Here is a 65,257-nt window from a genome sequence, read left to right on the forward strand (position 1 = left end):
AAGTAACAGAACCACCCAAAACAATTATATAGACATGTTTAGTAACCAGGGTGTAGTATTTACTGAAAAGGCAAGAATCTTCTTCATAAAAATCTTCACATGCTGTTGAGACTGGAAGTGGCTGGTTAAATTATGCCTGCAGAAAAGTTTAACTCTCCCAAAGCAGCACAAACATTACAGAGGGGAGCAATATGATGCAATCTTTCACTGCCTGTCAGAGCAAGTTGCTCAGACCTTTGCAAGTAGTCAGCATTGGCTTCCTTTTCTCCAGAGAGGGGCAGAGCTGGCAGGTGAATCCCCGAGGCCAAGGGAGGTGCACATCGTTGTACCCCCTGTCTTGGCAGGGAAGCAAGTGTCCAGCTGGTTTCTCCTGGGCTCTGCCAAAGACATAAAGAGCAATGGTGCCATGTTGTTATTCTTGTCCTCTAGAATAAAAGGATGAGTAAGTGTTTTTAAAGGGCTCTCATGGTTATTATGAAGTAATCCATGGTAATGTCTAATACCTTGGTTTTGTGACCTTATTCCAAGAGAAGGCTGGCTGAAATTTTCATGATCTTTGCATCTATGAGGATGCTGAGGTTGCATGGTAATCTTGGGTTTAGAAAACAAGTTACAAAATGCTTATCCTTGCTATTAGTGATATCATGCAGTTCATTCATCTATCCCACATTTGTCACCACAGTATCTGAATGTTTGTCAGGACAATTTAGAAAAAAATTGTTCTGAGTGCTCGTGGGAATAACAGAAGTGAGTATGAATCATGATCCAAAGGGATATTTTGCACTTTGTGCATCTACTTGCAGTCAAGCTACTTTAAATTCACGGAGGTCAGAGCTCATGTATGTCTGTAGCCTGATGTGAATTTTTAAACTTGTCCCAGAATGTAAAGTTCTGGTAGTGCTTACAGAATGTTCATCAGCAGGAACTCACAACTCTAGGAAAGGAGATGTCTGGGTGTGCAGAGGGTGACACCAGTGCCAGCTGTACTGCCTGCTCCTACCATGTCCTTACTAGGAATGTCACATAACATATTCTTATTGTATCCTTTTCTGTCAGAAAGGATCTATTTTAAGAATTTGGTTTTACATTCACAAGGGCCAATGGGAGGAAGGAAATGCAGTTCTCTTGCTTCTCTCCCCCTTTTTCTATGCCCTGTCTTAGAGTTACTGCTATCCTCTTCATAGTGGCTCCCATACTAAACAGCACAGTTGTACAGGGAGGAGGAAAAAGTGGAAACCTGATGCTGTAAATCAGTCTTGGATCAGGGGAAGGATGTTAGCTGCACAATACCTCTTTTAAAGTCTGGCATTATCAGAGGGCTGTTGCTTACCAGGGGATTAGGACCACTGTAGATGTCCTGCCAGCCAGCCTTGAGGAGACATGCTCCACGAGAGGCAGAAGGCCTGTGCAGGGGTAAGGAAGAGCAGCACAGGCAGGCACCCCTCTCCACCTGTCTCCCTGGGCTGCTTCTGCTGGCATGAAACTTCTCTGTAAGGTATAGCCTGGGAAATAGAGTAGGAAAAATCTGAAAGCATTTTCCCCCTCCTTTATTATTTCTTCTGCTCTTTCTTTCCTTTTCTCTCATTTTCTTCTCTTTCCTCTTTAACTCCTCAAAGCATTTTACAAAGGAGGGATAATACTGCCAACCCCTGTTCATGTTAAAGAGAGGAAAAACTGAAGTGCAGTTTATGAAGGTTGCTCATGACACCACCTCATGATTCCTCACCTTGTCTCAGTTCCACATCAGCACCTACAGCCACAAGTGGCAGCTGCTACAGGACAGCAGCAGCTCCCAAACCAGGCAGGGGCACAGCTGAGAGCTGTCTGTGCACATAAATGGCACTGAGATGGCTTTTGTATCAGAAGAAGTGCAAGTGCGGCAATTTGACTTTAATTTTATTCTCGACAGTTTGAGATGTCATTGAGATGAAGATGCCCTGGTGATGGGAACTCCCTGCTCTCCAATGGGCCTCCAGTGAGAGTTTGAGCTGAACAAGGGGGTGTCCAAGCAAGCTCCCAGACTGCTAGCACAAGGTTCATCACAGCACCAGCCTATGGAACAAGACCCATAATAACTTGAGACATGAAGTGTTCAGCATGTGCACAGTGTTATGGTGTTCTTACATACTGTGCCTGAACAGCTCTTATCCTGGTCAGTCAAACTCACTCTGTGTGTGTTTCACCAACACTGACCCATTAAGCTCAGATATAGTGAGCCAATATCTGATCTCAAATCAAGAGGAATCTTTTTTTTCTTCTCTATAGTCATGGGAGAAGACTGATGAAAATTATGTTGATAAAGTATTCAGGATTATTCAATGGTTTCTTTTTTGAGATTGCAAACTCTGTTTTCACTTGTACAAACTGTGCCTGCATCAACTCGTTGTGCTGAAACAGGTAATTGTACCCTGAGATTTACTGAGACCATACCAAAGGCTCTCAGATTTTCACACTGAATCAGAAACCCTCTACACCACAAGAACTGTGCTCACATCTGGGACTCATACTGCTTTATATAGGTACATCTCAACACAGCACTCCAGTGAAATATTGCAAAAGCATTGTTCATTGCTGGTTTTCAAAGTAAAGCATTAAGTAACAAAATTCCCACACTGAAAGCCTAAATGGGCCCTCCTATTAAGAACGGTGGTCTATAAAGTTTTCTTTCGATTTCTTTCCTCTGTAGTTTGATGACTTTTGTTGATAGCTGGTTGATGAAAATACAGAACAGCTTGATTTCTTGTGCACAAAATTTTGAGCAAGTTGGTAACAGCTTGCGCGTAATTCTCAACATTTCGGTATACAATCCCTCAATGTGTAACTAGCAGTCCTCTTATGGCAGTTTTTGTTTTAAGAAAATCCAGTTCTAGTGAGTTTCAGACCTGCTTAGACTTGGGACATTTTTATGCTTAACCTTTGAAAATTAAGGAAGTGAAGAAACACACATCAAAGGAGATGTGACTCTGTTGTTAAGCACAAGAAGCAAGCATTTCAGGACATATACTTCAGCACAAAAAAAGTAAAGTGCTTACTGAAGCACTGGCTTTGATTTACAAAGCCAACAAGTCTGGTAATAAAGATACAGCAAAAGCTGTAAGAGTTTTGAATATGAAAAAAAGATCCCCTAAAATAACATTGTACATACTAAGCAGAGTTTGCAAACTCCTGGGGTTCCCGAGGTTCCCCAGAGAACAGGGTATGTTGCTGTGTATTTTGGTCTTCGTTCTTTGTTAGTCAGTCTCTCTTCTCAAAAGTCAAACACAGAAAGAGAGGATTGGAGTAAACACAAGGCCTCTTTATTTTGTTTCAACAGTACATGACTTCCTATTTAGCATGACCAAAACCAAGCAGAACAGTGGAAATCGCATATACCATTTCTCCTAATACATTGTTCTTTCTTGAAATGCACAAGTACAAAAGGAAGGATAAATTCAACAACATTAACTCCAGTTAGGCATTTTCACATGAACCAGAGCTTATGCACAACAGGTGACAAGCAGACAAATCAGCATCAGAAAAGCTTACTCCAGCAAGATGTGAACTCTCCTTTGGGGAAAGAAAATTTGTCTTCAAGCAAGACCAGACAGGATGCAATTTACAGTCTTCAGTGGTCACTAACACTGCCCCCTGCTCCTGCAGGCTTATCTCCAGGGCAGTTTTTGTATCTCTATGTGCCTAGGAGCCCTTGGCTAAGGAAAGCCTCTGGTGACTTAAGTGCAGATTACAGTAAAACATTTTTGTTTTTGTCAGCTGCTCAGAGTTTATGGCCTAGTCCTGACTGAGTTTAATTTTTACCAGTTGACTCAAGTCATTGAGCCAAATCATTGAGTCTAAGAGCTGTGGAAATATTATCACCTGGCAGGACAGATATTTTGAGTTGAGGCATTAGGCAGGCTGGTATAAGATTAGGCAGGCTGGTATAAGATTGCCCTTTATCCATATCCTTCTCCCAGCTCCATTCCTTTACCATAGTTATTTTCAAACTAAGACTAAGCCTATGAGAAACCATGAGCCAGTGCCAGAATTAAAGCTAATACATACTTCTGAGTCATGACAAGGTCTAGGGTCTGGCATGACTTATGCATTCACTTCTGCAGAAGTGACTGCCTCTGCAGAAGCCACAAGGGACCTTCTTGTTTGGAGCACACTGATTCTGGGCATTTCCTAAAAAAGAATTTCCGCTGAAGTTTCCAGGAAACTGCCTCCCAAAAACATTGCTCAGCCTTTCCACAAAAACTAACAGTTCTATTAACTTACAACAACAGGTTGTTGTAAATGTTGCTGATATCCTTTTGGCTTCCCAAGAATTATTTTTGTTGAGCTTGTTACATTTTTTCATACTTTTCAGATGTCATTTGCTGGTTTCTCTTTTGAGAGAAGCACAAGTTGCTGCACATATAGTGCAAGGGCTTAAAAACCCCACAGCTTTAAGCCAAATCCAAGTATCCAAAAGTTCAGTATTCAATATATGATTGTGTAATTTAAAATGTGCTGTGGTCTCAGCAATGAACCTAATTTCGAAACAATCTGATTTTTAAACCAGTTTGTATCCAGTCACTTCAGTCACACCAGACTCTTTGTCCTGTGCTGGACTCAGCGATCACTGCATCACCAGGCACATGACAGGAGATGATGTTTGGGACATGAAGAAACAGAAATTTTTCACTGGGACCAGATTAATTCAGCCCCTGTTCTGGCCAGAGATAGATGTTTCACAGGACAGGTGTAGATAAAACATGATGTATCCTTACATTGTTTCTTCTGGAGCTGTTACAGGTAATTTTGATTTAAAGTTTGAAGCAGAGGTCTAGAAATTGCAAAGAGTTAGATAACTATGCCATGAGCAGGTATTTGGGCTTGTATTATTAAGCATGTAAGCAATTGCTTTGGAAACCTGGTCAGGTTTTGGACCTCAATGACTTTTAGAAGGAATGACATCCATGATTAAACAGAACATTACCTGAGAATTTTCTGATCATTTCCCACCTGAAATTTCACTGACATGTCATCTTCTTTCTAGGAGTTCCTCTGATCTATCTCCTTTCTACTTAGCAGTATTTTGTATTCTGCTACCACTCTTTTCAAATGTCTCCTGAAATACATTTTTCCCCTGTCCTTGCAGATGGTGCTGTGCAGGACCAGGAGCTGGACACGATGACCCTTGAGGGTCCCTTCCAACTCAGCTAATCCTGTGATTCTACACCGTAATGTCACAGGTGAGTTGACTCCTACCACACACCAAGGTGCAAATAAAACAGCACCATTTATTCATGAAAATCCAGAACTTTAAACTCTGTCCACCTGTTATGGATATTTCCTGGAAATGCTTAAAATAATTTTTTTAAACAGCTTGTCTGAGTAATGACATTAATACCTTTTCCTTTTAAACATGGGAAATTCTTTGAAAGAACCTGGGCTTTTTGTTTTTATAGACTTATGTATTCTTTTTAAATGAATAATCAAGAATAGCTATGTTCTCTTTTGCTCAATAAATCTGTAGATATTTAACAAGAATACCTTTTTCTACCTTTATAATGCATTGCATTATCATAATTATATTCTAAAAATTTTATTTATCTGCACTTATTTTTAAATTAAAATGTTACTATTCAAGTACATAAAACCATTATAATTTTTCCATTCATGAGTGTATAATCAGGCACAGACTTTTAGACAGGGTCATTTTAAAGTTCCCTTTTCTAACAGAAAGTCCACTTACTGAAAATTTCAGTGCAATGAAAAAATACACATTTTTCCCCCCTACAAAACTTCAGGATTGCACAAAAAATACAGCATAAATATAAACATTAGGCCAAGGCAACATTTTAAAGTGCAGAACTCCACTTGCCACACATGAATAATTTAAATAATGCTGCATAATGCATAGGCAATTCTTACTCATATTTCAAAACCTAAAGTGACACAATGAGATCAACATATAACAGTAATTCAAATACATTCTATTTATAATAAATAAGTGCTCATCTGACCATAGCATACAGTAAGCATACTGTCCCAACAAGCGAGTTCTACACAAATACCCTTTTTTTCCTTTGTCTGAATGGTGTGCTACCATTGAACATAAAGACATATTAAGAAAGAAAGATCTCATCCGCCATCTGTAAGACAACTTGTGGGGAGAGACATCTGGAATCTGTTGCATGTACATTTTTCCAGAGGTTTTATCTTAAATCAGTCTATTTATACTGCCATATGTGTCAGTTTATACTGACTGAAAATTATCCCATTATTTTCTTCCACATACTCATATCCCCTTAGTGTTCAGTTGTTTAATTTTAATTTTTTTTGGGGGGGTGGGGTGGGGAAAAGGAAGGAAGGTGGAAGAAGGTTGCTTCAATTTGTATTCACCTACTAAGTTCTGTGACAGGATGAGGACAGAGGGGGAATAGTTCAAGTTCTAGCCTCCAAGCCTCCATTAGCATTTTGGTTTGAGACAATAGTGCTGTTCTGAATCCCCAGTCATTCTCCCTTTTTGAACCTTGGTTCAATTTGCAGGGTGGTTTTGGTATATAAGAATTATTTTGGAGGAAACTACACTGGAGGCTCAGCTGCCTTACAAATACACTCCAGTCTCTGAGACAGTAAGAACCTGAGCCCATGGCTCAGCCTGCTCCAAAGTGCACATGCAGTGGGAGCATCTGTCCAAGCACACTGAATGTGTGTAGATGTGTAAGGCTCAGCAGTAACTGCTTTTATCCACTAATCCTCCCCCACTGTAACAAATACCTTTCCAAAACTACACACAGGCAGGGTGTCCCAAGGACCAAAACTTCATAGTGGGATCCTTACTGACTTTCTCAAAGTTACTTCAGAGAAATCTGGCAACTACATCCTCTATATGACCTAAAATCTTAAAATTTCCGTGCATAAGCCATCTTCCACTGAACAAGCTTTTGGGACTGCCTCAGATGACCCCCTTAACTTTTCTGGTGGTACATTTTTTCTCCATTCAATTCTAATTAAGATGATGCTGTCAAAAGACCCTCACAGTTAATTTGTTCTATGAATTCCTCCACTGGCCTCCTCAAACATGAAATTCAGACTTTCCTTCACCCCTAAGCACCTCAGAATTTAATGTAATGCTATATATATTGGTCCTTGCTCCTCCTGGGCTTGGGCATTGCAGAGTGCTGCAGGCAGCCCATGGCACTACCTGCAGGAAGAATTCCTCCTCCAGCTGAGATTCTTAAGATGATTTTACATTTCTAAGTCCAGATAGTGTCTGGATACTAGACATCAATAATCTATAATCAAAAGGTGAGTACCTACCTTGTCCCTGAAATTAACAAAAGTCAAACTGCTCACAACACAGTGAATATTCAGATACAAAGCTCACTGGCAGCAGTTATCCTAGAGAGTCCCTTTGCAGCTGGGCCAGCAGTGTAGTCCTGAGCTTGTTAAAAGTTGTAGTGTGTTCCCAATTTGCAAATAAGCAACCTGTCCACCTCCAAAAGTATTTTAAGAAGAAATGCTGAATTCCTTTCTTAAAAACACCACAAAATAATGGGAAAACAATTAAGTCAGAGACAGTTAAGACTACCACTAAAATAAATGCATTGATTTAATTCATAGCTCTGGAGGCAAAGAAGTAGGGCACTAGCATACATTGTTATACAAGGCTGTGTGATCTTTCTCCACCACAGGAAAGCCAAAGCTGAAAACCATGTGATTCCCTAAAAGGAGTTTCAAACAGTAACTGGGAGGATTAGAACATGTGTCTCACAGATCTTTGGTTTTGAAATGCGAAAGTTTGGTCAATTAAATTCATGTCAAAATTCATGAGAAAAAATGCTCCCTGAATCAGGAAACCAAGTGAAAGAGCTGAAGATTGTTATTTGCTGAACAACTGTGCTACTGTGTATGTGATTGGGACACATGAAAAACATAACGGTTGAGAAAACATCCTGATGGAATGTGTAAATATTAATCCTTAGATCTGGACTCCTAAAGCCTTAGAAGTCACTGAACATCATGGGTAGGAAGGCTGTACCTCAGCAAGCAGTGGCACAGTGCAGCAACCTGGCAGATACCTGAGCGAGCTCTGGGTGAGCGACTGCATTCAGGTGATGTCTGCAGCACATCTGCTTGTCATTCCCTGCTGCTTGGGCTGGCCCTCAGCTTTGGCAAAAAAACCACACCAAACACACTGTACTGCTTCAAGTGCCCCAATGAGCTGTTACACTTCCCCTGGATGTTATGCTGTCTCATGTAGGCATAATCATAACAATACATGAGGTCTGAAAATGCTTTTAAAGTCAGAACATTATGAGTGACGTTGGGCCAAGCACTCTCTCTGAAGTAGACATGAAGTGAAACTTTGGTGCAGTGACCTCCCTTGTTTTGTGAACAGAGGTAAGTCCTATATCCCCAGGCAGTGAGATAAAAGTGCAAAACAAGGCTTAGTGAAATCAAAGAAGTTTGACGCAGGCTTTAAAACCATATTCAACACACATTTACAGTATCTAAATACACTATTGGTATCCAATGACCCTAAAATAAAAGCTTACATCCTTTCTATTGCAAAAAATAATAGAGAAGCAATCCCCTCAAACAAATCTTACCAAAAAAAAAAAAAAAAAAAGCTCTGATAAAAAGCAGGGAAATATGCCGTTTTAGGAAAGGAAGTCACACAGATTTCCAAAACAAAAAGGGCATATTTTTTACCTGGAACCCTAGAATTGTATAGGGCTGTAATTATGGCTGCCACATTGAAAGACACAAAGAGGACATTAAAGCTGAGCTGCTTTTTTCAGTGATGATTTGCACCTCAAGTTAAAGGTGGCAATGGCCAGAAAGAGACCACTTCTCTTGGAAATTTTTTAAATGCACTCACTTCCCTTGCAGAAAAGAGAAGGGACATGATATCATCCTGTCTGAACAGTCAGGAGCAAATGAGTTTGGGAAGATACTGCAGGATGCTGAACTAGATGAAGCTGAACTAGATGAACTCCCTCTTAGTCCAGAAAACCCTCTTAATTTGTTTGCCATTATGTGGCCTGCAGAGACATCTTAGTGCCTGCTTCTAATTTAACAGAAGTTTCATTCAGCTGTCACTCAGATGAAGGTAATTCAATGGAGTGTCTGACTACAAATGACAATTATAACCCCTTTGATAAGGACCCTTATTTATTTATAAACACACACTTCTTACTTAATTCCTTTTAAAAATAATGCTTTAAATTAAATAATAATTTTTTTTAATCTCCCAGAAAAAGCTGAAAACTATTCTACGTTCTCCAATATGACACTGATTTTTCCGTACTTGGTGACAATATTATGGAAATAGCATTCTTCCATTATATTGACTACCTGCAAAATCAATTTACTAGCACTGGGTTTTTTTAAAGTCCTATGCATTACAGACAATGAGCATCTCATTTTTTCCTCATAATGCTCCCCATATTATTATTAAACAGAACAGCAGGTGCTCTCTTTAAATAAGATATTTATCAAATCCCCTAACAATGCACAAATGCTATTTTTACAAAGAATTTTAAATAGCCATTTCCTCTAGAACTGTGAAAATTTTGGTAAAGTAATTCTTGAAAGGTCTAACAGATTTTTCAAGGTTTGCAAGTTTTATAACATTAACCAAAAGTGAGGTGTCATTCCTGATGATCAGGCACTGTGATTAATCAATCTTTTCCAAATCAGACGCCGAATGATCAGCAGAACATTTTGCAAAAGAGAAATAGATTTATACAGAGCTTGAAAAAGGAACCACTTGCTTTCCAGCCACATACACTTCAGAAATATTCCGATCATCACCTGAAATAACATGGTCAAAAGAGAGATTTGCACATAAATACATGCACTGATTTAATTAATGAAGATTATACAGTCCACAAAGTCAGTTTTGGAACACATAATCTGCAATGACCTTTTCCTAGGACTAAGGAAGTCCATTTGCAGAGAAATAGCCAGGACTACCACAAGGATCAATAAACATTTTAGCAACCCGTGCTTTTTTTAAAAAATAAACATAGCATTCAGCTGCTGCAATGGTGTCATGGATTTTCTGTATACTCAGAAGATCCAAACCCCAAAAATATTCTGTATCTGTACAGAAAATGATTTATTACACAGTAGCTGAACTGGCTCAGGAACCAGCCAACAAGAAAGCTGGTTTGACCCAGACAGCTCCTCAAAAAGGCAAAAGTTCAGTTAGAGCATGGCACAGCTGTGCCCAGAGCTGGCACCTGGCACCTCAACATCACGACTCAGTGACATATTTACAAATAAATATAAGTCAATTTTTAATTATTAATGTAAAATATTAATACTAATTATCAGGGACATGTTAGAGCTTATATAGCAGTTGAGTAAATATATTTAATCACTGCAAACAAATATATACTTATGTATATATAAATAAATTTATTACTAACCCCTACATTTATTTAGATGAAGTTTGATGTAGGAAACAACAATTCTACATGAGTTGAAAATCAAAACATACCTAGATACAGGAACTTCTGGAGAGTGTCCTATAAAAAATGAGAGAAAACAAATTCAGAAAGCAATATCTGCTGTGCCAGATGATAATTATTTGAAGTTTGAAAGAAATTATAAAAACAGTTCTCCTAAATATTCCTAGTGACAGTGAAATCAGAACTTAACAGACATAATCTATTTTTTGAAAAGAAAACAAAATTTAAACATTTGTGAAGTCTTAAGGACCAGCAGCTTAGCTAAAAAGGTTTAGATTTAAACTGAAAAATAATACTTTTTACAGAACTGGAATTGTTTTCAGGCAGTCTGACCACATCTATAAACTCAAGTAACTGCTCTTTATTATCTTTTTTAAGTCAGAGAAGGTTTTTGTATGAGAAGGTGTGTACATAGACAACACTGCTTTAATGTTAACAAAAAAAATGTGCTTTTAACTCAAATTAGCCATCTTGAGTGCTTCACTAGTTTTGGAGCAGCAGAGAAGTAAAGGCAACCTAACCTTTCTCTGGCAATAGGTTGTCATTTTTCAGTCTGAACTCCAAGAATTGACTAAAACGAAATTGATTTTTCTTGGCTGCCATTTGTTGCTGCAAATAGGTAACTCTAATTGTTGTCTTGGACTAATAAAACATGCATTAAAAATATTACATGCATTTTTGCTCATGGTGTTATGTGACTGTCACTGAGGACAGCAAGGTTTTGAAGGAAAACAAACATAGAACCTCTAAGCCGAACCTCAGACAGCATGGGTGGAGTACATCCAATTCCTGTCACCGGAATAACCCTCAAGAAACTTTTTCTGTCTGTATCATGGACCTTACCCACATCATTTCCATTAATTTTTTTGTTCATCAATCCTGTTCTGATTACCTCAAAATCATCAGCAGAGAACAAGTCGAAAGGGCTGTCTGAAGCCTTCGTGTTGATAAGCAGTGCATCAAATTCTTTGCCCACCTCAAAGTTTCCAATCACATCATCTAGTCCTAGAGCTGAGGAAGAAAATAAGCTCACAAACACATCTTCAGCACCAGCCTCTTTCCACCATGTAGAAATACCTGGAAACTTACTTGAAATATTCATAAGACAAACAAGAATTCAGCGGATTATAAGGAAAACGCAAAACCAAAATCAGTGGTGAGTATGTTAGTACCTGAGTTCTTAGGAAACTTAAGAAACAATTGGTTATATTGAAAAACATTAAAACTCCAAATGGAGCAATGACATTAAGTCAGAGAAACAGTAAAGTCTACATAATAACAGTCACCTTGCTAAGGCAGTATTAGATTGCATTTCTTAAACACTTTAAGCAACTTTGAAAGGTTGTATAGGTCTATTACAACAGTAATATATCATAGTAATATTATCATAGTAACATGATAATAAAAGAGGTGTCCAGTGAGGATAACTAATTGTAATTAGTAGGAACAAAGAATAATATGGTGTGGGAAAATAACCCTAGCCAAATCTGAAGGTCTCATACCTACCTGTAAGGCTTCTCTTGTGGTCTATTATTTAGCTTTATATTTTCAAAACTTTCCTAAAAACATTACAACCTCAGGTTCTCAGGTCCACATGTCCTGAAAACCTACATATTTATATTCAGAGAGTGGGGGCTTGTAAGTGCTTAGAATACCTAAAGAGGCCATCTTGTCTCCTTAGAAATAAAGTAGGATAGTTTTAAGTTGTAGAAAGTATCTATGAATTATATAAATTTTCCCAATACTCTGAAATTAAGTTATCAAAAAGCATAACATCTGCAAATAATTTGTTGATTTGTTTTCTGATTGCTCTGACAAAGAACTTCAATCTTCAGTGAAGTTTGTGAGTGGCAGGAATATCACAATATTTTAAAGCTGTTTAAATTCTGACAAATTATTAAATATTTTGATTACCTACTGCTCCAACTAAAATGATCTCATATTCCTTCATGTTTTTGAGCAGAATGCAATTTTTAGATTAAACACAAGAGGGTGACAAGTGTTTAGGAGTCTTAACAAAGCAAATTATTCTAACAAAGAATAACTCATTTGAATTTCCACTACTGAAATTTTAAGTTTCAGTATCCAGGCTACTGTAAGCTTGTACAAGCAATTTATATTCTCCCCTTAAAACTGATTCAGTAAGGACAAAACAGCTTAAAATCAATATAAAAAAATCATACTTTGCTAAGGAAACCAAATATAGAAAAAGCACAAGAGTAGCTCAGAAGGGAAACTTCATATGAGTTTGGGATTTTTATAAATTTTCCTTTCTGGGTCTCAGCTAGTTTATGGTTACACTTTATGGAACAGTATACATCATGGGGAAAAGAACCCTTTTTTGCTCCCTGCCCATCCTCTGTCTTCTCTTTTTCCCCCATTACACTCTCCAGGAATTCAAATGCAGGCCTGAGAAGACCAGTTTGATGACATTTTCACTACATCTTTCAAACTTCCATTTATAATTCCCAATGGAGGTTTTTGACAGCTACACAGATGTTACACTGAAAAGATTTGGGACCAGTGCTTTAGCAGGTAGTGAGCTCCTTTCTGCTAACTGAAATAATAACAGGTTTTCACTTATGTGTGTATTTCCTCTCTGCTAAATCATACTAGTTCCACTAAAATTTTTAATTTTATATATTGGTATGTGCACACTGATCATGACAAAACTGGTTACCCACCAGGACAACCCACATGCTATATGACTGCATTCTGCAGATGTCTTGAACAACCAGAGTGGATATCCAGTTTACATTTTCTGCTTTTCCCTGTGTGAGGAGTGATTTGCATGATGTTTTGATTTGCGACAAACTGCTTCACTGACAGCTCAGAAAGCATGAGCAAAATTAGAAACTGATGACAAATAGAATGCATGATTTTACAGTAATTGCAGCTTTTCTTCTGGGTGATGTTGCTGAGAAAACAAATTTCCAGCTGGTACAATAAATAGACAAGCACTTACGACCTTATGACTAAGAAGTCTGAGAATCTTTGCAGAGCAATTGTACAACCCTGAAAAGCCATTGAGGTTTTGTTATTAAACTCTCAACTTTAATAGAGTACTCTTCTCTAATAAGCCCAGTATGGGTATGAGAGACTGATGGATTATCTCTGCCCACCAGCTAGACTTCACTCTAACACCAAAAAATCCATGAATCTCCTGTGAAGGCAGGGAAACATATAATAGAAAAGAGTTGTGCCCTCTGTGTGCACACAAAATAATTGTCCTCTTACCTTGGCTTCCTCCCAGAGTGGCAAGCCGGAAAGCTTCTTCAAGAGTTAGTCCTGTCTCATTCACTTTATTGATCTGAAGGCTATTAGATGCCATCATTGTTTTCCTTATAGCATCAAGCATAGAAGCTGAATATCCACCAGCAACATCTGGAAGGGATCAGAGTCTTAGAAACAAGATTTGGACATAATTCTCTATGTCAGATTTCTAAAAGCTTTAATTAGAAGTTAAGAAGAGACATATGTGGTAAACCCAACAAGTTCTACTGCTAAGAACTGTCTCCAAGGCATAATTCACAACAAACATGCTCTCACACACAGTCAGGTGAATAGAACACAACACAAAAACAGAAACGTGAAAAGTCATGGTTCAAGCCCTGTTCAAGCTCACAACAGGAAAAAAACTCTTCACTAATTTTTTGTTTTCTTTTTAAACAATTTTGGACCAGCCCTAGATTTCAATACTCTAGACTACCTTACTCTAGTGAGGAAAACAAAGGACGACCAAAAGGTCGAGACATGCTGATTTTTAAATTTGAACAGGTGAATGTTTTTGTGTCTCCCAATAGTTTCCAGAAACCACTTTTACAGCAAACTACTAACCTGTGCCAAGACCAAGCTTCACATTGTGCTCGAGAACCTTTTGCACATTTAAGACACCACTGCGCAACCTGGATTGGAAGAATAAAAATGTGAGATACATGCAGAAAAAATTCAAGAAGAGCAGGGCTGCAGAGCCATTTTGTGACAAAGACTCTCCTTTAACACGTCCAAGATTTGGTTTATTATTCACTCTGGCTGGGTACCATGCAGTATCTCATGTCTGTTCAATAGAAAGAAGACTATATAGTCCACTCCCCCAAAACATGAGCACACTGTAGAGGGGAAGGGAGATGCCTTGAATCTACCATTGTGTGGTCAAACCCTGACAGATTTATACAGATACAATATAGATCTATTTGCAATAGCTAGACTGAAAGACCACAAGTCAGTCCAGAGCATGCTATGCAGAAATGGATGATGAATGGTCATGCTCAATGCAATATGTCATTCATGGTGTAATGAGATACCATACACACAGCTTTGCAGTGGTGGCATCAATTCAGGGTACTACACAAACAACAGCTTTATTTAATTATACACCATTCTTATTTTCTTTTTCTTTTTTTTTAAACTTACGAAAAGTTAGAATTGGGGCAATGTGAGATTGCAGCTCCACGAAGACTAAAAAGTTTCAGCTCCTCTTCAGAAAGATGACAGGCATGAGCCATCACTGTCTAAAGAAAAAGAGAATCACCAATTTAGTCAATATTGCATTTATTTCTGTGGCTGTGAGTTTTGCTGCACTGCTTTAAATAACCAAAAAGGAAACATTATCATCCAGTGAAATTAATGCACTTCTTGAACAAAGCTATTAAAACCCATGAGGGAAAAACTCTGATTAACTTCAGCATGCCCGACATATCATTCCTTCAGCTTTCTTTCAGTTTTTAATGTAAGAATACAGGGTGCTTGCTCTTTCAGTGACTGCTGTGACCTAAGAGCTTCAAGGAAAAAAAGCAAAAACTCCCTAGTTGTCCTAGCTCTGTAGCAACATATGTAATTTATATTTTGTAGCTAATACAGAGATTAAGTACTGGGGCTAGGAGTACATCAGCTGCAATGGAAGATGTGTGAACTCCTAGCATGTTTCCCATTGACTCCCTAAATGTTTGCATCATGGGAGGAGAGAGAGAGATTAAATATACTGAAAGTAAAATAATCTGATTTTTTACACAACTGATAAATTACTTTTATTTCTTAGCCTACACAGCTGACTTTAAAAATAAGTTCACAAGCAAAGCATAGAAGTATAGGATAGGATAATTTAATAGTACATAAACCAATTATTTCCACACAAATCTAACTGGCATTACCTCATATGCCAAATGCCCACTGAAAGATAAGAGCAAGAGCTCTGTTAGATCTTGCAATCTGCTCATAAAATTGAGAATGGCAGAGACTGTTTCCACTGAGCATCTCCTAATAGCACTGTATCCTTGCCATCTCTGCTCATCAAGCTCAATGTAGCTGAAAATGCAAGGACAATAGCCACGTCTTCAGTTCAGAACCTACATGTGGTAGCTGCTGAAGCATATCTCTGCCAAGCTGTACTGTTTTTTAAAAAGAAAGATATATTTCAGCAACAGCTCAAAAAACTCCTTCTTTTGAAACACAAAAAAAAATTGATTTGATGTCTTAGTTTGAATTGATGAGGAGAGAAGAATATCTGATGTTCTGTTATGCTTGTGTTTAACAGAATGCCTTCCCAAGCAACCAGGAACCTGACTCCAGAAAGCACAAGTAACCATTTCCACTTGTGTCAATACAAAAGTCTGACAGAATTAAGACCTGCACTTTTGCAGCACAAATGTGCTCTTTAGAACTCACTAACACATCAAATCAGCATGCAAAGGACTGTGCTAGAAAGCAAAGGTTAACACTGTGTGCATATTTCAGTAGTACATATTGATTTCTCAAACAAAAAGGACTGTAAACAAGTAATTTACTGGGGTACAATTTCAAACACAGAAATGGGGGTTCAAAAGCTAATTCCCAGAGTGTTTCCAGCTTCCCCTTGTGCCTCTGAAAATTCTCTCCTAAATTTTTTAATAACCTTTACTGATGTTTAAGTACTCTGACTGTAGTTAGGTTGTTCATATCCACTTTTGCATGGGCACTCCACTATCTAATAAGGTATGCCCTAGCACTCCAACCTGCAATTACTGTGGGCAGGTATATTACAGTTATCTCATCAGCATAAAGCTTTAATGAATTTCAACTCTTCAGGCTAGTGTACCTCTCACAGCTTGGTAAAATCAGCTGGTAAAATGAGATGAGAGCGTGTTTGCATAGCCAGAGCAGTAAAGTGCACCAGTCTGCAAGTGTGGCTGATGGTCAGAATTCAACAGGGAGGGCTGCTTCTCCACAGGAAAAGTGAAATTGATCCTGCCATAACACCACAGAAGAAATCTTCAGGCAAACCAGTGTGCAAGAACATTGCAATGTAAGGATAACTGGTTGTTGTCCAAGAATTACCATTTCCTACATGATCAGCTTTATGCAGTCTCCTAATCCCACTGACCTAATTCTCTTTGGAGCCTTTGGAAAATTGATAAGGGAGCATAAAATATGTTTATTTTTCACCTTCCCGAAAGTTCTTAGGAGCAGTGTGGGATTGTCTAATGATCCAACAACTCAACAGGGAACACAAAATGAATTTTGCTGATGTCACTGACCTTGACAAAACAATACAGATTTTTCAGGTAAATACAGTGAACAATCATATTCTCTACATGGATTATTTTGGGGAAGTTTTTATGTTGCTACCTTGCTGGTTAGCAGCTTGTTTTTATCATATAATTCGGTGTAATTCTGGTAGGCAGGAAACATGTTCTCCACAAGTTTGACTTCTTCTTCATTCTCACTTATGTGACTCTGCAATACAGAAAATGCAGAGTTTAAACAACACTGAATCTGACATTACAACCTCCTGAGCATTCTACACATTCACAGAAAATAGTATTTGTAAAGCCTGTAGTTAGATTTAGTCGTTGGATTCCTTTTTATCAGACCCAAAGAAGTTTTCATGGGACCCAAAGAAGCAGCTCCATTTGTTCCATTAAAAGAGATATGTGATGGTGCAAAGAGATATGAGATGGTGCACATGTCCATCCCAGTTGAGTGGTGACACAATGTCCCACTTAGTTTTTGAAGGATGTTAAAATAATAGATGAGTAATACATTATATGATTGTGAGGTAAAAGAGAGAGCCAGTCTACAACAGTGTGGATGCTGAGATCAGGGCAGCAGACAGGTAGCTCCTCCTGAAAGTATCTTCAGATGGTCAGCATGCTGGATGTCCACATTTAAATTGCACAGTGAGCTCTCAGAACTCACCTGCACGCGGAGATCATGAGTCTGTGCTAAATCACCAAGTGCACTCAGCAAGTCTTCTGTGCAGGAGGGGCCAAAGCGGGGGGTTATTATAGGCTGTACTCTGGGATACTGGAAATAATAAAAAGACAGGTTTTGTATTATACATCTATATTTCAGTAACCAGAAGTAAGAGTAGCATTTACATGGCAATTATGTTTTGTCTTCATTGCTTATTTCTTACTGCATCCTTGTCAACTCAAATTAAGCTTTATGATCATTTCCTTGCCTTCATTAGACATTTCATAGCAGAAACAGAGAATTAAAGCAGGGATTTATTAAAACAATTTTATTGAACCTTATGAAAGGATTTGTTTTCATTAGAACTCTCAACAAATCACTGAGATTTTACTAGTCTTCAGCAGCCCTGAATACTATTTGCTGACAGTTCTATATGCATGATGAGAAATAAGTCCGTTGAATGATCAGATATTTTTCAGTCTCACTTCAGTGACCATTGAAGATATAATCATGCAAAACAGCAAGTTTCCATAAAACCAAACCCATTTTCCTGTTCAGCCATCTCTACTTATAATAGCAAAAAACTGTCCCTATACTCCCTAGATAGGAAGAGCAGCAATATAATCAGATATGCTACACAGCAGGAAACAGTGCAGAAGACATCAACACTTACAAAGCTTTACACTTTGCACCTCTAGATTAAAATTTTCAGTAAAAATGGTCAATAGCATTACAATTCTGCCATCAGTCAGAGGCAAGAGCTGTGCACAAGCCACTAAGTGATAACTTGGACTGCATTTCCTTGCATTATCTCCCAGAAAAAAGGAGCTCAGGTCTTCACAAATTAGCCAACTCACTCTTGTAATACATATGGTTTAGGCATTAAACTCAAGGCATCTGCTCTGGAATATTTTCAGACAGAATGTCAAAAGAAGCCACTGAAAACTAAAGGCTGATAGGGAAAGTACTACTGCTTGTAGTATTGGAGTATAAAACTATCTTCACCACAGCAGTGTAAGCCTAAATTTCTTTAGAAATACAAACTGTAAGACGTGCTGACCCGAAACACTGATTTTATAGTGGATTAGTAACTCCACTGAAAAAACCATGACTTCTGCTGGTGAGAATTCTTTTCATTAGTCTACTCACACATCACAGAGTGATAATTCCACCTTTCTTTAACAGAAAATTGACCTTTCTAGGAAGCCAGGTATTTCAAACTCAATAGAGAAACACACAAGACATTGCTCTGCTCTGAGCACAGAAAACTGACTTTACACTGTTACAAGTCCATTTCTCAACGTGACTAGCAGAACATTTTTCAGAGTGATGACATCTGTCCATTACACAGAAAGATGTATATTTCTTGATTTGTCACTAAGACAACAGCTTTGGATGGCAGGATTAACTATTTCATATATGCACAAAGCATCTTCTGAATACAGATGTGAATGCAAAAAAGAACTCTACTTACTTTCTTTTCCAGTAGTTCATTAACAAACCTGAAAAAGAGTAGAAATAAAATTGCAGTTGCTATAAATCTGTCCTCTGTTATGAATTATAAAAAAATATTAAAAATATATACTTGGATACCCTGTTAAACATTGCAGACATACATCATTTTTTTACAAAAAGCTAAGCCAGATTTTCATATGAAATAAAAAGTGGGAACCAAATGAATTCAGGATAGTAACACTAAATTATGATAGTTTTGACTTTGACCCTGAACATGCAGACTATTCTTTTTTTCATTTGCAATAACTAGCCTTAGACCAGCAGTAATTATTCTGAGTTCTCCCTGAAAACCAAACATATGCTGCATTAAGTGAATTGAAAATATAATTATAAGCTACAGTTGCCATATTAGTGAAGGAGAAAACAAAACAAACGAATATTTACCTGTTTATAAATTTAAATTGCAGTGCCAAATTCTTTTAAAATCCAATTTGTAAAGATGCAGCAGTATTTTACATCTTACAGTAGATGCATATGTCCTTGTTCACTTAAAGAACCCTTGATTTTCTGGAAATGCTTATACAAATGTTAGAGTACAGATGATCTATTCTGAGAAATAAAGATTTACTGACTCTTTTAAATAAAACAAGCTATCTCAGACCTCTACACAAAACCCAAGCAGTCACTACTGACAATGCAGAGAAGCAACTTAAACTTCCTCTGCCTTTGGAGGGGGGAAATTCTTTGAAAGCCCATTTGTGCAGTGTCTGTACATGATTTCCAAAAGCCAGTTTGAGATGCTTTCTGGACAGGATCTCTGTGAATTTTTATGCCATCGTTTGTAGCAAGAAAACTGCATAATTTTGATTGCAACACACATTGTAACAACTTTATCAAATATCTTCAGAGGGAAAAATAAATAATACTAAAGGCTAGATTCATAGCACTGAAGGTAGTGCTAGATCACCAGAGGAACTTCTGCAGTGACCAAAGAAGTTTGAGCCCGCCATTGTCTAACTTTGGGGGCCACAATGCAATGTGAATGAGATATCTGCCTGTCTCCCTCTTACTGATTAACCTGGTGTAATAAAATATTCACTTGAGCAGGAGTCTTGACAGAAGTATAATGCTCAGGTGACAAACCAAAACTTCAACATGGCTGTTTTCATTGTTTTTCACATTCTTTGAACACTGTTGACCACTTTGGTACTGATGAAATAAGATGAAATATGTTTAGCAAATATAACCTATAGTTTGTTGGCTTATGTACTTCTCAACGAGGAGAGAAGTTCAGTTTCAAATCACTGTCTTCTGTAGCAGAAGAACAGACTTGAACATAGCATCTCATCTCTACAGGTAACTGCAACTATTAGTACCATATATTGTAATCTAGATTTCAATTCCCATTTTATTATTTAATTATTTTTATTATTTTATTGAATCCTCTTTGACAGAGAATGGTAGATGCAAATCCTTGACTTGAATTTAAATTAAATATATGAAGCACTTGGAACTGTATCTTGTTTTCATGCATACAATATAAATATTTCTGCAGGTAAACTATGAGTAACTGAAATGAGTGTAGTCCATTCTCTAACATTTCTTAGATTCTCAAAAACCCCAAACAACAAAAAAACAATTGAAATGTTGCCCTCTTAAAGAAACAGCTTTTTCCTCCTTCTGCAACTGTATAGCTGTGATTCAGGTAAGTACCCCAAGATCCATGCCAAGAAGCACACAGCTCTCTTCCCTGGACAGTTCTGGAGTACTTGTGGCAACCTTTCACCCAAAACTGAGAAACAGTTCTTATTACACAATCAAAAAGGAATGAGTTGGAGGCACAAGATAGATATTTAAAAGACAGCTATTTAGGTAATTCTGAAACTTTTAAAACTATCAGATCTGGAAGTTCTGCTGCTTTCAGGCCCATTTGGCAGGACTTGCACTGTATTGTGAAAACTGGGGATTTACATAGAGGAAACCAAATATTAGTAGAGTGAAGGTGTTTTAGAAATACCTTTAAATATAAACACCGTTAGAAATTCATGACCATTTTTAACTTTCATTGTTATGCTTTTAGCCTGACTTGTAAAAATAAGATAGTGACCTCACACAACTGCTGTAAGATATTTATATTACTCTTAGGTGTTTTCTCTTTCAGCATGACATTTGACACATTTATACAAGTAAATAAATAGTCCCATGAGAAGAGCTGTATGTCTGCTTAATCATTTTCTGAGCATGGGTGTGAAAGACAAGAGAAACATAAGACAGTAGACTGCCATACTCCAGTCTTGGTTCTCCTCCATTGCAAACACTGCCTTGATTTGATTCTCCTTCACTCTCTCAGCTGTATGTTGGAGTAGTTTGACTGGTGGTGTGATGGAGAAGAGATGCTTAAAATAGGGTGTATGAAAGCTGACTCCTACAACCTGCACAAAGCCTTAACCTTAGTGGTGGAAGGGAATAGCTCAGAAATTAATGGGGACAAAGGAGCTGGCTGCCACCTCACCATTGTATGTCAGGGCACATCACCTCCACACACAGGACTGTGAAAGGGAAAAGAGGAGGTAGAAAACACACGTATTATCTCAAACCCTAGATCTGTGGCTTCTCCCTGTCTTTGGAAAAGCCAGGGTGATGCTACTTGGGCTGTGCAGCAGCTGGGTACACAGGAATTGCCAGAACTGTAGGGGACATTACTGTAGGAAGAAAAACCATGTTCCTAATAAATTCACACCTGCAATCTCCTAGTGAGATTCACATTCGCTTTTCAGATGTATGAAAAATCTTATCTTAAAAGGTTATGGCATCAATTTTATCATTTTACCGTTCTGTCTCTTGGACACAGTCAGCAGTAATTTCTCTGTATTGTGGTACACTGTCATTCATATCCATGCAGACTTTTCCAACAAATGCTCGTTGACCAAATTTATCTGTTGAGATGCATGAGAATATAAATCTCAGAATCACTGGTTTTCAGAAACCACTATCAAAGCTCGTACTGAAATTAAAAACTAAAGCCCACCCACCCAGCTTCATTTAAATGAAAAGAGTTTATGTTCTTATCTCTAAGTCAGGATCATTCGGGTGACTTTTAAGGATAAAAAGAAAAGATGAAAAAAGGAAACAAACACTTAAATAGGAGCACTCTTCCACATCAGTAACCAACTTTATAAATGAGAACTAGGTTACTGTAGTTTAACCACAAGCAGAATTCATAATGGTAGTGTATGAAGATGGCTGTGAAATAGAGGATGAGAAACACAAGCATCAAAGTATAGTAGATGACATCAAGCTATAGTAGATGACTGCCTGGAGATGAGAAAAGGCACAAAGACCTCAGTAAATCATCTCTCCTTAAGAGAAAGGAACAAGACTGCTAACATGCCTCCCACATGCAGTTAGAGGGAGAAATTTCCAGATCTGTTCTAGCCTCTTTTTTGAGATTTACCCATGCTAGATGAATAAATCAGAATTCATGTGTAAGACATACATATAATATTCAATTCTAAGCTGTCAAATGTGTTTCTAAACCAGATCTCTTTGTCCACTTTTATTTTTGAGTTGTTGCGTGCAATAGCTTCAAAATTTTCCTTCTAAGTCATAAAGAGTAGGTAATTTTTGATGAAACCTGAAGTTCTTATTAAATTTCTCTGCTTTGGGAGCTATCTGGGCCTTGAGAAATCCTGCAAGAACCAGAACATTTTCAAACAGCAGGCATTTGCAACTGTGAAGGGAAGGTAAGGATAAGATTCTGATGCAGCTTCCACTTCTCCAGTTTCAGAGGGTGTGTGAAGATTTTTGACAGTGATTATCAGCTGAAACTTCAGAGTACCAGGAAATTAATGCACTGACTAGGCCTCCTGTCTTTCAGTTCTTTTAAACCTCAAATAATAAAAGATTAGAAGAGCAGAGAGCTGCAGCTGGAGAACAAATCCAGCAGATCTAATTCAGGCTCAGGCAGCAGCAGATTTGGACTGAGGAGACAAGCAGTAGCAACAGTAGGACAGAGGTGCTTCAGTGAGCAAGGGTAACAGGTGGGGCTTGGGGACACAGTGTGATGGGAACAATGAAGCAAAAACAAATTAGGAGAAACACAGATCCCTAGCTAGCCTAAAACTCCTAAATTCAGCTTCTTTCAGCTACTATGATCCACACAATATCCTTCAAAATTCACCATTAGTCTTACCTGTAATTTCAGCAAGAAGAAGAGAACTATCAGTGTGAATTGTTGCAAAGTAGCAAGCTGTAGTCGTGCCATTCTTTAGAGTTCGTCTCTAAAAAAAGAAATCAGTTTCAACTGTCTGGAAAAAAAAAACACTAAAGCTGCCAAAATGCAGAACAGGCGGTCTCATTTCAAACCGCAAGAACATTTAGTTATTGTGAAATTGTGCAGTGAGGTGGGAAGGTAAAATACAGATTTTTAATTTCACAATAGCTTCTTTAAGTCAGATTGTTAATAAATACAGAAATTCCTCACATAATTTTTGCAATGGCTAAACCCACAGAAACCAGTCTATATTCCCTCCCCCAAACTGGAAATACTCCAGCTTATATTTAGAAATACAAACTAGTAATTTTTGTTATTTCCTAGTTACGAAAGGCTCTCCAATATTCACAGTGAAGCACTGTTTATCTAGTATTAGCAAAGCACTGCTTTTGGGGACAGTGGCAGCTCCCTGATCTAGCTGGAAAAACTAGTCAGGTTTTCGTGTATCAAAACCCTTTGCTGTCCCCAAATACAAAGTAACAAACTTAACTGTAAAAGCAAACTGAGTACAACTGCTCAGACCATAAGCTAATTATTTATCTTTTATAGTGTTTGAATGGAAATGGTGGGTGAGACCTCTTCATATCACTTTTGGGGAACATAACAGTAAATAACTAGCAATTTTAGTTACATTAATTCATGATGAAATTTGTAGCTTCTCTTGACCTTGGGACTGATGCAAACTACATTGACTACTTATCCAACACACAGGTTTAAACTACATTTTTGGATTCTGGCTGCAAAGTAATTTCAGAATTTTCTTTAGGTTTTTTTAATGAGATAGAAGGTGGGACACCCAACACAAAATCTGAGAAATGCTAGAACTCATTATGTGGCAAACATGAAGCCAAGCTCTTTCTTTTCCTTACAATATTTGAATGAAAGCCTTTAAGAGTTCCAAAAATGAATGTCAAAAATAACCATGTCATTACTGAGACAAGACAATTTGTCTTTCTTAGCTTTAAAAATGAGAATTCTCTACTTCTGAAATCCTAACAACATTGTTAAATGAAATCCAAAACATTCTGTTTCCAGATCATCAGCACGAAGAGGAGGTTCCAGCTAAAAGCAGGCAAAAGTCACCTAAATTATTTCTTTTGCTGAGTATAGAAAGTGATTGTTGGAAACAGGATTCTGATTTGAAAAAGATCCCCTGTGTTTTCAGTACAACTTCAAAAGCACAATGATAGTTGTGAAAAAATATCTGGTCTATGCAGGTTTAGTCCTGTTTCTAACAGCTGAAGGTTATTATTTGCCCCATCAAACACTGTGGAGGGACTGATGTTCTCTGTCTTTGGTGGGGAAGGTGTTTTCCTGACCCTGTTTCATTGGGCACACATGGGGAGAGCCTACCTAACCTGTGTTCAGCCTCCCACAGCCAGCTTCCACCTCTCAGTGGCAGCTCTTTTCCAGACGATATGGTGAAACACCTTGCAGGGTGAGTTCTTTAGCTGCACTGGGATCCCCCAGGCTGCACTGTAACTGTGTGCTGAGGCACACAGCTGGAAGATGAGGTCACCTCTGTGCTTTAAGAGCTGAAGGCACGTGTGCTTGTCACCAGAGCTTATGACCAAGCTGCTCCTACATGTTTTTACCATGGCAGATGGCAGAAAGGAATTTCTTTATAAATTTGTGTGGAAAGGAACAGTGTAACTATTTATTTCAGATTAGTTATTTTATTATGTTGACAACAGATGCTGTCACAGTAACAGGCAAATGCAAGGCAAATTATGCTGGCCAAATAATTTAATCTGTTTAAGATATTTCAGTCCACATATCAAAGGACAGATTTCAGTTATAGGACAGAACAAGTACTCTGCAATGTGACCCAGCAACTTGTTGACCATCCAGTGGACCTTAAAGCCCTTCATACTGCTCAGAACCAGTCTAGCTCATACAGACTCTCTTTGTCCCACAATTCCACTGAGAGACTCCATCTAAAGCCTCTGCAATGAGAGACATTCCTATTACAAGAACTTTAGCAGAAGAAATGTCATCATTTACTACTCCAAAACACCCCAAATTTGTCATCTATGAGAAGCATCTTCTCTTTCATGTAGTTTTTGCAGAAGATGATTTCATAATTGAGGATTTTTGTGCAGAAAAGGAAATAGCCCCTGAATTTTACTTTTTATTACAGTGCTTGGTTATCTCTGCAGAGGTTGTCTGCATCTGCTGGCTGTACTTATTTTGAGAGTAGTCTTAAATGCTGATCATCGTATTCACAAAAGGTGATAAACAAGCTAATTGTTAACCTTGTGATTAAATTAACTATATTTCCAGCAACAACCGAACAAGACTGGAACTAGTTACAGACAATCTTGGCTAGCAATTAGAACAGTGGCTGTGTTGGCTTTGTCTGGTTTCCATGACAGTGAAACATGGTCTGCACTTCATGCTGACCTTCTGAAAACATACCTACATTACACAAAAATGAATGTCGCCAAGTAGGTAAATGTCGTTTGCAGGACTTACAACAACTCTGGTGTACACTTCTTCTGCAAAACCACTGTCCTGGTATCTGGCTTCTGTTGGGAACGTGTAGGAAGTCAACCACTGCAAAAGAGGCAGGTCTACTCTCGTACCAGTAAATGAGTACTGAGGGGCATGAATATGTGTATCAACCAGTCCTGGCATGAAGAATTCACTGCAGAAGGAAAACAAAATTATAATAATACAGAATGCCTCAAAATTCTCCAAGGTAAGTAGCTTTGTTTTAAACAGTATATTTGAGTAAAATCCACAAGAGTAAATGCCAAATACAGATTAACCTGTCTTTTCCAGCATCAGCCTATTAACTCCCACAGTACCTTTACCCATTGTTTGATACGAAGCAGTTGAGTAATACCATTTACACAACCAAATATATATATCTAACTGTGAGAAAAACAGTACAGGAGCATGATGAATCCAGTTGTCTCTAATATTGACCCACCCTAAATGCCAACAAATAAAGGCAGGCTGACTTCATAATAGCTGAACTTTCTCCACTGTAGAACCCACTGAAAAACAGATTTGTACACAGTCTTGCTTCCTAATATGGATATACATGGAATGCCTCTAGCTTCCAGACCATTATATTTACAAAATGTGACTTTCTATGTGTCAGCTTTCCTTTGTATTATTTATATGTCTATATAGATATATAAAATCAATGAATTTCAAGGTTTAATGGAAGAACAGACACTGTGTCTAGAAACACAGACACAGACACAGGTGAAAAAAAGCTCTGCTCAATATCTTGTCAGAAAAGGCATATTTCCAATGGAACTGTAAAACTATAAGCTGTCGTGCAATGTTCATGCAATATCAGAGATTAATACAGCAACATTACTAGGAAGTTGCTCTAACTATTTTGTTTTGTGCTGGAACTCCTTACTGCATAACATTTCTCTCACTCCTCTTTCCTTCTCCCTGACTGCTGAATGAACTGAATATTATATCTCTTTTTAGTTCCCCCTCTTTCTGTTTTCTTCGTGGCTATAAATGCTGAAGGTCTTCCTCAATCTGATCCATATTTTCAGCATCTTCCATTTTCCTCAGGCTTTTTCAAGAGAATACCTGATGATTCATATATACTGTATGATTAGCCTTTCAACAAAGCATCCACATTTTTTAACAATTGTTTATTACAAAGAGGCTGCAGCTCTCAATTCTAAGCCACAAGTCATTTACAGTGCTATTTCATACAAAACATAGTAGATACAGTCCAAAATTTTTTCACTTTACCATTAAGACGCGGATTTCACTGGCTGAAGAAAAAAGAAATGCTCTAGCTGCAACATAATGAGAACTCAAAAGCTCTGTGTTTCAAATGTTTAAATCTTCTAATTGTATTAATTTTTATTATGGAGTGAGTCAAAGTCCAAGTAAATGGGTTTTATACCTGCAGTGTCAGTGTACCTGCATTTTCCAAGTCTAGAGTTTCATGTTAGGCACATGTTAGGCACAGCTCACTGGTAACAAAATGCATATAAAGTGTCATCTCAAGAAAGAATGGCACTTACTTCAGTGAGCACAGAAGTGATTATGCCTGAAAATTAAATATGGCGGTTTGTTCTGTGCAATATACATCAGCCAACATTGAAATGAAGTTTTGCCCATTAAATTTATTGGCATTATATGGATTTAATGTGCTCCCTGCCAAAATGTATGCCAAAGACTCGCTTTACCTCACTCAAAGAATAAACTGCATTTGCTGAAATTAATCTAAATAAAACACATACTGTTTACTCAGTTGTCTTATGTCAGATGTTTTGAACCCCCATGTCTCAGCCAGTTGCTCTAGCTGATCAGCTTGTTCCATAAACACAATCTAAAAAAAAGAAAACATAGTTAGGTACTTCTTTAAACATGCATCCCACATCAGCTTTATGTGAAGGCAAAACAAGTTATGTCTTACAACCAATTTTACACACTTGCTATGAAGGTGTTAGGTTTGCATTGAAACACTTGTTCTTCCTGACTATCAAGCCTGATTTTGAAATACCTTCTCATAATCCGGTGAACAGCCGCACCCATCTTGTAACTTGCAATAAAACAATTAATTCCTTTTCAGGTAATACACAGGCAGAACAGCACAGACCTCAGTGTCCTGTAGTGTAACATCATGCCAGCACTACAGTCACTTGCTGAGGAGGTGTACAACAGCCTTATGGGAATGCAATTACAGTATTCACAACCAGAGGGGTCAAATTACCTGCTTTGCCTACGACTGACTGACACTGAGCTAAGTGTTTTATAATTTTCTGCTTGTGTTGGGCTCTTTTAATCTTTTCAGTGCCTAGCATGAGAAAATAAATTGAGGGGAAAAATGTGAATAATATTTTCAGTTTTCAAAATGGGCTAAAAGGATATTGAGATCTTTGTTTATTTCAAAATAAAATGCTACAGTCTGGAGCCAAACTCAACCCCATTTGACTCCTAGAGAACATCGGCTCTGCTGATGATGAGTTGCTGTTGCCAAGTCAGAATTTTAGCACACTTTCTATTTATTTTTAAATTCCGTGGTATTTTAATCTACAACACGACTCTTGGCAGCTGAATTCTCAACTCTCTGATTCTCTGGTCTGTCAATAATAGGCATGACAACTCCCCAGGAAAAAGAGATTGTGAAGCCTAGGAACTGGAATGCCTGCTACAGGCTCCAGGTGGGATTCAAGTTTCCTCAACACTTGACAATTTAGAGGACTCAGATGTCTCCCCTGGCCAAAGGCTGCCAATCTGAGCTTACAGAAATTCTTGCCTAACCACAGCTTCTGCCAGAAACCAGTTCATGACTCCCTTGGTGTAAGAGCTAATTTCCCTAAATTCAAGGGGATAATCTTACTGCTACCAGTACCCCTCTGCTCCTGAGACGATGTCCACACTGAGGGCCTGTATCACCCTCCTGACAGCAATTTCTAGGGCAACAGTTAAAAAGGAAAAAAAAATTTAAAAAGGAAAAAAAATTCAAAAAGGGAAGACCTAGTACTTGTAAAATGGCTATAGGAAGAAACTTAGGAGGAAGAGCAAGAGGACCAAAAAAGCATTGTTTAGCAGCTATTTGTATGCCATTTTTTAATGTGCATGTTTCTTTTCCACAGAAATTTACCATCTTCTGTTTTTTCCATAGACAAAAAATAAGCAAAGACTGCTAAAATGCAAAGGCTGCTAAACTGTAGACAAGAAGTTATTGGCTGCCTAGACTTTTAAATGAATTATGGTGATAATGGTATGATTTACATTGTCTAAAGAGCAGATAGTTTACATTTTCAGTCAGAAATAGATATAAAAATAATGCCACATAAATAAATACCACTATCAAATATTGTAAGATTATAGTATTCCATTAATAGTTCACCAGAAGCAGTATCATCCTCCTTGCAAAGAGGAATACAGCCAACTTAATTAACTGTATAACTGCAGAAAGCTTGGAATTCAGACCTAACTGAAGTATTTGATGGGCAATAAAAAAAATTTTATTCAGATACTGAAGTGAAAATGGATGCAGAATGAGCAATGTTAGAGCTGCTGGCAGGGGGGAGACCGGTGAAGAGGGAGGAGAAAAAAAAAGAGAGAGAAACATGAAACACCAGATGACAAATTCTGGAAACAGGCGTTGCCATGGAAAAGCAGTGGCTGTTATGTACTCTGAGGGTGAAGAAAAAATAAAATATTTAAATCATGGAAAAATGAAGAAAATATGTTTCAAGGAAGCTGGATACATTAAATCAGTTCTAAACCTGACACCTGGTCCATTATGGTCGAATGAGGCTATGGGTAAATCAGCAAGACACCTACACTGTTTTCAAACAAACTTCCCTATGGAACACCTTAGTCAGCCAAGAGTTGCTGCCCATTAATTTAGGACACATTTGCTTTAGACACATTTCCAATACTAAATTAAGGTCTTTGGGATCCTATGCTCGAATATTTTCTCCAGTATTTGCTTGTGTATTCAAGGTAACCAACCTGGTGCACTGTTCTTTAAATCAGTTCTGCACCTCAGCACTGCAGAAGCAAGAAAAAATCCTACAGCAGTGTCACTACAGAGTCAAGAGAAGTGCACAGGCAAGACTAAGAACTTCAGCTTTAAAGAAGGAAGTAAAGTATAATTGACACTTTGGGAAAGGTAGGTGTATCACAAAATGCAGAATCAGTGGCTGCTAACACCATTGTCCAAACACTTCTGTAAGTTCTCATGTATTACCCATGGAATGGTGCTGAAGGATCCAAAGATCAGGGGTAAAGACATCCCTATGCTTGTGACTAACTCAGGCCTTCTTTATTCCAAGTGATACCCAAAGCTCTTCCATCAAAGCATAGCTGGTGAACCAAACAGTGCATCACCCCAGATGCAGCAAACCCTGAATGCCTCCAAGCACCATGGTGCAAATACTTTGCTAACAAGAGAATGGAAAGGGAATGACACTGGCTGAAGGAACGTGGGTTGTTTGGATCCAACAGTGCCTGTCTGACTTTGTTTCTGGCTAGGGTGAACGTGATGAAGATGAACATGAGGAGGGGTCTGTCCTCCTTTCCCCTCCCACTTGCACTCTTCCCTCCATATTCCCACAGTTATTAAATTACTTTTGCAATTAGAGACATGATGCCTACTGCTTGCCTAGTTCCCAAAACTGGGATGTGAGGCTAAATGAGAGGCAAGAACACTCCCTAGACCCAGCTGCTAAAGGAACCTCTGGACCTGCTGAGAAAGGCTAAGCAATGAAGTTCAGATGGATCTTGGTACCTTGCTACCTTCCCCCTGGTATAGCTGACACATGCCCACCTGCTGCCCCAACTGGCTTAAATCAAACACTTTCACTCAAAAAATTTAACCTTTATTCCACATCACTTGCTCTTTTCATGACTTCCACAGAAGGTTTTAGTTTAATATTTTTTCAATTTACTTAATATTCTACTCATCTAGGATAATTACACTAAGATTTCAATAACAAATCACATTTTGCACCTATGTCTGTTTTCTTTACTCTGAGGAATGCTGCCCTATTTGCTGTTCCTCAAGAGAGACACTGCACTGCTCTGCAGACCACTCAGTTAAACATGGTCCTTACTTTTCTAACTTGATGATAATATGGTTTTCATATTATACAGAAAGCAGTGTTTTGCTTCATAAAAATTCCTTTTCACCCGTGGCAAAGCAGAGAGAGATGACATTTTATGTCCCTTGGAGGACATGCAGAGACTCACACTGCAAGGACCCAGCTGTTCATACAGCTGATCTGTTCCCAGTATCAGAGACCATGCAAGATTTTTCCATCATGGAGTCAGCAACATGAGGCAAAATAATGATACCTGTTTAGTGAAATTTACATCTTTGGGAGAAATACAGAAACAGTTTTGGTGTAAATTTGAACAATAAAGGTAAGTAACTTTCTAACTGTCTTTCTTGAAAAGCCAACTCTTCTGTGATTCCAGTGGTTATGCTGCATGAGGCTACATTAGGAGTAATGGGGAGGGAAGAGAGCATACAGGATACTCACTCTATCAGCCCCTGGAATTTTAAAATGCCAAGAATTTGTAATAAAAAGAGAATAAAATTAAAGTGCTTGTTACTGTAATCTGATGGGAATTTTATTTTAGGAAAATAGCGTTTTAATGGATTTTTTTAGAGAACCTCTGTCAATTTATGCAAGAGAAACAGTATACTGTGAATCTTTGTTCCCTGGGAGAAATAAAGAGAATAAGTGAGAGCACAGATCCTTAGGTGTGGATTACTAAGGTACCTCTTTTTCAAGAAAATCACAAAAATATCTTTATTTCCTATGGATGTTGTGTAGACACACTTGTCCAGAAATTGCCATTAAAAAGTGGGTTGAGGTACCAGTTACCGCCTTCTGCACCTGAGTTAGAGCAGCCAAAGCTTTTTTCATTCAATTCTATCGTTTTAGTGAACAATACATAATTATGCAGGTTTTTACTCCCCTCCTGTACATCAAAATACAGCTTCTTATAGACTTTGATACACCTTGCACTACAGTCCTCAAAAGCTGTTAGAGGGCTGTCTTGAAAGAGGTCCTCATGGACTGGTGTGAATAGAGAAAATAAGCGCTGATAGGGCTCAAAATGTGCTTTGCACAGATTTCAAACGTTACTGAAGCCTGACACGCTGTTATTTAGCCACAAGAAAGTAAAGTACATTCTTAAATTTTACACAGGGTGCCCATGCCTGCACAACCTGCGCTGTGAAACTGAGTTTCAAGTGCGATACTGTTAACGGAATGGCATTATTTCCCTGCCAGACTCAATCCGGCATTATCAGTAAGTGCAATGCTTGTTTTAAGCTTGGCTCGTATTACTAACATGTCCAACATCACCGTGTTTCTAACTCTTTAAGGGAATATGCCACGTTCGGGTTTTTTTGTGACAAGAAGACAAAAAAGCCTCGTTTAGACAGCTGTGCAGTGGGTACACCGCAATTATTCTCAATCACTATTCAGACGCTTTGAGAATGAAAAAACCAGCTTGTGAAACAGAAAAAAAGCTGAGAATCTGAAAGAATGCCAGGTCTAGGGACGCTGCTGTTCTGGGAACACTGAGCACACCTCAAAAGCAGATTTTCGCCAACTGCAGACCCGTGCCCAGGAGACTCTCCGTCCCGGCTGCCTCCAGCTCCCGCAAGTGCGAGATCCCTTCTGCGCCGTGCCTGCCCCGGCAGACGGGAGTGCCAAAATTCTCCGCTTTCTCCCCACGGACCGACGGCGCCGGCCCTGCCCCTGGCCACCCCCGGACGCGCACTCGGGGCCGAAAAGGGTCACTGTCACCCCTGCTCGCGGAGCACGGGGCGAGCGGGGATCACCGCCGCGCATCTCCCCCCGCCGCCCGCACCGCGCCAGAGCTCCCCACTCACTGTCCCGTTATCGTCCACCCCCAGAAGGTGTCCGTGCAGGATCTCCAAGGGGGCGGAGGCGCTGGAGTGCACGAAGGTCCCCTTGAAGACGTGGGCGAGCGGCGGGCGCTGCGGGGAGCCCATGGCGTTGGGCTGCGAGCTGCCTCCCCGCGGGCTGCCTCCCCTCGCTGTCTCCCGGTGCCGCCGGCGGCTTCCTGGAGCTGTCACCATTTCCCCACCCCCTGGTGATTTTCTATTCGGGGAGTGGTTTCGGCGCCGGGAGGGCGGGAGGCCGCGCCGCACCCTTTGCCTTCGCCGCCGCCGCAGGGCGGGAGGAGCTCGGTGTGCCCGGGCTGTGCGGGGAGCGTCCCCCGAGCCCTCGGCCTCCCCGGCCGACCCCCATTCCACCTCAGTGTCCCCCGAGCCCTCGGCCTCCCCGGCCGACCCCCATCCCACCTCAGTGTCCCCCGAGCCCTTGGCCTCCCCGGGCCGACCCCCATCCCACCTGAGTGTCCCCCGTGCAAGAGGCGACAAAGCCCGGAGCAATGCCCGGCGGGTTTGGGGTCCCAGTTACGCCCCGGGAAGCGGTGGGAGATTGGGCAAGGTGTCTGGTAGCCCTTTGCGACTGTCTGGCAACTCACTTTTGCAACCAGCCTGCGGGCTGTAGCCACTTGCAAAAGTTTGATTTACGATAGGTTGGATTTGTAGGTTGGAAAAGACCTTTAAGGTGTTCAAATCACGGACTGTCTGGTCAGTCCTCGGCCCCTACGCTGAGCGTTAGGAGCTGCAGGAGCAGAGAGCAGATCCCAGCTGAGGTGCCAGAGCTACCAGAAGCAGGCAGCCTCATTCGATGGAGATGGTCTGCAGAAACAGAGAAAACAACCTCAGGGAAATGGAAGGCAGAGAAAAGTTAATTTTGTTAACTTAGAGAAATGTGTCCCCAGGATGATATTCTGCTCCAACAACCTAAGTACATAATGAACACATGCTAAGAGGATCGCTACTGGGAGGATTGGAATAAGACTTCACAGAGGCAGAATTATGTGTCTCAAGGATAACACCATGAGTGTCCTCAGAATTCCTGTTTGAAAGCATCTGTATTCATCAACTTGTCAAGTGATGAATGAACTTGGCACCAAGGGCACTGACACTATCGTTCTCAAGGCTGCATTGCAAAGTTTGTCATTACATGGTTTGTCATTAAGAGACCTTTGCACTTTCCATTGTGCTGACACTGTACAAATGCATGGCAGATTATCTTTCCTACAAACTCTCCAGACTAGTGGTGGGAGGAGAGAGAAACACAGCAGGAAAGCACAGAATCAATTTAATTTTAGTCTGCCATGGGCAAGTCATCAGCCTTTATCTTGCCTTCTTTTAACAAGAACGTGTTAGGTTGCTGAGAATGAAGTTAAAAAAATATTGGATTTATTGATATCAGTGGGATGTTCTTACTGGATTTTGAGATTAGCTTACTCAGGCAATAAAAAGTGTCCAAAATGAAATAGACATGTGAAAGTGACTTTTATTTACCTATATTGGCAATTCTTGTGTGAGGTCTTGCAGTTTAAGAAAACTCACCATGAGATAAAATCGGGGTTTTAAGATATATGGCAGTTTTTAATTGTATTTTTAGCGTCTTTGACATGAGAATCGAGCACACAAAACAAATCACAAATAAGTCTTGCAGGTTAATCTAGTTTGGAGAAGAAACTGGCATAAAAATCTTTCGTGCAATTCAGTCTGTTTAAAACACAATAATATTTTCTGTTTCTTTGAAGAGCAGAGTAATAAATTTTTTGAAAAATAGCACCAGAAGTCTCCTAAATTAGTGCTTGCAAAACCCCTGTTCCAAAGTCGTTTCTCAGGGTGATTCTGTTGTGTTTGTGAAGGCTACATTTGAGTAAGCTGCATTCCAAGCTATTACTGCGGGCAAGGGAAATTGTCCTTTGCAGCAGGAAGGATAAAGAGTGGGAGAAAGGCTGGTTTTGCTACGGAGTAACAAGGTGTGTGGAGATGAGAAATAGAGTGAAAGGACCAAGCCCTGCAGAGGTAAATTCACTCACTTCTCCTTTGAAGAGAAGAGTGAAAACAACTTTCCCCAGCAGCAGCTGCTCTCCGCACAACTTGCCTTTGCCCTGGTGGCAGCAGCCAGCACGAGAGGTCGGGATTGGGAGCCAAAAGCTGTGAGTAGCCTGATCTGCATCAAGTGAAGCACACAGCTGTGCTGGGGCACCACACTGCAGAGGTAAACCAAGGCAGCTGCTGCTGGCAGACTCACTTTGCTGTTCAGAATAATATTCAGCAGAGCTCATTGCTCCCGAGGACCCCTTTGTTGTGTTTTGTGGGGAAGGGAGCTGCTCCTGAGAATCTTTTACTGCTTCAACCCTGGTTTTCCATTAAAAATATCAGGCATTGCCTCCAGCTTCCTTACAAAAAGAAGTGCAGTGATTTGAGTGAGATGTAATCCAGACAGTATTTATGCAAGTGAAGAAAACCAAAAATATGGACAGTCTCTTCCATTAACACTTTCAGGGAGAAATGTCTGTAACAAACACTGGTAATGTGGGTTTTTTTTTTTTTTTTAGTGTGTTCCAAATGCTCTGCAGTTGCATAATTTCATTGTCCAAAGACCTGTAAAAAAGAGGTCTCTTCTGCTTTTTCCAGCTGTCACATGGGAGAGCATGGGAGGTATGGAAAAATGCTGGTGGAAGAATGGTTAACACTTTTCCCTCCTCCCAGAATGTTTTTGGTTTTTAGTTTGCAACAGCTACACATGCATGCCCTAGATATTGGAATGAGTCAAGGTGAGACCTTGGCCAATGATGAAAAACTGAGTCATTGTTCCAAAATGTTGTAAGACTGAAGTAAGTTTAGTTTTGCTGGGATAAGCTGGGTTAGGCACTTTACCATTTGGGACAGAAATGTAATGCTGTGTTGTGGCTCCCATGTAGTAATTAACTTAAGGAGTAAATGAAATACCATGCTCTTTTTTTTCCCCCCCCTCCACAATAGTTTCGGGTCTGGAGAGAGATATTTACCTTATTATAAATGATGAAATGGGTATTTTTTAATAGCATTTGATATTATCGTATATGTGTTAATACAATTAATAATTAATTATTAATTGTACTTTGATCTAATACTGTTTTTTAAAAAAGTCTCTCGTTATTCAATAGCTTATCAGACTGTCTAAGTCTTCTTAAATAGTCACTTCTAGGCAATTAGAGAAATGAGTCTTTAGGTGAGTCCTGAAGCCAGACATATCCAGGACTAGAAGAATAATCTCTCAATGTATGTCTAGGAGCACAGAGACAGATTTTAAAAGGATTAGAGTGCCTTCATTCTCCTTAACACTTTAACTTTCCAATCTTTTCTTCACTTGTCACACTATATCAGGGAATAATTCAATTACTTGTTTCAAAGTCTAAGAGCACCTAAGGAGATCCTGTAACATCTGAGAAATATAAGAAAAAGAAACCTGCTTCTCCACACTACTTTCAAAAAGCAGTTAATGGGGTACTTGCCACCAACCAGAAACTCCTCTCTTATGAGCCTATTGAGGTCAGTGCCTGTGCAGCCAGGGTACAAGAGTTATTACTTTGATCTAGCAATTAATGTTTTTATAGCATTTATGATCAAAATGGACCTTGTCCATAATTTGTAACATAGCAACTAGGTAAGTGGAGAGAAAAAAATATAGTTGATTTATCTGCTATTGATTTTTTGGGGGGGGGTGTAAGAAAGAGCTGATTATGCACATAATCCTTGGGATTATTCAGGAAAAAAATACAGGGGGAAAAAAAGAGTGGAGCATTATAAAAATCAACTCTCAAGTGAGAAATTAAGTTGGGAGCTAGGTTTTAATCCAGCACAGGCTACTTCAGACACCTAATTTTCCCACAAAAATTGATATAATCAGAATATGTTACATTACTTAATTTTCCCAACTCCATCTAAAAGTAAAAATTACCACACCCAAAAAGAATATGAAGCAATGACCATAAACACAACCTGCATGTCATTTACCACATGGCTATTCACTCTGCAGGTCCCAGCTAGAGCTTTCTGCCTTTGATACCCAAGTCTACACAGATGAAGGCTTTCAGCCAAGGGAAACTGGATTTACCTTCTAATACTTCCTATCTCCAAAAGAGCCCAGTACTGGCATAAAATATCCAATTGTTAGAACTTTGAGATGGCACTTTCTACTTGTTCACAGGTACAAAATTAACAGAAGCACAGATTGGCTGATTTAATTCTAACACTCGTGAAGTTTTTCTGTTTTACTGCCAAGGGTTGTTCACAAATAGAAATTGTATTAACTAAGCCAGAGAAGTTCTTAAGGAGACCCAGGATATACTACACAAATATAGGTAAAACTCATCTCTCACTAAAAGTACAAGCATGCATGGGTGAAATATGTCAAAAGATTTTCTTGGCAAACTCATTTCTATTTTCCACAAGACATGAAGGATGAGTCAATGCATTTGGTGAACTCTACCTCTGATAATGTTAAAAGAGAATAGAAATAGAATAGAATAGAATAGAATAGAATAGAATAGAATAGAATAGAATAGAATAGAATAGAATAGAATAGAATAGAATAGAATAGAATAGAATTGAATTGAATTTGGGTGTCTGCTGCTGTTAACAGAGGTTTGTGGGAAACAAACTGGAAATGACTTGCTGTTACTGCCTGAGACCTTTCACTGATAAACTTTATCTGCAGAATTACATTGTGTGGTGGAGGCAACACACATAATAGAATGGGATCAGCTGATCTCAGGTCATGGCAATATCATAAACCACTGTAGGTAACTGTTCAAAAATTACTTTGTTGCTAGTCCCATTTTCATGCTTAAAAAAATAAAACCAAATAATAAGCTTCAACATACTATCAGACATGTAGTCACAATTAAATTGTCGTAAGGAATTAAAGTGAGAATTACAGTTTATTTCCCCTTTATTGCTGTCCACACATAAACAGTTTTCCTGCTTTACACAGGACCAAATTCCACCAATGCTGGAATTAATTTTCTTCTTGAGTGAATTGTGAACTCTGAACCATGATCTAATTCACAAATGTAATTAATAGTGTGTGCATACAAACCTACTCCTGTAAAATCACTTAATAATTGCAATGTATTTGACCAGCAGTTGTGTTTCTAAGCTGTTTGAAGGATCTCTTCATGTGTGCCAGTGTTCAGTAAAGCAGCAAAACCATCATGAAAGGTTTTGTGATCAGGTTGAAGGAAGTCTGTTAGAAATGTAACATTTATATCACAGTATTACTAGTTCATCACTTTATTCCAGAAGGTATTTAAACATAAATACATAAACTGGGAGAACTAAAAAAAAAAAAAAAAATCAGACACTTACTGAAGTAAGTAAGTAAGTACTTCCTTTGGTAAGAGTGATGTACTTAAACTAAATTAACTAACTTACTTATTCATAAGCATATAGTTTTATGGATGACCAGTCACGGAATTGAAAATAAATTATTTCTGTGACTTGACAGAAATTTCCAGCTTTGCATTCAAAACAGGGTTTTGAAGCCATCTAAAGGAGGTAGTCTCTTACTTGAGGTATACAATATTTTGAGCTTCCCAGTAGCTCCTCTTTGGGAAGGGAAGGGAATGAGGAAAGATGAGAGGAAAGAAGTAACTTGATATTATTTAGATGTACATGTCAGTATTATTTTTCCAAGCTCAATCTGAAAAGTTGATAAAAGCCCCCTTACTTCCCCAAAAGGCAAGTGGGAAAAAGTGGAGTTTTCATCACTTAAAGGCTGATCATAACATTCATTCCTTCACTAGCGCTTACCAACCTCACCCTCTTCCTAACAGGGTTTTATGGGATGCTGTCTTAGAAGTTAGTTTAGTTAGAAGTGCTATGCCTACTGCTCAGTACCCTCTGTAGTGACCACACAGACATGAAAAAACCGTGATTGCCTACAGCTGCAAAATGACAGATGTGGATCGGCCTTGATCTTTTCTGTATTCATTTCCTTAGTCCTTGTTCTTCTCTGTATTATACTTTTTTTTTTTTGAGGATTTTGATGGTGCAAGTCTTTCTCATAGAATTACTGCTTTATCTACCTTGCTGACTCTTAAGCACTCAATGATGTAAGCTGAAAGTACTACATTTTTTTGTACATTGAAAGTACAAAGTGCCACATTGGCACGCAATAAATGTTTTTATGTTGTGAATTTGAACAAATTGAACTGCACATTCAAATTTCCTGGATGGTGTTTGTTTCTTTGGTTGTAGATTTGTCTTGTGTCTAGATTTCAAGTAAAGCACTGTCTGCCTGTGAGCACCAGTTGTGTGCTTGCCATGGTTTCCCTCTTGGTCGAAGGGAACTAATGATGACTGCATGCAGGAAGCCACAAAAAATTTTCTCCTTCTGCAATCTGTTTGCAAGTTCCTTCAGTAGTTTTCTTTTTTACCCTTTCCAACCACTCCCCCCCCCCAGCCTGTAGGGCTGCATGGGGTTGTTGTGATCAGAGGGTAGGACCTGGCACTTGATCTTGTTGAACCTCGTGCCATTGGTTTCAGCCTCTCCAGATCCTCTGCAGCAGATCACCACTTGGAATCATGACAGTAAGTAAGGTGGGAACCTTAAGCCATTAAAGGCACTATCCCACACAACATCCTTGTTGATAAGCAAGAGAGATGTGCTTCATTGATGGATATTAGATGGATAAGAAACTGGCTGGATGACTGTATCCAAGGATTTGCTCTTAATGCCTCAGCATCCGAAGGAGATCTGTAACTAGTGGTGCTCCTCAGGGATCTGTATTGGGACTAGTAATGTTATGTCTTTATTAATGATATAAACAGTGGATTGAGTGCATTCTCAGCAAGCTTGCAGATGACACTGAGTGGCGCAGCTGATGTGCTGAAGGGACAGGATGACATCCAGAGGGACCTTGATGGGCTTGAGTACTGAAACAATGTGAACCTCAAGTTCAAGTATTCCCAGCTACACCTGGATTTGAGTAGTCACCAGCAGCAGCATAGGCTGTGGATTGAGAGCAGCCCTGCAGGACTTGGACATATTGGTATATGAAAAGTAAGATATGCATCTGCTGCATGCTCTTTCAGCCCTGAAAGCCAGCCCTGCATAAAAAGCAGCCTGGCCAGCAGGGTGAGGGAGAGGAGTCTGTCCCTTTACCCTGCTCTTGTGAGACCCCACCTGCAGTGATGCATCCAGCTCTGGAGTTCCCAGCACAGGAAAGACAAGTGGTCCAGAGAAAGGCAATGAAGATGATGAGGTTTCTGAAGTGCCTCTCCTGTGAAGACAGACTGAGAGAGCTGAGACTGAAAAATACACAGACAACATACTACCACAAACAGAACACCAAGACATGAAGACGTGTTGCAGAGGCTATAAGTGAGTGTTAAGAAGTATTGGATCACTTGTCCTTTTTAGTCAAGTGTTGTCCAAGAACATTGTTTCATCATGCTTGGCATTCTTTACTTCTTCACCTCAATTTATTGACTAGATTGTAACAAACAGCAGTTTTTCAGTTCTGTTTTTATGTGACTCCTGTTTATGCTGTAGCCTTTCTCCACGTACCACATACAGAGAATCTTTCAGGCTGGAAAATGCCTAAAAGATTGGTTGGACTACGATCACTGAGTCCAACCTTTGGCTGATCAGCACCTTGTCAACTAGAGCATGGCACTTAGTGACACATCCAGTTGTTTCTTGAACACCTCTGGGGATGATGAGTCCACCACCACCTCCCTGGGCAGTGTGTTCAGATGCTTAACAGCCACTTCCATGAAGAAATAGGCTTCTCAATTTTTTGCATTAGTGGTATGAAAAGATGTTCTTTCCCTTTCAGGTTTTAAGCTGAGACACTAAACTCAAGGCTGTTTAACTGTGGTGTTCCATGGCTGTTCCCTTCATTCATACATGCAGCTAAATTTTATATAAAGAAGGGACAATTGTGATCCTGTAGTCTGATGGTCGATACAATATGCGCTATGGGCAACACCTGAGGTTATGTATGTTTACTCAAGGAAGACCTTGACTCTCTAGGAAGACCTTAATAAATAATTTTCCAGTATTAGAGAATTCATTATGGTCTTCAACATGATGCTCCTATTTTCATTGATAAGTACCTTCCCCTAAAAAAAGAAAAAGAAGAAAGACACCTTATTTATAACATGCATTTGTCCACATTGGATTTCCAGACAAAAAATATTTTTATACTGAGTAGAAAGGCTCTTTATGAAAGTTGTGCTTTCACTGAGATCATGCAGATCCCTTCACTCTCTGCTTTACAAGCTAAATGGATCACATTTTTTGTCCTTCAAGGTACAGCCTATTTTCCCAGCTTAAATGTTCCTTATGTGTTTTTCTGATTCTGTCTGATTTCACTGTCTGTCATGGACACTGAGAACAGAATGCCATATGCTAGAAACAATCGTGGTAAACCCAAATGCAGAGGTTATGTAATGTCCCTATTTATGCAGCTGAAACCAGCATATTTGCCATTTTGCTCGTGCTGTTGCATTCACAAGTCATATTTCCTTGATTATAGATCCCAGTCAATCCTGCGGCACAGTTAGCTGCAGAATAAATACAACCTGCATTAGTCACTCCTGAGCATACACCTTATATTTGTTTTTGTGTAGTTATGCACAATGGGCTTGAAACAGCAGTCAAGACATCCAGATCACAGAAGTGGACCCTGCTATTTACTACTCTTCCTATCTATGTCTTTTGCAAATTTCCCCAATGACAGTTTGTATTTTTTTTTTTCAAATGGCTGATAAGAAGAATGTAGAGCCAAGCAGCAGTATCTTCACAATTCTAGTGGAGATACACCATGGTATACTTTCCCGTGGACAGTATGTCTGAGAATACAGACAGAGGTCTGTCTGTATTCTCATATGAGTTAGTGGGGTGGTCAACAGCAGACTGTGTATGGTACCCCATCTTGTGTTTTTTCTGATAAAATAGATTGGCTAAATATTCAGTGTGATTTTTTTTTAAATTTTTGATATTGCTTTTCAGAATTTTATCACTTCACTGAAGCAGAAAGATCTTATTTAAGAGAAAAAAGCACTCAAAATCATTGAGGTAAATGCTTTCTGTGCTTTTTTTCTTTCATCAGTTCTTTCAGTGCTTGTGGAAAAGAGCAGTAGTATCTCTACCCTGAAGCATCTGTGTGCATCAGCTGGCACACATTAGTAAATCTTAGCTCTGAAATTCTTCCAAAATCATTAAATTAAAAAATATGAAGCAACTTGTCAAGGTTTCCTAGATGAGGCATATTGAATGACAGCTCATCAAGGATCTGGGGATTGAGCCATGCACTTACAACCTCACATCTCCCAGCATTAGGCTCCCAATCTGTCAGCCTCAGTCTGCAGCAGGGAGGTCACTGCTGACCCAGTGTTGGGCAGAATGTCACATTGGCTCCTGCTCTGTCACCTCCGGCAGTCACCTCTCTGTGTTGCTGGCTAAGGATGCTGAGCATCCCCTAGCACTCATCTTCACTCAGCTCTCTGATCTCCAAAATCTTCCTTCACTTCCAGGAAGTTGTTTTTAGCCAAGACCTTTACCTGCTCTTTTCCAGGCTCCAGCTTTCCCAACTGGAATAGTCCGTATGCAGAAGCAGAATATGTCATCAGTCTCTTACATGGTTTCTCTTGTCCTTGCATGAACTGAAGAATGCAGCACATGCCACCTGTATTTAAACCAGGTATTATCAATATTTACATGTCCACTGCATGACCCTTGCACCTATCAAGTAGCAGACTGCTTCCTGGGAGTGTAGAAGTTCTGCTTCGGACATCTACTCAAGTACACACAGGTATTTAATTATCTGCTGGCATTCACAGTGAAGTATTTTTTAATCCATGCCACAAGCAAGACTTTCTGTGATTCAGAAGTTCTGTCGTGACTCACAGGCTCTTTTGATATGCAAGTATGATGCTTTAAATAGTACACCATGACAGAAAGACAGAGCAGGCAAAGTGGATTGTCTGCTTTGAGAATCTTGGTCCCTGGTAAGTCACACTCATTCACACACTTTCAGTGTTAAACCACCGTAATTTGGGTGTTTTTTTTCTATTAGATACAACAGGGAGGGAAAAAAACCCAGCTAAGCCTTTGTAAAAGGCAGTTAATTTATGCAAATCAAGTAGGCTCCTTTTTCTCAGTCCTCCACAGAGAGTTGCAGAAAAACAGCTGAGGCACCTACCAGAGATTCTCAGTGAGTGCTTCAGTGTCTAGGGGAAGAGCAGTTTTATCCTATAGCTCTGTCAAGTGAGAGAGAAATGATTCTCTGGGCAACCAGGTTTAGTACCAGCCAAAATATTGTTTCTGATCTGGCTGTGTCATTTGAGAAAGAGAACTTCTACACTGTGACTCTACAACCACAATAGTTTTGATGTGTCCCAGCTCTACAGCTTCCAAGGCAGATACAGGCAGAAACACCTGCTGGGCTGAGGGAAAGGAAAAGAAACTCCCATACATACCTAGGACAAGTTCTGTAACTCCCAAAGTATCAGCACTGATTTCTAATTTTATTCTCAAAAATAGATACTATAGAAAATGCTTCACTCTATTTTTTTGCTTTCAAAATGCTTTATTTCCAATATATTTAGGTAAAATGTTACCTCCTGAAAAGTGTTGGACAATGATTTTATAGCTGTACTTGCAGCAACTACAGACCTCCTAAGCGTGCAAGACTAGAGGTCATGTATGTGAATCATTCTGCAGTGGAGGCTCTGGGTGGATGGATTCCCTGATAAAGCCAGAGAGATTTTGGAACTAATATAATTGATATCCAGCATTGCAGTGATGATCATTAAGAAGGAAGGCCACCTTCTCTGTGCAGAAGGGGATTGTCAATGTGCAGGGAGAATCCCAAGTGGATATGATCAGTTAGGTGGTGGTCTGGGAACAAGAGATGTGTGGCAGCTCCTGGTCTCCAGGAAACCCCTGGTTGCTTCAGAGGGGTTTGCTCAGCACAGCAGGTGTGCCAGGGGCACCGGGAAACAAATGCTGGATTTGTCTGAGCTATTCCAGAGCCGTGTGCTAGCAAAGCCTAGAGCCTTTTAAACAATAATTAACCATGTTCCAGTTATGCCAGGTCTAGTGTGTCACATCAGGGAAGTTGTGCAGAAATGTAGAATATCTGAGCAAACTTCTGACTAGAAAGTGTCATGGACCTCTCAGCTACCCCTGCTGATCTCTTGCTATGAGTGGTGATGCTCCTCAAGCACTGCCTTAAAGCACGTTCTGCTGTTGCAAAACTAAAGTCCCCTGTGTGTTTTGGAATCTTGAGTCACGCCGGAACTGGTTGAACTAAAATAATGGGCAGTGGTTTTGAAATGCTTGCTGTTAGACTTCCTGATTTTACTTTATCTATGTAATCACAAAATTGATTTAAAAAAATAAGTATCAAATTATAAGGAGGGCTGATGTGCAGAGGAAGCCTAATTTGCATTTTTCACTCCCCAGATGAACAGTTAATTTTTAACTGAAAAGGCCAGGCTACTTTGACACAGGCAAATTACAAAAGAAAAAGCAGGCAATTAAGGGTGTTTTACATCACAAAACGAAACCAGGATATACACTTCCCTATAATCTTGGCAGTAAAATACAGCAGACATACACAATTTTGTGTATATTAAAACTTTATTTAATTACTGATGGGGAACTGTTTCTTTCTCCAGAGACAAGATTCATAAGGAAGGTTTATGTTGTGAAACAACTTTGTACAGTGAAGGAACTGATCAGAAAAGCTGGACTGTATTCATTTTCTGGGCAATTTAATTGAACTAGTTTCGGGACTGAGAAGATACCTTTTTTAATACCCTATGATGGTTAAAGACTAAGCAACTGATTAGCTGAAGGTTGTATTAATACTAACAGCAACTCAGTGTGCCTCAAACAAAAATAGCAACACCCACCAGTATTCGTTAACTCCTCACTGCCGAATAATTTCATTCACTTCCCACATGCAGCCACCCACTTTGTTGATAACTCATTCCTTCAAATCATGCTCAGATGCACCTGATTAAAGATAGTCTTGAGGTTTTCTTGAGAGGGATTACATATTACATAGTTTTGCAGTGAAAGTGTACCTGCTAAGACATTATCTATTTCACAAGGGGTGCAGATAAGCCTGTATGTGCAAGCCTCATCAGTGCTTCTGGGCCTGATTTTTTCCCTTTTTTCTTATTTAATCTTCTGAAATTATATGTTTCACTTAGCAGCGATTCTTTTTGTTGTGACTGTCCAATCTCCATCGGGTGCTTGCTCACACAGCCAAAAAAGAGTTTTTTCATAGCTTTTTGCTTAACAGATCTCCAACTGAGGTATAAAAAGTTTCAGAGAGGCGGTTTCAATGTGGAGGATGTGAAACAGCTTATTATACTAGCCCTGAAACTCCTGCCCCCAAAGTATTTTCTTAAAGGGCTTATGAGATTTTGACTTAAAAATTTGGAAGTTTAATTTTACCTCAAGAAGAGACCTCAAGGACAGTTTAAGGAGGCAAAACTAAGGTCAGCCTGCCTCTTAAATAGAGTGGCCTCCACAAGTAGTTGTTTCAGCTAATAAGTTGTTCTTTCATTAAAGGCTGCAGCTATTTCTGCCATGTCAAGGTCTGGCTTCAGGTCATACACCTGTTCTCTAAGCCATTTCAAAAGCCATAATTACAACAAACTGTGGCTGGACAGACCCTAGATGAAGAATCTGGGAATTCAGTAATTGGAGGACAATAAAGGAATGGAGAAAATAAAAAGTTATTAACTTATCTCACATCTGTCCTGGTTGCAGCCAGGACAGGGTTAATTTTGCATTAGTCAGGAGGGGCATGGCCAGAACCCAGAGGTCATTCTATACCACCTGAAGTCATTGCCAGGAGTGGGGGTAGGGACTCTTTCCCAGGGAGAAGTGATCTCTTCTGGTCACAGATGTAGGTGAGCATTTTACATGTGAAACTCTCTCTTTCGTACCTTCTGTTATTAATATTGTTGCCACTTCTGTTAATTTTCCTATCTCATTGCTGTTTCCAGTAAATTGTTCTTACCTCAGCCTGTGATCTTTGCCTTTTGTGCCCCCAGCTCCCCTCTCCAGCACGCTGCAGCAGGGAGGGGCAGGAGGGAGCAAGCAGTGCAGGGTTTTAGTGAGAGCACTAAACTGGAAAACACCATTCCTAACCACTACACATTAAACTAAATGCCTTGTTTCCCACTAGGAATTCCATATGAGGAGGCTGCAATGAGACTTGCATGTGCTATGAGATCAAATGATACATCTCTGCAGGTGTGATAGTAAGGGGGGAGAAAGACTGCATTTGTAAGATTTGTGATGAGTACTGTGAATAGCATAATAAAGAAGGACCAAATAAACAAGTTGATGGTTTTATTCTGGAAAAAGTTAGTCCATTGTTCTTAGCAAAAGCTAATGGAATTTTTCCTTTGTATAATTCCCTTCTTTCTGTCTTTGGACACTGGGTAAAACTCTTTCTTCATTCTTTCTCACATTACTTCTACAGATGCTTTGGCAGATACTTGAGCAATTGGTTGCTTTCATACTTAAAAGACAGGGTTTGAAGGTTTAGTTACTGCTTTCTGCATTAGGGAAGCTCTGTAGAATTACTGAATGTATCACATATGTTTCCATACCATTCTGCTTCAGAGTAACATCATTTTCAGTGTGGGGTTTTTTTTATTTATAAACTAACTATTTGGGAAATGTGATTATATTTTATTTCAGTTCTTAAAAATGGGGAAGTCCTTCTCATGACTCATATCAACTCATAAAAAGACATAATTTTCATACTGAATATCCCTTCCAAAGATTCTCAGTGTTGCATTTATACTGAGCCTGACACTCGAAGGCCACCTTGCCTCATAGATCAGTTCTTAATGGAGCTGAGCTGAGTCCCACTGGTTGAAAATCAGGCTTTATATTTACAGTCAATCATCCTGAAGACTCACTTAACACTAAAGGAGGAATGTATATTCGCAAATCTAAAATATTATTACAGATCTTTCCTTTTGGATCTTTCACTACCTTAACAAAAAAAAGTTTTTTTATTGAATCATGTATTCTCAGCTCTTGTGCGATAAGAGAAATAAGGGAAAGCAGTTTACATTTTATTTTCTGTAACCAAATAGAAATAAGAATAGCTAGTGCTGCTACTAGGATGGTACCAATTGACTGTTCCACAGAATGATCATTCATTGTATTCAGGGAAACTAGACAGAAAGAAGCAAAAGAGACATTTTACAGAGTATGATCCCTGAGCATTTGTACATTATGTACATATATTTCAGCATCCCACGTAATACATCCACCACGCAAAACAACAAAATGCAGTAAAAGTAAAATAACTTTTCTGTTGAATACAAAGTCAGGTGATCTTCCATCTAGTCTTGCGAGTCACAAGAATTTGGCACTGGCTCACAGATTCCAACCACCCATCCTCTGAAAAAAAGTAAGCATTTCCCAGCTGAAGTAAACATCATGTAGCTCAGTTTGTGTTTACTTCAGTTGAATGCCTCATTTTTTTCTGCACAATGTACATTTTTTGGATTAAGAGTTTTACTGAAGAAGATCTTTCTCCAGCAGCAAAAAATACAACCCAGGAGGGAGGCTGTAAGGCAAAAAAGACACTTGGCAATGGCATGAAATCATCTCAGTCCAGTGTTGACTGGCACTCAGGCAGTGGGCATTTCAGTGTAGACATGGGTGGTTAATACCAGTGGTTCACTCTTCTCTCCTTCCCATTTTTAAAAATATTTCTTACTTCAATCAAAGAACATAAGAAAGACAGCTCCATCAACTTCTCCTTTCATTAGTGTCAGCTGTACTGGGGCTTGTAGGCAGAAGAGCTCCAGGATCCTGGCTGGAAAAAAGGCACAAACTAGAGGTGAGCATTGAAAATTCGCAAAAAGAAGAGCTTCCCTTCCTGCATCAGAGCCCATATGAATCAACCCATTTTACACCACTGTTTTTGAGCTATTCACCTGTTGAACAGCTTTGAAAAGCAGAACTGACTCTGCTGTGTGTCTGCAGGGATGCTTTGGGTACGTGTAAGCCCAAAATCTTCAGTGTAAGCCGAAAGCTTCACTGTAAGCCCAGTGTCAAAATCTGCCCCATCTGTGGTTGCAATGATAGCCAGCTTTTGTAAATACTCAGCATGCAGCCTAACTTCTCCTGCAAAAAGCATCTCACTCTCAATCAGCCTTGATGTTATTATGCCAAGCTTCCTCAGATGCAGGATGATGCCTTTAGCACTGCTGTTCTCTTTGGCTGACCTGTGCCTGTTCTCCTTTTGATTCAAGTGTGTACCAAATCTTTTGCCAGTTCTAAGCTCAACACGGATGCCAAGTTCCTTTTCAGATATTTTGTAACTGTTGTATTGGTATTTTGAAACTGAAGATGATAATAAAGAACGTATGAAAGAGCAGTGAAAGACTGGGCAACTCCTACTTGCTGGACTGCTGACTTTACTCCTCTGAGAAATATTGCAAATTTGTGACAGGTTTTTTTTGCAGTAAAATGATAGTTAAAGCACTAATCACAGGACAACATAATTTTCAGAACAAGGAAGCTGCAGACAACCTGTTAAGATGAAGGGTTCTTCAGTAATTCAGGTTGTAAAGGACCTCAGGAGTGTCCAGCTGCCTGCTCAAATGCTCAGGCATAGCAGCAAGATCAGATTTTATCAGAGCTTTACCCAGGTGAGGTATGAACCAACCCCCAGACTGGAGATGGACCAGATTGCCTGGGCCAGTAATGGTCCCACAGCTTACCTTGCAGTGCAAGAGCTCCAGCCCCATCATCTCTGTAGCCTTCAGTCACTTTCAACCAATTTGTCAGTGTTACTCCTGGGCTGGGGATCCAAGCTGCAGGCAGGGAACACTCCCTGCCCCTCCTGGTGCTCAAGGCCACATCCTAATGACATTTTGTCCAGAAGAATACTGTGAGAGACAGTACTGAAAGCTTTACTGAAATCCAAAAAGGTTACACCAACTGGCTTTCCTTGATCAGCTGGGTGGTTTGCCTTGTCATGAAAGGAAATCAGGTTTGATAACAGAGGTTGTTGGCACACAGTTTGGAGAAGGCTGGACCCGGGGCTGATCCCTGGGGAACACCACTGACCACAGGCCTCCAGCTGGATTCTGCTCTGCTGATTATCAGCCTCTGAGCTCTGCCATTCAGGCAGCTGTTGATCCACCTCACTGCCCAATCACCTAACCCACACTGCCTAATCTTATCTATGAGAAGGTTATAGGAGAGACTGTTAAAAGCTTTGCTGAAGTTTCCTTCCTGGAAGGACAGAAGAACACACTCGGTTCTTTTTTCCTATTTTCAATTAAAAGGATGAGAAAGTGGAACAACTGTGCAGAACAATATAATAAGCATCACTAAATTCAGTATGAAAAATATATGTATGTATTTGTCCTCACCAAGAACTTTCCAGGAAATAAAGAACAAGAGATTTCATGTTATTATCTCAGCTAAATTTGTCCAGGAAATAAATCTGTGCTTCATATTTTCTGCAGGGTTTGAAGAGATACAATAGATGGTTAGATAATACTAATTTCCCAGAAATTAATAGAGACACATTGAATACACATAATTCATCATCTTGACATTAATGACATTATTCACCCATATTTATTTTAACTCAAAAGATTTTTCTACTTTCCTGCATTTTCTAGCACTAAAGCATTTTCTACTTTATTGTTGAACATACAAATGAAAGTGTAACCATTGAGCCACTGGATGAATTTACATGTTTGTTTAGAGGTTCATGATATGAGTTTCCCCACAACTTGACATTAATTAGACTTAAAGGAGTTAAAAGCTTAAATTTAAAAAGTTAAAAGTCATCTGAAAAGAGGTATTTTTCTTGAACTTTCCTGAGTGTGACTTAAGGTGAAAGAGACAAAATCTCTCATTTCATGAGTTTATGTAACTTCATTTGGAATAACACTGAAAGTTTTTGTCTGAGAATTCAATTAATATGCATTTTATATTTTAGATTTTGAGTTTTATTACTATTTAATTGGATATGCGCTTTTTGGTTAGGGTTTTTTTTTTTTTTTTTTGGTGTCTGTTTTTGTGTTTTGGTGGTTTTTTTAACTTTTTTTTTAAGGGACAGTGATGTATGGCTATTCACAATAGGTGTTTTATCCACAGGTGATCATCCATCCTGCCATCACAGATTCTCTTTCTCTTTCTTCATCCATACTTGTTGTGTACACAGTCCTATACTACTTCTGCTTCTTAGAAATCAAGCAAAAGGCCTCTTTTTTTTATTCCTTATTCCATCAAATACATCTCACTCTGTCCTCCCCATCAAGAGCTGCTGGAATAGGCACACTCTTCAAGCACTTGGCATTTGGGTTTTTTAGGATAGAAATGGCAGAAATTGTATCTTTCCCCATTTTCAGAATGGCTCACAGCAGCTAACAGGGGCTCAGAGCTGTCACACTTATTCTTTGCATTGAATTTGCAACCCCTTGGGTCTGAAGCTTGTCAGTCTTGTTCTGTCTGAACTTTTTGTTGACCTGCAGCTTTCTTTCTCTTGTCTCAGCTGTGAAAGCAATTTCTCTAACTGAGCAGGCCCTGGTGATCAATCTCTTTTACTTGTGTGCAGTAAAACCACATTTTTTAATAGGTAGTAGTAAGGGGCAGTGACTCTATGCAGAATGAGATAATTACACCTCAGACACAAGGACATAGGGCAGAGAAACCCAGGTGTGGTACAACAGCAGAGGCCTTGAAAAGCAAAGATGGACAATATGGTGCAGAGGAGTACTGGCATGGGGGAACAGGCTTGGCCCTGGAGGGAGGCTCTGAAGGTATAAACAACCCTCCTGTGATCAGTTAAAGAAATGCAGACCCAGATCTGGCCAGAATTGGTTTTAGAGATAACAAAGAGCACTAATAAATGACAACTGCCATAGAAAGCACCATATACAGTAAATTTGGAGGTGGCATGATGCTAGAGACCACCAAAATGAGGGGAAGGTTTAGAAAAAGTCATTAGCAAATATGCACATGTAGCCTCAAGTGGCTCCTGGAGAGAGAAAGAAGAAACCAGTGGCATCAATATCTTTTTCCTCCTGAAGGATTCATGAGGCTGACAACTTCTGACATTGCCCTCTCTAGGGGACCAAATCTGTTGACTTAAAAATGCAGGGGAGCAGTGGGAAGATGAGCACTAGGAAAAGGGGATAAAAAGTACAGAATGGGTGTGTTCCAGTTTTAATTTTATTATGACCAAAACTTTTCCATATAGAAATTATCTGATTGAAATACTATTAATTCCTGCTCTGTAATGATTAGATCTAGATCACAGAATCATAAAATCATTAAGATTAGAAAGGAGCACTAAGAACATTGAGTCCAACCTTTGGCTGAACAACACCATGTTAACTGGACCATGGCTCTTAAGGGCGGGTCCAGTCATTTCTTGAACACTTTCACTGGGTGGCCTCTTCAGTACTTGACAACCCTTTCAGTGAGGAAATTCTCCCTGATGCCCAACCTGGACCACCACTGGCTCAGCTTGAGGCCATTTTTTCTTTTCCTGTTGCTGTTTGCCTGGGAGAAGGGAGCAACCCCTACCAGGCTACAACCTCCCCACAGGCAGGTATAGAGAGCAGTAAGGTCCCTCTGAACCTCCTTTTCTCCAGGCTAAGCAACCCCAGCTCCCTCAGCCACTTGTGATATTACTTACTCTCTTGACCCTTCCCCAGCTTCATTGCCCTAAGAAATTTATTTTTTTAAAAGAAGCCAATGTCAGACTGCTGCATGCAGCTTCTCATTCAGATGTGCCTCCAGTATTCAGTGCTTGACTACCCTACATCCCTCTGCAAGTGGACCTTGGGCTTACTCAGAGCTGCCAGCAGGAGACCATAGCTACCACACAGCCTTTCCCAATGAACACTGTCTCTGCTGGGGAGGCTGTTCCTCATCAGCCAAGCTCACAGCTTCAGGAGGAACACACATGGATCATCGAGGAAGAAAGGGGACACTCTCCTGAGCTAGCAGATTGTCAAATCAACCTTTGCAATCAATGGCATATCACATCTCACAGCCACATTGCCCTCACATCCAACAGATGATTAAAGAGCCATAAATTAGACTTCTAAGATTTCCATCATCCTAACAATGCATTTCTAACTTTACTTGTATGTAAGTTATGATTCCTCTTTCCCATAAACTGGATTTTGAGCATAATGCTGCAACTGCTCCCCAGGCCATGGGGAATGAAGCCATCACAGAGGGACAGAGTGCTGTCTGCAGCAGGGGAGCAGCAGGGCCTGGAGGCTTTGCTGAAGTTGTGCTATGATGTGTTGATGGGGTCTGTAGCAAGGTGACCAAGAGTGGTGAGAGTGAAACATCACCAGACATCAGCAGCGTCCTGTCAGCCGTAAAGTAAATTTTGATCTTTTCTAGTTTTGGAAGCACAGCCAGAAAAAGCTGGTCCTGATAAATCAGGTGGTTCAATGTTCAAGGCTGGGATATAGGTACAGTCTAATTAATCAGAGAAAGGTACAGTTAGACCTCATGGATGGGTTACCAGCACTGCTAAAACGAGAGTTTTTGAAAGCTATCTGCAAGGTTAAGTCATAATAATGATGTAACCATAGTTGTCACAAGAGTATTTACATTCTCTTAGGTCTGTGAAGGATTGGTATATTAGTATGCATAACACTGTAAAATAAACTTATAAGGGCAGTGAACAGAAGCTTGTAAAATAAATTATTTGTGAGAGGAAGGTTTTTCTCTCAGATGTTCCCTGCAGTACTGTTTGCCTTGCGTCCCTAATGTATTAAAGCATAAAGACCATTGTGAGGACAAACAGCAGTGCATTTTGCTGATGCTGCAGCTGTTTTTGTTAGGAGTCCATGGATTGCTGTGACGGGAGCAGGCAAACCTCAAAAATTCCAGTGTTATAACTTATGTTCAAAGACTAGGAAAAGGCCTAGCAACTGAGAATCAATCATCATTTATCAGGGCTTATGTATATCACACCACATGTCTGATACTCCTTTCTGGCTCTTGATATTCACAGGATTGACTAGCTTTGGGTCTCTCAGGTCAGGATGGCCAGCCTCAGGACCACCGTGACAAAAGAAAAGAGAAACAAATTTGGCAGGTTTGGCCCCAAGTATTACTTCCTCCTTTTGTAGGTAAAAAGCAGTCTATTGTGGTTCTTCCAGACATGTGTTAATGGTTTTCTAGAAGGGTGTTACCTGTTAGGTGTCTTCTGTCTGATTCCTGCTAAGAGCTGCACACTGGATATCACTGCCTTGGTTCTAGTGTGTTTATGCAACTGTGCCAAACAAGCAAGCTTCACAAAATCTGTAACTTCTGACATCAGCCAGTCTTTTGATATGTGTGGCTGCCATGCACACAGAACAAAGTCACCAACAGATCTGGGGTAGGTAAGAGAGGCTAAGAGGTAAGACAGGCAATAATTTCAATTTCATTTAATAAAGCATGTTAAGCAATGCACAGGTTTTGGCTGCAGCAAGGCTGTGACTTAAAAGAATTTCAGACTAGTCTAGATTCAACCTCAGAAAAAAAAATATCTCTGATTTGATGGTCAAGAGATTCCATAGAAAGAGAATGGATAAAAGTCCTCACTTTCACCAAATACCTCCCCGCAGAATCTGTCACACCCCAGTTTCAGAAGAGTTTGGTGAAACTTTGGGCAGAACAGAAACATGAAACATATGCTCAGAATCTAGCACAGGTTTTCTGAGTTCATTTATTTTTTTCTCTGACTCATCCCTTTAAATCTCTTTTCATTAATCAGCCATGCATCCATGCCTTTTTAGTAGAGACAAACACCACATCATTAATTCAAAGACCAACATAATTATTTCCAATTTTGGGAGGGGGTGAGGGGTATTAAATGTAATTTCTTTAATTGTAGCTCAGGTAGTATGGTAAAAAAATAATGTTTCTACTTCTTAAGAAAGGGTCTTATTACACATCTCAGAAGAACTTACTTCAGCTTTGTTCAAATGGAAGAGGAAGATATCAATCTTCGGTTTCCGCACAAAACAACTGGAACATAAGTAGGCTAGGGGATTAAAAATGTCAATTGCTTCTAATTTTTTTTTTTTTTTTTAAATTCCAGGAATTGGTTCAGTTGCTTTTTGTCAGGTATTATACCACAGAAATGCTACAGGGCATGCATGCCATTTTTTGCATTGCATTTGGGAACTGCAAGGATTAAAACAACACTGTAATCTCCAAAGAAGTTTGCAGTACAAAGAAAAAATAAAAGACTTGGATTTTCAGATGGATGGCCTGTCTCACCAGGTAATTTTACTTCTGGGAAAGACCAGTGATGACTGTGTCAGGGAACAGCTTATCCAAAGTCACAAAGTGAATCAACAGGCAGCAGCAAGTATTTTTAGAGGTTATCCTCATCTTGGGGCTGGTAGGGTTTAACATACCCCCAAAATAATGAGAAGTCAGCTTATATCCCTTATTTTTATTCAAGTTCATGAATCCCCAGTTTTACTCCACACCAGTTCTGGGCATAGACAAGGAGAGGTGGTCATCAGCCTGTTGTCCCAAACCAGCTCTGTGCTCACAACACATCTGGGGAAGAAAGAAGTTGTCTTTATCCTGACTGGACCCCAAAAGCCTCCTTAGATCCCTCAGGATCACACTGAGCTCCCCACCATGTTTTCTAACTACTACTTCTTACGGTTACAAAATTCAATTTACGTTTGCTAGCAATGAAGGAAGGAAAATTTAACGTGTTCCTATTACTTAGAACAACAAAATACAATTTTTATCAACAGTCCAGAGAATCTCTGTAATTCTGTGGGTGTGATTCACTGAGCCTTCAGGTAAAGATCTTACAGCTAGCATTTCTCTGTTTCTCACCCTCCACCAAAATGCACTAATCTGGCAATATGTCCAGCTCTGGTGTTAATAAATCACAGCCCTGCAGGGACAAGATTTTCAGCTTCAAAACTAAATCTGGATTATAGAAATAGGCAGCCTCCATTTCCATTTTGCAGTCACAAAATGGAGATACTTGAGATACAGGAGATACTTGAAATGCAAGTTCTCTCCTCAGCTGAGACTTTGTTCCATGAAGTGTAGTTGAGTGAACTTTTGTTCTTTCTAAAAAGAGCTGTATTGAAGCAGCTCAGAGAAATGTGTTGTATACGTACACAACAGAATTACTATGGGACCTCTGTTCCAACCTTGCTTCAAGCTTTTTTTCTCATTTTTTTCAGAATGGTTGTGTACCAAATGTCGTTAAAGACCTGTAGGCTTCTTTGCAAAGTGGTTTTGGAAAACGGTGTCTCGTCTATCCTGATACTTGAGTTTCTTCTTTTTGACAAGGCTTGATAAGACGAGATGTATTTTCAGATTGGCCAATTGAAACTGAAGAGCTCAGAGTATGTATGGTGTTGAATATAAACACAATTTTATGCCAAAGCCCTTCTTTACACTTCCAAGAGGTACGCCATTCACAGAAGCAAGGAAAACAAAGGAAGATACTTTCTCAATGACTGATCTGAGCCATCATAATGATCCTGGATCAGCTAATATCCAGTTGCTGCTCCAGTTTTGTCAGAGCCCCAAGAAGTGATGTATCTGAGTGCACTTCCTATAAATAGAGCATTTCACTTGCAGACATCCCTTTATGGTAAGAATCATTTTATGGGCATATGCATTTTAAGGTCATAATAATAAATAAATAATAATAAAGGTCATCTGTTGATGAGATATACCCATCTTTATGCTTTTATAATGGGACAAAAGATGTGGAGATCAGTCCATGATTTTTCGTGGCGTGCCCATGCACCAATCCAGGTTGATGTACATACTGTAAATGTCAGACCAACAGAAGAGCACCTCTTGGGCAATTAGCTGTCAGTGTTAGAATGATCCCTCACTGGTCAAGAAAGCCCAATATGCAACCCCTAATGAAGTGAGGTGGTGTCCCTTGCTGGGGAGAGGCTGCTCGGGGTGGATGGTGGTGGTGGTAGTGCTGTGACCTGACAGGGTCTGGGGACAAGGGATTCCTTTCCCCTCCAGTGGCCTCCATTCTCTCTCTCTCTGGGCATTGACTCCCTCCTGGCCTTTCCAAGCTGGACTTGCCAGCCCAGTGGTGGTCCTGGAGACACTTCTCAGGTTGGCACAATCCTGCTGAGCAGTGTCTGACCCTGCGCCAGCTGTGAGAGCTGCACAGGTCCCAGCAGTGAACTTCATGTGTCAGGGAGTCAGCACAGACCAGACTCCCTAGGGATAGGGTGTTTTTGAAAGTCTTATCTTGCATGTGGAGAATGCCCTTTGGACTTGTTTGGTCAGCTTTTTTTTTCAGTTTGTCATCAGAACTGCCCTGTAGATATGAGATTAGAGATAACCTGTTGTGTGATACAACAGCAGTTTGGAGTTAGGCTGAATTGTAAGAAGGTTTGCTATTGGCATCACTTCACAGAGTAATGGAGTTATTTTGGCAAGGTAATTCTTTTTGGGGGGCTAAGGAGGGAACAAAGCTGTGAGAGGTGACAATCTCAGAATCTATGCAGAAGTTAAGCTTTTGCAGTCACCATGGTTACTTGCTTCCAAGCCAGAAACAGAGAGGGAATGCATCATTCATATCTTTAAACTGGCCTGCCTTATTGAAACTATATTGTGTTCCGAGTTGGACCCACTTCAGTAAAAGTGTTCACAGGAACTGGACTGCATTCGATGTGAAACACCACAGACATTCATCAGAGTGATTACCTCCTGCACTCTGCAAACAGCAATTGTAAAAGAGAGGAACTGATATCAGGAGGGGAAAAAATGAAGTGACCAAGTCAGAGTCAAAGCTGGTTTGTTCGTTTGTTGCCTTTTTTTAAGGTGGCACAAAAATAGATTGATTTTTTTTAGAAGGTGAATTAAGAGTCCAGTTGGTTACCTGCACAAGAGCCAGAGTACTATTTAAGATTTTAAAGCAAACATTTTGTGGTGCATGGAATATTTTCTAGGCCTTCTGCACTGACGTGTTTGTCCTCTTTGTAACAGAAAAGAAATTGTTAATAAGGAAGGTAGTGTCGGAAATATATGATTAGGAAAATGTTGTTGAAAACAATATTTCTGCTTATTAATTTTTATCTACTGGCTAAAGAAAGGACATTATTTCTCTCTTCCTGTCGATTTGTTCATCCACTCAGTCCTAATTGGGAAGGAAAAGAGCTGGTAGTTCCAGGAGAGGAAGATGTCCCTGCCCATGTCAGGGGGTTTGAAAGTGGAGGATTTTTAAGATCCCTTCCATCCCAAACCATTCTATGCTTCTATGTTGTTTTTGGTACACCAGCGAGACTTTGCAGAAAGAAATGATTTTCCAATGTAACATCCAACTCCTAAAATGTTATAGTACATCTCTTTGCAAAACATGTCTTGTTCCATATCCATATACTTTACTTTGTTCCATGTGCAGTTTTCTTATGTGATGGCATGTACCTTTTACTGCAGAGCCATTTGCAACTCAGGAAACACTGTTGATCAAATTCAAATATTCCTCAGGACAAAAACCCACTTTCAACTTGTAATATAGACCTAGTCACTACCTTATCCATTTCAAAAAACACTAGGAATATGTCTACTTAGACTATGTGCCACGAACCCTTAGATTTTTTTCTATGATAACAAACATTAATTTTACCTCATTTAATTCAATATTAGTACTGTTGTTAAATCAGAACACCATTATGAAACCTGTAGCTTTCAAGTGTGTTTTCATTTCATCCTCTTTATTTGGTCTTTAATTATAAATGCTCACATTTTAATTCATGATAAAACCATGGTGAAGTCATCAGCTATGATTGTGACCAGACATTTGATTTTGACATTTATATGATTTACATTATGTAAAGGAAGAGTTCTTGACACCTGAACATTGCTGGTGTAGCTAACCCAGTCACCACAGTTACTGCAGCCAAGGCAAGTGATTCATCAGCTAAATTGTGAACAAAAATGAACTTTTTAACTGCTATATCTATCCTAAAAAGTAAAACAATAAAGAATGTATCATTTGTTTTAAGCAAATCTCAGACTTTACCTATAATTGTTCAATTGCAAATATCTTTCAGCAGAGAAGAGCACTGATGCCCACCCACAGTGTGATGTTATAAATTTAGAAACACTCTTCTGCTGTTACCATAGAAATCATTTAAGTTTGCAACAAAAAATTATGGGGGAATTTGGGGAAGATTTAACAGATGCTGTTACATTTCATCTATTTGGTTTTCAATGCACAAAATACCCTCATAGTCAAAACCCAGTGAAGTTAGCAGAGGAGAGATATTTGAAATCTTTAGCATTTCCTGAGAAAGGTCTAGAAAAACAAAAGAATTGCTGGTAGCTGTCTAACCCAACCCCTCTCTTCTCACCTGCCTGACACCATTGAAAGATGCGTCCCTCAGCTCCCTAGGTACGGGTCAGAGAATTCTCTTTAGGGAGGAGCAGGAATGACATCTATTTGTTGGGCTGGTGAGAGTTTTACCCCCAAATCTACCTTATTTGAGACTAGACTTAAGGCTTCCTCAGGAACAATGGCCTTTCCAGCAAGAAAAATTCACATCAGGAATATACACAGCTATAGCAGTTTTTCAGAACAGCCTCTGTGTCACCAGTTTGGATAAACAAGCATTTGTGAACACCCTTGTGAATCATCACAATATTGTGAGATTCCATGTGGCCCACAAGGTCTTCCCAGCAGGAGCAAGTTTTGATCTGAGTGCCTACAAGACATAAGGCTCCATATTCAAAATCGCCTTTAGCACATTGGAGATTTGAAAATGTCAGATCCAGACACCATTACATTTAACACTGAGATTTCCACTGATTTTTGTACAGTCTGGATTTGATGCAGTGCTGGATCAAACCCAGAACCAGGGTCTTTCTGCTTCTCACCCCACTCCACAAGAGAGGAGGCTGGGGAGGGAACACCTCCAGGACAGCTGACCCCAGCTGACCAAAGGCACGTTCCAGACCATATAACATCATGCTAAGTATATGAAGTGGAGGAAGAAGGAGGAAGGGGGGAACATTTGGAGTGATGGTGTTTCTCTTCCCAAGTCACTGTCACATCTGATGGGGCCCTGCTCTGCTGGAGATGCTGAACTCCTGCCTGCCTGTGGGAAACAGTGAATTAATTCCTTGTTTTGCTTTGCTTGTGTGCACAGGTTTTCCTTTACCTTTTCTTTACCTTTTGCTGTACCTTTTACACTGTCTTTTTCTCAACCCATGAGTTTTCTTTTTCACTCTGATTTGCTCCCTCATCCCACCATAAGGAGAGGGGGAAAGAGGGAAAGTGGATAGAGCAGAATGAGCCAGTGACTGTGTGGAGCTTAGTTGCTGGCTGGTGTTAAACCATGACACCCTTTACATTCCTCTTCCTTTCAAAAACATAAATTCAAACTACAGTACTGTACCAACTACTAGGAAGAAAATTAACATTAATCCAGCCAAAAAAATGGGACACCTGAGAAAAATTAACAATACTTTAGTACTTCTGGACAAAATTCTTATGCAGTGCTGCTCTATAAAGCTGCTCTATAGTATCACAGACCCTTAAAACCAAACAAAATAACATGCTGGCATGGATTTGAATGCTCTCATGCACATGTTTATCTGCTAGAAATCACCAGCCAAAGTATGAAATTAATTGTGAAAGAAATAAGAAGGCGCTCTGAAAACCTCTGAGGAGGAGTAGCCAGTAAGTAGTTTCCAGGTCTCTATTCCCAAGCACTTGCAATTGTACCTCATCCTTCTCATGACCACTCTCAAACTTGAACTTCTCCAGAACAAACACATACACATTCATTAAGTGAAAGGATTGAGGAACATTGAAATGACAAAAAGACAAATCAACTGCTGTTCACAAAATCAAATTATTCAAAATAACACAATCCTAGATATTCAGCACCTTACATGTATTTTTTTTTTTACAGTCTTCAAATTGCTAATTAATGAAGAAGACATTAACTATTTTTAAAATACATGTTCAAATCTTTCTTTCAAGAAAAGAACTGCTTATCATGCATTTTACTCCCTGGTGAACACAGTGACTAACTTTTAGTGAGAGGCAAACATTTCATTAGATTGGTACGTATTGATCCCCAGGTGTATGTTGATATAGTTTCTTACAAATTTGTTCAGTGTATGTCAACAAAGGTCCACAGTGGAAGTTTTACAATAATTTATACTTTTGGCACTCAGAGCTGAATTTGCTATGACACTGAAACACTTCAGAAAAAACATTCAATATGTGAATATATTGTGTCTGGCTGGGATGGAGCTGACTTTCTCCACAGCAGCCCACAAGTGTTAGTCATGGCAAAGCCCTGCTCTTCTGGTAGCAAATAACTCCTGGAAGTGGCAAGTTAATTTCTCCTTTTGTTTTGCACCTTCTTGTAAGAGACTGAAATAGTTCATGCCTCAAACACTGATATAAAGTTTTGCTCATAGTAACAAAAACTGTAAAAAGAAGCTACAATCAAAGAAGCTTCCCTGAAGATACCTGACTGGGACTTTGGACTGAGAGTCAAACTGCTGAGATTAAATAAAGGGAAACCTATTGTTCAGTCATCTCATCCTGAGGGAAAGGTATGCATCCACAAAGGCCAAACCTCAGCTGCTCTGAGAATCATCCCTGGCTGAGTTTGGGGTGGGGGCAGAGCACAGCTCACAGAAGCCAGGTTTGCACATACTTCCCCCACAGCCAAGGGGGGAGTGGGAGGTTTGGGGTGCATGGTGTAACCTCTGCTCAGAGGCAATAAACACCCATTCATCCTCTGTTACACAAACTGGCCCAGCTGTGGAACCCTCAACCCCACAGGCCACATCCATGGGACTTCCATGTGAGATGTAGCTGAGAGGTGTCACAATCCATCAAAGATCCCCCAAAGTGCTCCCCAGAGGCATTGCACCACAGGAGTGCATGTGATGCAAGCAGAGTCTGCTGCTAGAGACTGTCCCCTCCCCTGGGGGGACATGCCTGGACATTGCCCCTGGCCTGAGTGTGTATTAACCCATGGCATTCTGTGCTTTTCGGGGGGAACATCAGCACCAAGAAGACCAGCTGGAGAAGAGATCAATGCAACATCCTTGGGATCCACGGATGGTGGTATTTTCTTTATTCTGTCTCTGTCACCCTCTTTCTGTCCCCCCCACTTCTTTTCCTACTTCTCCTTTGGTCTCTTTCCCTCTCTCTCTCTCTTATTTACTATCAAATAAAATCCATACTATTGACTGGCATATGGTCTTGTTTGCACTTTAATTCAGGCAGAGGTATTTCCAAAGAACCTTAATAATTGGATCATAACACCTCCTAACACCCATTTTTCATTTTATTTTATTTTTTTATTTTTATGGTTAAGATTAGGGTTGGGTCTCTATTTGCTGTCTCTATTAAGCTGTAATTATCTTACAGGTCTCCTTGCCTTTCTTCTACCTTCTCCCATGTTGCAGGAGAAGGAAGAGATAAAGCAGCTGTGTGAGCATCTGGCTCTTAGTCATGGCTGGCCCACCATGGTAAATGAGAGCGTGATTTTTGAGAAGGAATTCATCACAAGAAGACAGACTAACTCTTCTCCATCTACTCTCACTCTCAGCTAGCTAAAGAGAATAGTAAAAACTGTGTTGGTCCTGACACACACCTCCATGCCCTCTCAACTAGCAGCTCAGGGGTGCTCCTGAGAAGTTGCTGTGAAAAATGAGAGTTCTGGGTTAAATGTCATTTGGTGGAAACAGTTTTTAATTTTCAGGCTTCTCTGTCTCAACACCAGATTCTCCAAGCCTTCTGAGGAAATTCATGAGCTCAGTGTAACAGCACATAATCCTCTGATTTGTGTGATTGACATGTGATTTGTGCAGGCTCAGCTTGGTTTTTGTTTTGTTTTCTTTGGGTTTTTTTATTTGTATGTGCATGTGTATGTGTGTGTGTTTTCTATTTAATTAATTAGTTATTCACATTACAAAAGGCCAACATACTGTATGAGGTTGGTAGCTCTGACTTTTGGAAAATCAGCAGTTGCCTATCTGTGCAGGTGGGCCAGCCAGGCTGGGACTTGTAAGCTTTCACTGAAAGCCAGCTTCACATTAAAAGAGGGATTTCCAGCTCAGGTGGTCAGCCCTGGATCCCACCCTCCTGCCCTCAGATGGGCAGAAGTATGGATGTCTGGGCGGCAGCTCAGCTCACAGGTCAAGGGCAGCTGCATCTCTGCGAGATCAAAGCTGGCCAGCTAGCCCTGGGGAATCAAAACAAAGCCCTTCCGAGACACCCAGCCTGATGTACCATCAAGCACTGTGAAGCCACAGTCCAGGCAAGCTTTTTCACTTTATTACACTGACACCTGGTGTTGCAAGGTAGGTTTCCCGAGAGAGAAACGTGAGGACGTCAGTAAAAGCAGCAACAGAAAGGCATTGACAAATGCTCAGATTTTCAAACACAAGGGCTTTTTTCAGCACTGATTTCTTCGTTCCACACTTACTAAGTGAAAAAAAGGAGCTTCTCTGACATCGTGTATCTACTTGAGATGATTTATGTGTGCATTATACTCTGGAGCAACAACAGTCACACAAATCTGGGGCCTGAGCAATGAGATAGCAAAGCACTCCTGTAAATATAAACACAAGTGAAAAAACCCAAACCCAGTTCTTGGTTAAAATATGTCAAGGATTAAGGCCACTGGACTATCTTGATGTAAAATCGATTAGGGAAGATATGTTTAATTATCAATATAGTTTACTCAAGACCAGCTCCCTTGTGACATCTCTTACCTTAAGAAGGAGCACAGCATTCTGTCCTGGTTTCAGCTGGGGCAGAGCTACTTTTTTCTCCGAAGTGGCTGGCATGGGGCTGTTTAGGGCTTGTGCTGAGCACACATAATACCTATATGTTTTTGTTATTTCTGAGCAGAGCTTACACAGAGCCAAGGCCTTTTCTGCTGTTTGTGCTGTCACAGTGCTAAGGTAGGTGTGCATGGGAGACTGGGAGGAGACACAGCCAGAGCAGGTGACCCAAACTGACCAAAGGGACATTCCAGACCACCATGCTCAATATATAAAGTGGGGGGAAGAAGGAGAAAGGGGAGACATTTGGGGTGATGGTGTTTGTCTTCTGAAGGGGCCCTGCTCTCCTGGAGATGGCTGAGCACCTGCCTGCCTCTGGGGAGTAGTCAATTAATTCCTTACTTTGCTTTGCTTGCGTGTGTGACTTTGCTTTCCCTATCAAGCCGCCTTCATCTCACCCCGTGAGTTTTCCAGCCTTTCCCCTTCCAATTCTCTCCCCAATCCTGAGGGTGGAGCAGTGAGCAAGCAGCTGCCTGAGCTTGCCTGCTACCTCGGGTTGAACCGCAACACATTTCCAGTTGCAGACTAACAAATCTCAGAGCTACGGCTATTAAAGCAGTAGCTCTGTGAAAAAAAGATCGACAGTCAATAGGGTCACTAATGGTACAGTGCTTTAATATTAAGAAAACTAAAAACCACCCTCCACCCCAAAAAACCCCAAACAAGAAACCAAACAAAATCTCATTTAAAAGCTTAGCAAATTACAAAGGTAAAGTAGCGAAAACTCTGTGTTTTGTCACTGTGAAGGTCTAGCTTCAGTTCTAGGAGGAGGGGTCTTTATCGGATTCATTCTCTTTTAGGTCATTTCCACTGAGGCTGCAGGAGAAAAAGTACTGAACAGAAGAGTTACTGTCTGTTATAGTGCCTCATTTAAATTTATTTCATTTCAACTAAAATTAAGCCATCTCAAATAGCAACAAGGTGTTTAATTCCTTGGAACCTGCTGAAAATCTCAGCATGGTTTGATGTGGTTTGACATGCTGGGGGGTCAAGGAACAGTAACTTGTTGTCAGGCTAATTACAGTACAGCTCCAGGTTTATTATTTGGACCAATTTCCATGCACATTGCAGTGACAGCTGAAGACTGCAAAGAAGAAGAGAGGCAGGTGCAGGCTGTGTGAACTTCTGTACTTCCATAATCACAAATTGTTTCCCGCCACACCCTCTTCCCCCTCTTCCCATCTTCCCATCTGCCTCTAAATGGCATTTTGGACAAACCTGGCCTGACAATCCTGCCTGACACCATCAGAATTTTGGCAGAAGCCCTTCTCTCCATTTAAAGACTAAAGCATATACATTACCCTTTCTCTAGAACCACACACACTGTTTTCATTAATGTCACACAGAATATCTCTGCTTAGCAGGGAAGCTGAGCACACTTTTAAGTCTGGCCTCCAGGCAGAATCTAAACTGCCACACACCTGGAGTGACAAGGGACAAAAATGGCCAACAGAATTCACTCTGAAAGTGTCCTGGGTGAGTGCTGGGGTGGGGTTGGGGGCGGGGTGGGGGGGGTGGTTTTTTTTTGTTTGTTTGATTTTTTGTTTTTGTTTGGTTCATTTTTTTGTTTGGGTTGGGTGTTTGGGGGTTTTGTTGGTTTTGGTTTTGGGTTTGTTGTTTTTTGAGGGGGGGGATGTTTGGGGTGGTTTTATTTTGTTTTGTTTTGTTTGGGTTTGGTTTAGTTTGGTTTTTTTCCCACAACCAGTCAGCTGCTTATGTGATTTTCTGAAGTAACATAGACAGCCTCTACCTGTGCTTTGTCCTCATAGACCTTAGGTGCAGTCATGAGGATGAGAAAGAAGCAACTAAATAGCTGTGGTGATCCAAAATGCAATTCTTTCTTGAAAGGAGAGATTATAATGTCAGAACTACTAATACCCAAATGCAACTCAAGATAGTACAAAAACTGGAAAGAAAGGAAAACTTTCTGCTGAAACACAGTACTGTGCTCTGAAGTTCTGGTTGCTGCATAGTTTTGGGATGGCTTAAACCTTAATATAACAGTTTCTTAAAATAGGAAAGTTATGGCAATACAGCTTGAGTTTTTCTAAATATTTTGGAAAATTCCTTGTGGTCTTTTCAAAGCATAAGATTAGAATTTTATAACATAAAGATTGCATTATGACTTTACTCTAAAAAATGCAGATAAACTTTTCTCTAAAAAACTTGTTCCATTCTAGAAGGTTCTATCACTAACTTATTGTCAGAAAGACTAAGCCACTACTGAATGGTTATTATCTATTGAGGATGAGATATTAGCCATTTCCAGAGAAAGACTTTAAAACCTTTGTTGTGTAGGCAATAGTAAATCTGTTGTTGCTTAAAATAATAGAGGCCATCTGGTTTTATGGGGCTTATTTTTCCTTGGAAATGGAAGGTTTGGTGTTATTCAGCATTTCTCTAATACTATAAAAAAATTGTAGGTACTTCTTTTTCCCAAGACACTTGGCTTTATTTCACTTCACATACATCTCACGGGCTTTGTATTGGGTTTGCATGGCAAGGTTTCAGTGGTGGGGGTGCTACAGGTTGTTCTCTCTGAGAAGCTGGCAGAAGCTTCCCCTGTGCCTGATGAAGCCAAATGCATCCATCTCCAAGATGGACTCACAAAGCAAAGCAGTTTGTTTCACAATTTTGGCATCAGTTCTGCTCCTTCTGCTGGGAATCACCCAGAGTAATTCATTGTTGCT

General features: G+C 39.8%; 1 protein-coding gene across 2 annotated transcripts; it reads right to left on the minus strand.

Moving 5' to 3' along the window:
• Positions 1-3,274: 3,274 nt before the first annotated feature.
• On the minus strand, positions 3,275-32,934 carry GDA (guanine deaminase). 2 transcript variants are annotated; one of them, XM_085041849.1, is made up of 14 exons: positions 32,702-32,934; positions 27,576-27,664; positions 25,825-25,996; positions 23,269-23,356; positions 21,907-22,012; positions 19,096-19,123; positions 17,625-17,732; positions 17,055-17,162; positions 14,865-14,962; positions 14,289-14,356; positions 13,689-13,835; positions 11,344-11,462; positions 10,481-10,508; positions 3,275-9,789 (listed from the first exon to the last, which is right to left on the minus strand). In XM_085041849.1, exons 1-14 carry the CDS (start codon positions 32,909-32,911, stop codon positions 9,719-9,721), a joined length of 1,440 nt encoding a protein of 479 aa, XP_084897975.1. In that variant the 5' UTR covers positions 32,912-32,934; the 3' UTR covers positions 3,275-9,718. The 2 variants fall into 2 exon arrangements, with proteins under 2 accessions (XP_084897975.1, XP_084897974.1); XM_085041848.1 differs by lacking the exon at positions 17,055-17,162 and having other exon boundaries at positions 32,702-32,929.
• Between the last annotated feature and the right edge of the window lie 32,323 nt (positions 32,935-65,257).

Source organism: Lichenostomus cassidix, chromosome Z (assembly GCF_008360975.1).
Source record: "Lichenostomus cassidix isolate B80296 chromosome Z, HeHo_3.0, whole genome shotgun sequence".
NCBI lineage: Eukaryota > Metazoa > Chordata > Aves > Passeriformes > Meliphagidae > Lichenostomus > Lichenostomus cassidix.

What these genes read in the sequence shown, in the direction of transcription:
- GDA (XM_085041849.1), bottom strand. Translation starts at nt 32,911, where the DNA reads ATGGTGACAGCTCCAGGAAGCCGCCGGCGGCACCGGGAGACAGCGAGG. An exon ending in TGTGTCCAAGAGACAGAACG is followed by an intron (nt 19,124 to 21,906) that starts GTAAAATGATAA and finishes ACTCTTTTTCAG; the next exon opens with GTTTGTTAATGAACTACTGG. An exon ending in GAAGCTTGGTCTTGGCACAG is followed by an intron (nt 13,836 to 14,288) that starts GTTAGTAGTTTG and finishes GATCCCTTCCAG; the next exon opens with ATGTTGCTGGTGGATATTCA.